General features: G+C 35.0%; 1 protein-coding gene across 2 annotated transcripts; it reads right to left on the reverse strand.

Annotated features, from left to right (window-relative positions):
- Positions 1-3,217: 3,217 nt before the first annotated feature.
- Positions 3,218-26,971, reverse strand: LOC140148644 (homeobox protein EMX1-like). Of its 2 annotated transcripts, none has more exons than XM_072170673.1 (3): positions 25,624-26,971; positions 18,382-18,557; positions 3,218-7,433 (listed from the first exon to the last, which is right to left on the reverse strand). In XM_072170673.1, the coding sequence occupies exons 1-3, from the start codon at positions 26,222-26,224 to the stop codon at positions 7,275-7,277; spliced, it is 936 nt and encodes a 311-aa protein (XP_072026774.1). In that variant the 5' UTR covers positions 26,225-26,971; the 3' UTR covers positions 3,218-7,274. The 2 variants fall into 2 exon arrangements, with proteins under 2 accessions (XP_072026774.1, XP_072026773.1); XM_072170672.1 differs by having other exon boundaries at positions 18,382-18,563; positions 25,624-26,967.
- Between the last annotated feature and the right edge of the window lie 45,118 nt (positions 26,972-72,089).

Consider the following 72,089-nt stretch of genomic DNA (forward strand, 5'->3'; position numbering starts at 1 on the left):
ATGAAGCACTCATGATAAACCACATGGCCTAGATACACCTTAAAAGTATTGAATAAGCAAGTTTAATGGGATCGGGAGGGGTGCACGTGTACGAACAATGACCAACAACATAAATGAAAACATCAAAACAACATATATTATTTGTTCGTTTTTGAAGCGCTCATGATAAAACACATGACCCAGATAAAACAAGTATTAGATAAGCCATTATTATACTTGATAGCAACTTTTCGGCTCCCGTAGCTAATTTGGGATATCGTCAACAAGTTTTGCTCCTGGAGGGCCGAAGTTGTCCCGATTCATGTGTAGCACATAGTAAAACAGTGCAAAATACGTTACTAAGCATGTTCTTCACGACTGAAGAACATGTAGTAGACGATGTGGTTGAATTACTGGACTTTATTTTATCCACCACTTCCCAGCAAACGTTTTCGACGTCATTCGCAAAAGGTTATAAAAGGTCGTCAGAAAACGTTTAAATGTCGGCGTTTTCATAACCTTAAAAAACATTTTTTGATAATCTACTGCTCAGCAAACAAAATGTTTTACAGAAAACGTTTAAATGTCGGGTTATATAAAGGGTATAAAAACGTTTTAATAACATTCCAATAACATTCTTGAAAACTTGATACAAAACATTCTAAACAGAATGTTATTTTGGGGTTGAAAAAATATTTTGAGAAAAATGTTTGCCCAAAATATTTTCAATAACGTTTTAAAAACGTTTTCATGACCTTTATATAACCCGACATTTAAATGTTATTAGAAGGTTTTGAAAAAAACATTTTAAGAACATTTCTGTGTTTGTTGGGTTCAAATATTTTAACATAATGTTATTTAAGTATTGACACAATATTTGGCAAAAATGTTTGCAAAAATAGTTTACAATAACATTTTTTGAAAACATTAAAAAATATTGTTGTAGTGTGTTTTCATATACAAAACGTTTTAAACGTTACCATGACCTTTATATAACCCGACATTTTAATGTTATTAAAACGTTTTTACCTCAACCAAAAGCCAAAATATAACTTATTTAAAACGTTTTTAAAACGTTTTTGTGTTTGCTGGGTTACTTCACCTTCAGAGACAGGATTTACAGGCAGCGATTTGGTGCGGCAATGGGCAGGCCTGTCTCTCCGCTAGCGGCTAATAATTATATGGAATTCTTGGAAGAGTCTGCTATAGCTACAGCCCCCCTCGCGTGTAAACCCAAGATGTGGAAGCGTTACGTCGACGACATTCTTGGGGTTGTTAACAAGGACGCAGTACCACCGCTCACAGAACATCTTAATACAATTGAGGATACCAACTCCATCAAATTTACTTACGAGCAGGAAAAAGATGGAAATAATACCGTTCTTAGACACTCTGATAGTTCGGCGCGAAGATGGCACAATCAAGTTACTCAGTGGTGTATCGTAATGCCACCTACACCGACCAGTACCTTAATTTCATTCTCACCATACACTAGAAATTGGGCGTTATTCGTACGCTCATGGACAGATCATAACAGAAGATCAAGACAAGGAAGAGGAATAAGCCACCATCAAGAAACTGCGACTATCCTTCTTGGAGTATTGAAAAAGTCAAACAGGAGATGGATACCCCAAAGCAGAAGAAGACAAAGAAAGATGAAGCCACCAAGTAAAAAGGGCCTTGTCGTTATCCCTTATATATGTAGAGGGAGTATCAGAACGTATCCTTAGAACACTTAAGAGTTACAATATATCCGTTGCAGTGAAACCTCATTGCACCCTAAGAAACATGCTCATGCACCCTAAAGATAAAAGGGATCCGCTCAACACCACAGAGGTTATTTATTCCACCCCATGCAAGAATTGTAACAAGACTTATGTCGATGAGACGGGGAGAAAATTCGGCAAACGGCTTGAAGAGCGAACAGAAAAGCTTCTCAATTAGCAATCAATAAAACGGCCATCACAGACCATGTTCTTGAAAAAGACCACATCATTGACTGGGACATGGATAAGATATTACTAGCAACGAGGCAGATAAATACACACGATGGATCAAATAAGCAGTGAAAGGGTGGATCAGGCAGCAAGACACCACCATGAATAGAGACGAGGGACAATACAAACTAATTCACATGTTTGACGACCTTTTGAAGAAGAAACCAACTAGCAACTGTGTTGCTGAGCAACAACGTGTTGTAAACAGAAAATAGTCACAACAACATCAGTATTGAGAAAAAACGTCCAGAGTAAGTGCTGTTTTAATTGGACTTGAACTATTAAATTCGTTTTAATGCAAAATACGGTTTTGAAAAACTCTTCATGTATTAGCTAGGATTTGACAAGTGCCGTTAACTTTCACCAAAACTGCCTGTTGTCCAAAATTTGACCCTAAAACATAAACCAGACATCTGCCACTGAAAATTCAGGGTTAACAGCCTTTATTTCTATATCATATAGGTATACATTTTTAGAAAACCCAATTAATGATAAGAAACAATACAAATACAACAAAATTATAGCTCACTCGCAAGAAGGACTTTCTTTGAAAAGTATTAAAGGATTGAAAATGATAACGTTTTTGAGTTAAGGACAGCCTTTTATAAAAGTAATATTGAATCAAAAGTGTATTCATTCAACTGTTCTTGATGTTAATATGATCCAAATAAGAGCCCCGCTTAATTTAAGATATCAAGGTCATATACCCCTGATTAGAGCTGGGCAGTGCTTGAAAATTAAGGACTATTTTCTTGTAAGCCATCTGAAAAAGGGCCTTAAGTCACTGGAAATACTTGCTTATATGGTCAAAAATATAGCAAATTTCAGAGTATCCTGCAGAAATGATATGTTTTCTGTCATTATTTGAAAGTTTTGATGAAAAGTTCTCCCAAATTCATCCGATTTTCCCACCCTATTGATGCGCACCTCTTTGTCCCAAAAAAGAGGGCGCTCTGTAAATGTGGTTTTCACACTTGTTGTTGAAAACAAGAAAGTCTCAGGTTATCGTACACGTTGAAATTCTGGTCATTTTTGGATTCAACCTACTACTGTTAATTGATTTTTTCGATGTAAGAGTCACCTGTATGTGAAAATCGTGCTCGAAATAACCTATTTCTCCGTTGAAAAAATGTGTAATAGAGAATTGGTGGTATTTAACCTCTAGATTTTCACTCTTTACATTTAGATTTTTTTATAATGAATAAATGACACTTAAAAATATAAACAATAAGACATTTGATCTTCTTTGTAGTTGGTTTAGTTTATTAATGACATAGAGATTGTCTCCATCCATTCACAGTACAGTATTATCACATACAATGTAACGAGTGTTACCCAATGTCATTGATGTACAATATAAACATTAACATAAAAATTTGTACAACATATATTTACATAATTCACATTGTGTATGTAATAACAGTAACGACGTTTCATGTTAAAATTTAACAAAACGATTTTTGTTCACATATAAGAAATTGAAATTTAAGGGTTTGCATCATTTTTGCGACAAGGGGTATACATAGATATACACACTACAAAGGTACCAAATATGATGCAAACCCTTAAAGGAAATTAACCATCGAAATACATCAATGGTTGTGCGTGCCTAATACATTTGTCCGTGTCCGACCTGCGTCTATAATAATTGTGTCCAAATAATCACACAATTATTTACCATGATTATTATTTAACAAGATCACATAACATTTATGTGTGTATAATAAATATCTTCATATACAATATATTACGTCATTAATGACGTATCAAAAAACGATGAATAGAGGTCCAATTTTTGAAATTCATACAAACGTTGATAATATTAATCAGAGACATGAAATGCCGTAGTTGCAGTTTTAGCTGTTTGTCCATATGCGTATATAATAGACATATATATATCTACTATCTGAAAAGTTTTGCGGACTGTTAAATCGGTCAAGTACCTAACCCATATAACCAAAATTTAACTAAGGAGTATCTATTTGTTGCATTTAATAAGCTTAATTGAAATAGTCATAATTCAAGGCTTGTAATCAAAAGATTTGACCATATTTACTGCTTGTAACCTGACCTAGTTATAGATAATACTTAACGCTAATTGTTTTTTCAATCTTGCAAGGATTCATTACATATTTTCATCTTAAAAAATACCTACAGATATTCGCTTTTATTCTCTAGCTTTAATTCATTTTGGTAGTCCATATCCATAAAGGTGGCCTTAGGCTGTCATTATCACTATTCATGCGTACTGTTAACCACACAGAGAGTTAACTAGTACCATCTCTAACAAACAATATTGCTTGTACAATGAATCTTTATGATGGTGTTTTCAAATCATAATTATTCAAAGTATTGGTTAATTTTCCTTCTATACCATACACGTTTTGTAAAATGAATTTCAGCACACAACAAAAACGCGCGAGTGATGGCGTTGACATGTCCGTGATTAAGCTTCACGATTAATACATAGTTATCAGCGCATGACGTATTGGGATCTAAATGATTGTATTTAGGAGCAAATTGAAATTGAGTTCTTTTCTTCTTCTACTACACGTGTATAGTTCAAAATGTCTAAATGGCCTGACAGTTTTGCTATAGGGTGCTTTGAAAAACGAATGAACTTGGTGACTTCTTGCACTGAACACCATCATTCAGTGTCAGGCCAAGTGCAATATTTTCTTATTGAAATTATTGTGCGATGTTAATTAGTACTCAGTCTAGCATGAAATCCAAAAGAATATTTTTTTAATTTGTTTATCAGCAAATCTTTCGATAAAATATTGTAACTTAATCATATCGGAAATGTAAATGTAAAATATATAATTATTACATATTACAAGGTAATTAAACAATTCGATAATTGTTGTACTTCCTTTTTAGAGCGTTGTTACATTATACAGATATTTCTTAGTGGTATATAGGTGGTAGCAAATGCCCTTGCATATTTCTATCTTTATTGACCTATAACTGAAGACCGAAAAACACCAGTTTGCGTATGACGTTCTGTCAACCAGACCAAAAATGCCGTACTGCGCAGGTCAGCGACCAATCACGTCGCGCCTTTGCACTGACGTCAGACGCAAACTAGTCTTTTTAATTCGGTCTTCAATAAGGGCTGTCACAAATCATCACTAAAGTAAAGTATGTTTAATGTATGGTAACTTATCCAATGTAACTATTTCCCCTAAATGTATTGTTAGACCCTATTGGCATCAACTTTATGCGATACTCGACAATCAATCACTCTGCTTGGATCACCCTCTATAGCCAGTCAATACAATTCATCACAAGTGCAATTTTAACTAATTCCTATAGGTCATAACCCCAATCTTTTACGTATTGTGAAAAAGTGACAAGTTATTTGCCTCAATGTTGTTAAAAATCTAGCACCGTGACCGTCAAATGGCAATACGTTGAACAAAAAGTGAGAGGAAACAGACAAAAATATAATTACCCAAAAATGATAGAAAGTCAGTTTCTTACATAATGAATACTCTTTCCATACTCAACTGTATAAATTAAACGTATTTTTACCCTATATACGAAGTACAATGTACCAATCTAAAACTTTCCTTGTTTCTATTCCCGGCATGCCTAATCCATTAACACTAAATATTGTGCTAAACCATTTTATGTGCTGTTGCATTTTACATAAACCATACTCTTTGGAATTTCAAATACAACCTATTAGTATGTTAACTCTAACAGACTTTTTCAATTATGCAGTTTCGCATTTGTCAAGATCTGAATCTTAAAATGTTCGCATTTGTCAGTAACACATTAGATCACTGTTTTGATTACGTATTTCGTGCATTAATCAACTGATAGCTTAGCTTCTTTACAACCAAACACCTGTGCACTAGTGATTTGTAACAAAAATCAAATATAGCCCAGATTTGTATAGCAACTATTTGTCCCGATGTATTATTCTGTTTAATGATAATTAATAACAGTGATTTCAACTACCCATACATGGAAAGAAAATGCATAATGGTTGTAGACTGAAATTTCTTATTGTAATTAAACCAAATTTGCACTTTTTGATCGATTTTGAATCGACAGTTTAACAAAGAGAAAATAATTGTATTACATGCATTATGGATATATTTGCCCACGTTAATGGCCTCATATATTCTGCCATAATGAATGCTATTTTCAACTACCATTGTGCAGTTGCATATTGTAAACGAAAAAGGACAAAAATGTTTCACATTAAGCATTCAGTAATTGTTGCTTTTTTCAGATTAATTCCAAAGTTGCTGGTGGTCTTAAAAATGGTTTTATTGAAAGCTCAGCAACATTTTGTGGTCTTTAGGGTTAGTCTGATTCTTTTGAACTGAAAGAGCTAACTTTGACCTCGTTCTATAACAAAACTTGTGTATAATAATACCATCTTAGCCGGCATTCTTAAGCATATTTAGTAAAACCAATAGCTGCAGAGAATACTTGGAATGTAGGGCCATGGAACTGATCATTATACCAGATATAGGTCGGTTTTTGATAAGTTTTCAGCAGCCCAAATGACTCTTTCGTGCCGCAATACGAAGTTGCGATCGTTTGTGCTTGCGTTTACATGCCAAAGACCTCTTAAGGCATGGGTTCGATGTCACTATCACCAAAATGCCATTGGAAAGTCTTAATTAACGGCGTGCAAAAAGCTCAACCTAATCTCCCTTGCACAAATCAATGCGCATAAAATGACACCCTTAAAGATATTTGAATCCGTGCTAACATATAACCTCACATTTAAGGTTCGTGTAGTCTTTGAATACTTTTGCGTCGAATCTATATTTTTAAAATTAAATTGACGTAAACATTTTTCTCATATTTAAATCAAATGTGATTTTTGTTGGGAGTATTTTGATAAGCTTAGTCCGTATGTAAGGTGTTATAAAGGCATATAAAACCCACTGACTATATCGATGGTCGGGTCGAGTGGTAGACTCAATGCATACAGGTGTATGAATAATATACTGTAGTTTACTAGCTGCGGGCATTAGATGAATCTAGGTAAGGGGATGGTGTATACGTATCATATTAGACAAGAGGCTGTCTTGCGTTAAGTATGGATCATCACGATGGTAAAGTGCTAGCCGCCAACTTGAGTTGAATAAGCTGTTTAAACTTTGCCTGCATTACACGTCTCTTACCAAATTACCTCACAGAAGAACCAGCACTTAGAAAACAGTGCCTTATAAGATTACACCAGAGGGTGTAGTATGAAACCAAAATTAACATCATTTTATGTTTTTGGATTAATTTTTTCTCTTAGAGTCTTTGAGTTCTTCATCGTGGATATCACGAACACGAAATAGCTTCTTCGTCAAGAATTTGTTGTGTTTCAGCTCTCCATCTGTTGACGTGGTGAGATCCTTTCTTCTTGGGTTCTTGCTCGCCTTCTTCTTCTGCTCTTATCCTCTTGTACTTTGTTCTTCTATTTTGAAACCAGACTTTCACCTATGATAAAAAAAAAAGATACAAAGAGAAAAGAAACCCACATTTAATAAAGTGTTTCTATATTTTTTTATTTAATTCTTTAAAGCTATAAAATGACATGGAGTGAATCGACAAATTAGAGGCAGTTTTTCATCAATAGCTTGAGGCGATTATAGGGCAGGACTTGGCATGCTTGGCTCATATATATCTCTCCAGTCTTTTAACTAACTGAATGATATAAGGCCTGGAATGCTCAAATATCGTAGCATCGATTAAGCCTGGGTCTCGGCAAAGTGCTAGGGCGGCAGGTGTATGGACATAGACACTGGCCCCGCCAATCATTCGCTCAACTTCAACATCTTTAACACCCTCTTAAGATACTTTTAGGATGGATCCATGCCACTTGCAAGCTCCATTCACTATCTTTATGCACATTGAAAAGTAGAATTACCAAAAGAGACAGGAAATCAACAAAATAGTGGAAAGCAAGCTACTTAAGGTAGATATTACACGGCCGCGAGACTTTTACTCCCACCGTAATTGCGCTCAATTGAACGCCATCATTGCCAGCGCTGCTGCATCAGCAGCATCAGTCAATGAACCTCGTATAGAATGATGCATTCAACTTCTTTCACTTTAGTAGGCAACATGATAGGGCATTTGAATTACTTATAACTGTTTACTCTCAATGTGAAGTGGTTTTATCGCTGCAGTTATAGTCAGTTCAAGTTGCCGCACATCTGAAGCCATTTATGGGGGTCGACACGGGTGTGATTGTATACGTAATCTAAAAGGAGATCGACACTCAACAAATTCATCACTTTGACAATGCGAAATGTGTGATGGTGATGTGTTTGACAGAACGGTTAGCTCGTCTAAAACACCCCTTATCTCGTGTGTTAATAGGCACTTTACTATCATCATGAATTTAACATGAATGCTTAGTAATGCTACTAATCAATTGACAGATAAAATGTAATTATATCAATCAATTGCAGCAATTAAACAAGTTTAGAGGGGATTTGGTGGCGCACTAATTTATGCTATCTACGGTAGATAGCAATTATAGCTAAATCGTACCAATTGAGATATATCGTAGTTGTGTAAAAGTAGAATGCATTATGCTATTGATTAAATACAAATACGCCACAAAGGAAATCGACATAATTTATGTAAAAAAAATAAACTTCAAATAAAGTTTATTGCGCAATTTATCTTTAGCCAATGAGATATCAACATGTGCTATCTACGGTAGAAAGCAGTCGCTTGAACTGGAAGAAAATGTAAGTTCGAGCATCAACACATAAACAAAAACGAATAAACAACAACGCATTGACAGACACAGACAAAAACGGAAGAAATTGATTAATTATTCATATTGAACAAATTATTATATTTATTGTGCTATTAATGTAAAAAAGGTCAAAATCAATAATCAAAACAATTAGAAAAGGATATAAAATAAAAACAAAACTATTATCATCATAGATAGCCGTGACAATAATTATAGCGTGTTTTACCGACCATCTCTCAATATATATTTTCAAACTGTGATAAGGTCTATTGCATATTTTAACATCAAGGCTATAGTATAAGTTAACTAACTTGAGTTAACATACAGTTAACTTCAATAAATCATGAGTCAGAGAACATCATGAGATCATCAATCAAGTGTCAAAACCTTCATTTATTTCATTATCCTAATACCGTCAAATGTTTCGCTACAATATATTTTCTAATATAGTTTTCAAGATAGAAAACACCATTGGATGATATGAATCATTTTTCGCGCCATTTTTATCATCAAGCGAGTTTTTGGTCTACATCTCGCAGACGACACTGGATAATATTCCATCTAATTGCGCTAAGCACCTGGCAAGGTGGTGCTATGGCAACCGTGCCAATATCAGAATCTTGATCCGAGTAAGTCGGATTCGAAAACGAATTTTGGTAAATACTATCGCCAAATCCAAGTGTTTTGGACTCACAACTGTAATCTATATATTCGCGAATTGAAATAAGAGAAAACAATGAGTATATAGAGTCAATAAAGATGCACAATTGGCATTCAAAAATCTTGACTAGTTATGGTCATCACTCAGATAGAATTGCCACTGAGCAGACGACATTTCATCAAAATCGTTGGCTGACATGTCATAAACCTCCGACTAAACTTTCTCAACTACTATAGACTGACAGTAAATCGCAAAATTAATACCAAAAGATTATTAGATTTACTTTATGAAGAAATGAATATATGACAAAATCTAATCGACTTTAAAGTTGCAGCTTATTATGTTAAAGACAAAAAAATGAAAGAAAATGTGGTAAGACCGGATGCTTGAATATCGGACTTAGCGTCTATTACTTTTATTTTGTATTATGATGCACTTTCATATATTGGCTAATCATTCAATCATTCAAAATGATTTAAACCAAAATGTATATTATTGTGTGTTGGCTTATACGCAATATGATTTAATGATTTTTCCAATTGATTGTATAATCTTCATTTCCTATTTCGATAATTGTGTTGAATGTGTAAACGGAAATAATGTTTGCTAAAGCTGAAGTAATGCTTCGTTATGATATAGATATTTAACTACATTAATCTGGACATTTTTCACAACGCTAATGTAACTAGTTACGAGATGATAGGCTTGGCGTGATCTTATATCCCCCAGAAACCAAAGCAGCTTGTCACAACAAAATCTCTTATGTTCTTAAGAATTATAAGATTTTAGAGTTCATCCTTATTTTGTTAAATTTTGATCAAGTATTTGATTTATTCAATAGATTCGCATATCAAATCGTTGTGCGTAAATGTCAGTGCTTTTCAGAAGTCAAAACTTTATTGATTTTTCTTGTAAAGAAAAAAAAAGCATTTGTAAACAATGAAAAGTAACTTCTTTATACCATAAACTTTGTAAGTAGTAAGTCCAATAAACATTTTGTTTGTATATTTTCCTATTTATTTTGTTTGATTGCTTAATTATCATCGTTAAATTTGTCCCTTTTTAATTGTTTATAATCATATGTGCATAACCCGACGATGTCCGGATGGCAAAAACAAAAACACCTGCAGGAGTGTGCATGGGATAGCCATATAGCTATGTCATCGGGTCAACTCGCTCATCCAATCACGCAACTAATCACACATATCAAGAAATAAAATAGAGTAAATAAGGAAAACAATAAGATAATGAGTGGCAACAGGAAGGGAAGTATAAACCATGAAGCAAGACCACCAAAACAGTATTATTTGTTTGTTAATTTCCCTTAACGAAGCAACAAATTAACAGTAAAGACTTTCAAGTGGTTGTTTGCACGCATGGTTAATGTGCGCTGCAATTTTATGCGTGGGACGAGGCTAATATATATATAGTGGCAATCTGCACTATTGTGGTTATTAGTAAAGTTATAAAAAAATCTTTAATTAATCTAACTATTTGGTTTGAAAAACAATTGCAGCTCATTATTTGCAAGGCCAATTAATTTAAATGCTCATTTGAGCTATGAATAGTCTTTGCCTTGGCTTAATTGTCGCATTGCTGTGTCTTGTGATGCTCATTTAGTATTTGATCGGATTCTAATATGAATTCGAAATGTATCATTAATGTTTACAATATATCTTTAAATGTACACGCCGTCTCTTTAAATGTTAAGTTAATAATTTCATTGCTAGGTCTGTTTTTGTTAGCTTACCGAGCTCAAACTTTATTGTGTAGTCATTATATACACCTTAATTGTTGCAAAAGAGATGACGCGAAAGACAACTCATGATAAACTTTTGCGCTGAGATTTTCACAAGATTATTACTCAATGACGGCTCTTCATTGAGACTAATATTTACATGTCGTGATGGGCTTCAATGTTTTGGTGTTTATTCAATCGTATGCTACTGGGCGGAGGAGTCTTCATTTTCCAATTCATGCTTGCTTTTTAACACAGATAAATTACCACGCGGTTCAGAGCACCAACAAATAACGAAAACAAAACTTTCTGTCACTTCTGGTTTAGCTCACAATTTTAAACTTGGCTAGTTCGAAACAAGGCAGACAAAAACAGCAATATTTTGGTTTGCCTTTTACTCCGATTTACCAGCCGTAGTTGAAATGGTTCAGTCGGGTTTAGCGGGGTATGAAATGGCCTTTCAAATTAGGCATTAGTAAGGATTCGTTCCCACCGAATGTAGCGCAACGGGGCGCTGCTTTCACCTGTACAGTACGCTAACATGGCTAACACAAAATCGTCTGGGTTATCAACAGACAGTCGGAAATGTTTTATTTGTTTCAGAAAAATAGCATCAGTTTCTTGTTTCTTGTCTTCACACCTTGGTAGAATCAACATATTTATTTGGATATAGTAGTAATAGTAATAATAGAATGTGGTTATTAAGGTCAAGTACAAGGCCAAAGGAAGTCTGTGGCGTGGGAAATTGAGTGAATGTAGTAAGAAAACTTCGTTTGAATTTGACCAAATAGCTGGTAATAATCCATTTAAATCAACCACAATGATGTTCAGACTGACAAAAACATTACAAAAGATGCGGTTACTATATTATTAGCTTTAGAAGCTCAATTGGGTTTACCTAGGGATATCGCGATGCAGCAGGGTGTCAACTTTTACTTACGCGTATAGAGTTGTTTATTATTGTTAAAGAAAGTTATTTTTGCATCTTGGATGTGAATTTTCAAAATAATAATACAAGAACCAGGAGAGACATGGTGTAGTTTTCACAACTTGTTGTCAATAATAACGTTAACCTCATGTAATGCAGGTAATTCACATCTGCTATCTACTGAAGATAGCAAGCTTGACACCCGCCCACTCATTTCTCTTTACTTTGCTATCTACTGAAGATAGCAACTTATTGGGCAGTACGCACACTTAGTTAAGCTATGTGATATGTAAATGAGCTTGTTTGTTATTGTTCTTATACCGGTGTTTCGTACAATAATCATTCAAAATGACACGCGTAATCCGATGTTTAAAGCAATTGTTATTCAATTACATTTAATCACAAGTAATAATTCAAGTTAAAACTTTTGTATGAGTAAAGCTCTTTTAGAACCTATTATTTCAACTTTATTGAATTCGGTTATATCGCAACAGTATCATTTTTACTTCAGTTAACTTTGTGCAAATAAAAAGGTGTATAATCTAATCAAATATAGCAGCTGTTGAACGTTAGGAACAATAGGGGAATATTATGCACAATTAAGGCGCAAATTGCGAGAAAATAGACTCATTGGGCGGCTTATTTGAGCACAATTAAACTTCGCAGATTTTCAACCAAATACGGCACGTGTGACAAACCGGAGACCACCGCCTACCGAGCAGAGGAGATGAAATTAAGAAAAGTGTTGGAGCATACTGGATAACTATAGAAATCATTTGATATTGTATAAAACATAAATACTGGTGTTTTGTTCATATATTTGAAACTGTTTACGACTTAAGTCCACAAAAATCGGATTACTGCAGCTGTGTTGTGGAGAAGGAAAAAAGCCTGCGGTCTTTTCATATTGTTCGGAAATTGTAACACTTACAAAATGTCACCTTTTTTGTTTGTTATTTCTTGGACCCAAAATATTGACTCACTGGATGGAACCTGCTGCATGTCCCGGTAACAAAAAAGCCATACCCAGTGTCAAAGTTCAATACTGCACAGTCTGCATCTATTATGTTATTTTACGATGTGTGACCTTTGCCTCTGATTTCACTGCACGATTCTCATTCGTTGAAAGTTTGAAAGGCGGAATGTGCATCTAAGACAAAGGACGTTCCTATTGTTTTTCTTCTTTCTTTTGTATTTTCTCATCAACAAAGGATGTTTTTCGAGCAGAATTGGTAAAATCCACCTGATCTGCCTTATTTTGTCTTTACTCGTATTCAAGGAGGTCTAAATTGTCACAATGTAGTTCTATCACAAAACTTAGTGAATGTCTGTGTTTCTTTCTTTATCCTTTAACTCAAATTTTTGATAAGTACAGGTACGTAATTTTATGTTAATAACTAAATGAACAGTTCTTGACTAACCTGAGTTATCTGGTTTTCCACCAGAGGGCATCAGTCACATAAATAGCACTAACCTATATATTAACAAGTCGACCTGACATATATATCAAAGTTGACGATGAGACATAACAGTAGCAATTTAATGCAGAAACGCGCAAGCGACCCTAAGTTACCCTGATGCACGCAGTTAGCACGAAGTCATTTAACTGAGTTAACCAGTGATATATCAGTTATCTTATCAAGTTCTCCCAGGTTTTATTTTACACCGTGCTCCGCAGGCGTGGCAGGCGTAGTGAAATACCGTTAGCAATGCCGTCAAATTCTTGTTGTGCATGTTGTTTCACGCTCGCAAGAGACATGTGCAATATATATCTAGAGCAATGAGGATATGCATGATATTGATAACCTCCGCTCGAGTATGGAATAAATCAACATCATCAAAACATATTATTCATACACGCTGTGGGGTAACCTGATATACGATAATGTCAACATCGTCAACAAATATGAAATCATAGAAAGAAGACTTAATAATGATCAATAACACCTCAAAGATAAAGCACTGATCTTTTATTTAAGTTCTTTGCTATTAGTAACATAAACGGTCCGACCCAACCCTATATCGACCTTATCTGAACCTAGATAAAACTGAAACCTCCTATAAAGTACACTGATTCATATAGATGTATAGTTTGTTGGGAAAGATATCATGGCAATTCATCTTAATCAAACAACGATTATCTTTAATAGTTATAACATTAAAGAAACATACACCAATGTTTCTTACAGTCCTGTCACTCTGTTTCTGATAGCGCATATTAAGTTTCTTGTAAGTTTGGACTATCCCTTTTTCTTAAAGTATACAGGCTTATGCTATAATGCTGAAATAAATTACGACTAAAGTAGATCAACATTTGCAGAAACTTTGTTTCAGAACTGGGCGACAAAAATTGCAATGAACAAAATGAGGTAACAACACTAATTTGACCTAAAGTTGCAGAGTATGAGTTTTTGTACCCAAATCTTCAAAGGTCATTCAATGAATGTACAAATGTATTGGGGTTTAAGAACTGTGCCGCTGATAGAGCATGTTGTGGATTCTATGACTTATAAATCTGACTTAATGTGCTTTAACAAAAACAAAGTAACTAAATGCATTAAAAAAAAGCAATAAAAATCGACACTTAAGAGCTGACATTTTATTTATTTATTTGAATTTTGAAACCATTGATGTAAATAGTCCCTGTGATAAAACAATATATTTTTCTTTATGTGAAAAATTGAACTCTGAATGACTGTAGCCTTCTTTTGGGCTTATAATGCTTATATTTTTTTCATTGTTTTGCAATTACAGTCTACGGTTGGTTTCGCTTATTATAGCTTTTACATTTGGTAGTGCTCTTCATATACCAATTATATTTATTTATTTACTCCCTTACTTAAATATTCATTTAGTATGTCTAATTTATTCGATTCTTCTTACTTAAATATTAATACATTTGTCTAATTGATTCCTCCTAATTGAACTAATGATTCCATTATTTGCTCATTTGTTTCATTACCTTTGATCTGAATGTCAATTGTCATGGTAACACAAGATTCTATTGGTCTTCAGGAGTCTTTGTCTTCATTTTGTGAGACATTATTACACTTATTTATTGATGCTTTCAATCAAAGATAAGATTAATTCTCTATTTTTTTATTGGCTTGTTTTTTGTTGGCTTTTGTCGACTTTACCTTTAAGTCGACAAAAGAGTACAAGTTCTTTTGTTATTGATGATGATGATGATCATTAGAGATGGCATTTCATTGTGATTTCATTGCACTAATGAAGGAGGAACACAAACTCAATTTCGCTTAAGATTTGGACAGACCACGGAGGTAGACAATTAAATGTCTACCTTCATGGGCAGATGGATAAGATGCTATTAACACAAAAAGCCACATTTTTACATGAAAATATCAAATTATCTTGCTAAATTCTACAAACCAAAATAGGGCAGGCAGTGATTGCGTTTAATTGATAAACCAATATACACGCAGTCTTCTTCATAAGGTCAACGCCGTCGTTATATTGTACCTATACAAAACTTGTCAATTCTTAAAGCGTGCACCACTTAGTAAATACAAAACAACACTTAGCTTGCTTAGATCAAGGTGTTTATTAGAGAAGACGCAGCAATTAGCAGAGCTGATGCTGATGTGAACATTTACGCTCATCTCCGCATAATACAATTTTCACTTAACGTTATGTATTGTTGCGCTATTCAGCGACATCGGAATTGATGGTGGGAAGAATATTTGGGCTTAAACTTGGTAATTTTGATAGCTAATGCATTCTCGTGTATATCACATTTCCTGTTTAGCATGACAAGTGCATGAAAACAAGAGGATATTCTGCAAGGCTTTTTCAGGTAAATGAGTGTTATTTTACAGCAGTTACGATCAAAATACCCTCTAAGTGTTATTATATTCAAAAGAATTGTCACTCGCCATGCTCACTGTGATATTTGTCTTTTTTCAATGACTACTTTTGCGTTAGTTCAATTTTTAAAACGTGAACATCAGTAAATTCAATTTAGCTTTCAGCTTAATTTTGAAATAATTTAACGACGAAAGCAATATCTTTAAAAAAAACATGATCGTGATCAACTCAAATTAATTAACGAAAATGTGAATAAATATTTGACTGCAAATGACATGACAAATTTTAATATACAATTTCGTGATTTTTATATACAAATGTTAATAACCATTATATTAATAGCTGAGTAATTTTCCTCAAATTGCACGTGTTTAAGGGTAGAGTTCTTGCAACTACAATAATTTGCTTGATAGATTGATTAACTGATAGTTGTTTGATATTATGAATAATATTACATCATCACGCACCATAAAGTCTAAATGAAACATCATCACACCTGCATCTCACAGACAGTAACTAACTAAGAAACGCTTCAATGCCAAATGGTCATTTTGTCAATTGTTTTTAATAATATCATTATAATATTATCATATTTTCAACAAACTTTGATTTGACCACATGTGGAAAATTAATAAATAAGTCTAAGACTTGTTTTAACATGCTTATCCATGGACAATTGCATTAATTGATCTTTGCTCTGTGATCCATTTCGTCATTGCCATTGTTAATTTATCACTAATTAATTTTTTTATTTTCCTCTCCCGATTTAAAGTAGTCACATATCTCAAGTAAAAGATTGAGATTCAATCTGAAAGACCGTGGTGATGAGTGACCAATCAAAGAAGAAATTACCATATATTTTACTTTCAGAGTATGTGATACTCGTATAATGTTGGTCTTTATCGTTTTGATGAAATGTTTATGGCTTTTGACGAATAAACATTTTGAGATCATTCATTCCTCCGTTATTTGTTTTTCAATGACGCGTATGTGATGATGTTTCTATAGTGTTTGACTGTTATAACATTACAGGTCAAAATGCTAAAATAACCAAACAGAATAAAATATTCATGTTGACTAAATAAAAGGTTGCACAGATTGGCAACTCAAGTCCGCAACAAATTGATTGTCGAAGAAAAGCATTAAGTAATAACATTAAAATTACAAATCATTATCATAAACTTGACGATCAAATTCCGGATATTTCTATTGGTATATCTAATTTTCATATCACATTTGAAGTTAAATACGTAACATAGCAATATATTACCGCTATAAGGTTATTATGCTGCGCTTATCATTGTTGCGATATTACACCTTTTAGCAACCGTCATTAAGAAACTAATAATAACCCAAGCTGTTATAGGTATAGTAAACTTATAGCAACATAATCATGATTGTGTCTTCAGGCAAGCAGAAATTAGGCTAACGCGGTATTTATTGATTAAAGCAATAATGAAAAATGATCAGTTTAGCACTCTGATAGAATAGAAATTAATGCAAATTCCTTCACTGACAATTTTTTTCTCTCTCTCAAAACATCGGTGATCAGTGCGTTATTATATACTTATGTTCAACTTAAGCATTAATTACCAAATTGGTGTAATTGTTAATCAGATAAGTTCATATTTCAAACCAATTTAGTATGGGCATGTTTAAGCCTGCCATCGCATTAAAAGCCATTACTAGTTACTCAGATTTAAATATTTTTATTGTCAATAAAGAGGGATGAAATGAATAAAATATCGCAATTTATGGTGGGGAAGAGGTTAAGAAGCGGTGCGTAACTGCAATACAGATGCATTTAGTATGCAGGTGTCGGCTGAGCCTACGGATTTTAGTTATAATTTGGTTTTATCACTTCTATATACTATTAACAGTGCAGTTATTCTTTGCAATTTAACAAAGCAGAAAATGACAGTGGCACATTAAATAATGTATGTCATTACCACAACAATCCCGGGGATTTATTGTCACTTGAAAGATTGATTGGCCCGTGTAATTACAACAAAATAATACAATATTGGGTTTCGTCATACTTTTGTGATATTTCGGCAGTTCGAATGATAAAAATCGATTGTCATTTTATGATAATGAAATGTTGACGTGTGGTAACGACAAATTAATAATGTTGGAAAATGTCACCTCGGTGGGTACCCATGCACTAAAACATTTTACATGTATATATGATATTAATCATGTTAATATGACATGGACATGTGTGACATGGACATAATTATTGTATCGCAAAGAAGACAACATGAGATGAGAGTTCAACTTAATTGAAAAATTAGCCTTTTTATATGTTTCTTAAGAATGTCCGGATTTCAAATTGTCAAAATGGTTTTAGTAATAATTAACTGCTGAAAATTAATGTAAAAATAAATATCATATCACGCAAACAAACAAACTAACAAACACCCATCCCAAACAAACAACTTAACAAACAAACAAACAGACAAACAAAATAATGTTGTAAAACACAGTTTACGAGTATATATGGATATAAGGAAGTCAACTTACTTGTGTTTCTGTGAGGTTTAAACTGGCAGCTAACTGTTTTCTCTCTGCTCCGACAACATAGTGATTCTTCTCAAACGCTTGTTCTAACCTGAGGAGTTGGGACGGTGAAAATGCAGTTCGGATTCTCTTGGGTTTTCTGAATGGGTGTTGAAGAAAGAAACCGCCATTGGGAAGATCTGCACCTGACAAAAAAAGGCAAAGGGACTTTGATTATTATGTTGTCTAATTGCAGTTTTTATTAAACTATGCATGGGTCAACAAATTATTCGGGTAAAAAAATGACCATGATTGTTTATCGCAGTGTGCATGGCGCAAGGCATGCCAGTAATGTCGGTTTTCCAGAATCTGGAGCTCCATGTAAAACAAATTTGATGATGATGATGATAATGAAGATGATGAGAAGGAGGATGAGGAGTAGAAAGAGGAGAAGGAGAAAGTGGAGGAGAAGAAGAAGGATGGGAGGATGAATTTGTTGACGACTAATGTCTCCTTATAACGCAACAGATTGAGTTGAAGTTTCCCCCTTTTTTAAATATCAAAGACATTATAAGTGAGATAAATGAAGCTAGTTTATACTCATTTCCTTTCATCAATATAATAAATTTAGTTATTATTTTCTTAAACATAAGACAAAAATAAAGGTGCAGTTCGGTCACTTAGGCGTTAATTTGTGAGGCGATGGATAGCAAGTTTGATTAGCCGCAGGACTTACACGGAAAAATCCATAAAAACTGCCTGTGATCTGACGGAAATTTCATCGTTTTGTCTCCTAAAAGGCTTGTGCTCAACAATTTGTGCGTAAATCAGCGGGAACAGCTGCGCTTTATCAACTCAATTTGATTTTATTAAGGCAAAACAGTGTCATCTAGCCACGCTAATTCCATCCAAAACCCCCGTATACTGCAGATCATTTCACGGGCTGTAATTTCGTTGTATAATGCCATACATTTTTTGAAACTGCCTTTGAAGACGTTTATGAAAATATGGGACTACCTTTCAAGAATGTCTTTGTGTATAGAGGTTCCTTAGGCAGTTAGGGCTAGCGACTAAGTGAAATGTGCATTAAAGATACCAGTATAATGTTTAATGTTTGCAGGTTGTTTGATAAAAATCGTAGAATCATGTGCAGTCTTACAGGTGGGTTTTGTTTTTGGTTTGATTTGTGTTTGTTTGTTTGTCTGTCGGGTGTTTGTTTGTTTGTTAGTGTTTGGTTGCTTAATTTTGTGTTCAATTGGTTGTTATTATGTCGGGTGTGGTAGTTTGTTTGTTTTTATTTCTTGTTTTGTGTGAGGGTAAATGTGGGGGGGGTGAGGGTGTTAATTGGGTAATTTGATTGTGGCGGACAAGACATTCATAGCATGAGTAAAATGCTTGATCCTTACGCATGTTACAATTTGCTCAAGTAAGCCAAACTCAAACACTTGAGCATGTTGAAAAGACCAGTGCAATGCAATAGCGCCCTCATTATTAGTCAAATTCCCGACTAACTTCTGCAAGGTTTGCAACAAATGTGGTAATTGGTATTCAGTTAGCAACCTGGACAACAGATTCTTTTGTTTAGCAAGGCTCACTCAGTCATTTAATGTGGCAATACAAACGATCGAATTTGGTGTTGAAACGAGCTAAATTTTGAGTTACACCTTTTCAATGTAAAATTAATTTTCTCGGCCAAATGAAATGCAATCATTTTTATTTTTTCAGTAAATGTCAGGTCAAATTGTAGTGCTTGATACTTATTTTTTTTCAAATCCTAGTGTTAAACTTAGGCGTGAAATTCAGTCATTTCGTGTAAGATTTTCGAATTTGATAGGCTTAAACTCTGCCCGCGAGCCTTTTCTTGGATCAACCTTTTAGCTTTTCAAAGTAATATAGTTCGCTAATGAAGGATTTTTCCCAACTTTCTAACGCACATCACCGTGAGCGATATATCATAGTTTTGTCATAATTTACGTTTTGATTTCACCATTTTTTCACCGGCTGAAATTTTTTTCAAAATCAACGCGTGAAATATACGGCTAATAATACTAGCATTGTGGATCGATATCCCTGGGTTTATAGGAATACCGGCATGATACAGTGTTGCCAGAACTTCAATATAGCAACGAAATTCCCAGGCCTAATAGCGCTCCTATACTGATCATGTTTATAGCACGATGAGGATATTTCATCATCACGTGAGTGATTCGGACCAATGTATTGAAATTTGCTTCTCCTCAAAACAACTTTGCCCGAAGGCTTACATGCAATTGGGCAATATTTTAAACAAAACTTTCTTTTACAAAACATTATATTACGCTGTATGTTTTATGATCAAGCAAACTGTTTGGAACACACTTCCAAAGAAATAACCTTCGTAACGCCCCGGCGTAACGCCCCAGACTTTCGTTATTTAAACGCCAGAAATAGATTGTCCTTATAAGAACCATCAGAGATTGTGGCTTATAAGAACCGTTCATTATCATTGTTAACTTAAACAGGTTTTTGTTTTTAAACATCTTTATAAATTGATTGTTTTTATGTTTGTTTATAAATTTCGTGCTTTACGCGCTTTGAGTCCCTCATCAGAGATTGTGCCTTATAAGAACCATTCATTTTCATTGTTAACTTAAACAGGTTTTTGTTTTTAAACAAAAACCTGTTCAAGCAATTATTTAAAATTGCTTGCCTAAAAACAGAATAACTTGGATGTTAATACTTGACGTAGTGTTTCAATTGTCATGAAGGTGACTGGGTATGGTGCCTTTTGTTTGTGTTTGTTTGAAACTGCTTTTGGAAACCCACCGAAAGTCATAGGCCCTAATGAAGCAGCCAAAACAATACCAGGTTAAACATGGAAGTTTATAAAACTTATTAAATAACCTTAAGGAAAAAAAACATTTGTGGCAACAATAAGCCTTGCATTGAAAGTCATGGTTAAAGTGTGTTGATTACCACACCAAAGTTTCCCTACATACACCCCCACTACCCACCTCACACACCCCTGCACCCACCCCACCCTATCATGCCTATAGGCCTACATGTACATGATATTACATAATAATATATAGCATAGCTATACATTTAGGTATAGCGCTTAATTATGACAAATATGGTTAGGCCTATATATAGGCCTACATGTCAAATTAAAAACAAACCCGAACACTGATGAATCTCTACAGAAACCCGAATACAAGTCTGAAGGGTGTAATGAAAATGGCAACCCGCGATGGGGGGGGGCGGTGGGTAGGTCATACAAAATTCACATGGAGATAGGAGGGACAGAAGATTAAAATCCCCTATAATAATACGCTAATTTTTCTAGGTTTGGACCGTGGATTTTCATGAACCTCAAGCGTGCGTCTCTTAATACGGACTAACCTAGGTAAACAAACACACAGACAGACAAAATGGTTTTCATAATCATGGAATCCATATAAATTGAAATTGCAGGCTATCACGGGAGCAAATTTTTAAAATTCACCTCATTTACCAGAAAACCCAATTGGGGATTTGGGCTACCAAATCGCTAGTCGGGCAATCTTCATGATCTTTGCTTTTCAATGGAAAATTGCCCTGGATGACAACAATGAAAATATCGACTATTTCTGCTGGTTGCGCACGAGATAAAAGCACCGAATTTGACATTTTCAGAGCCTGAAGGGAAAAAGGGTAAAATAAAAACGGAAATTCTGACAAAACTATAATATATAGACCCACACGATGTGCTTTACAGAGGTGGGAAATATCTTTCTTTAGCAAACTATATTAGTTTGAGACGCTAAAAATCAATTCCGTAAAAAGCTCGCAGGCGAACTCAAGGCCTATAAAAATCAAAAATATCACACTAAAAGATACAATTTGATGCTTAATTTTAACACCAGGATTTTTAAAAAAAAATGCATATCCAAGCACCAAGTTTTTAACTGACATTACTGAAGAAAAAAAAATTGCTTTATATTTGACCGAGAAAATTAATTTCATAGCAAAAAGGTGTATCTCTGAATTGTGCTGATTTTAACATGTATCGATCGACTTTTAGCGCGACTAAGCATTTCTAAAGAATCGGTTGTCCAGGTAGGTGACTGTATTGCTGGTGTAAAGAATGGCTACAAAAAATGTGTTTTCTTTAATTCAAGATATGGATTAATTCTAGTTTATAGGTGAGATCAAACAGGAAATATTTGCTCTTATCTTTGTGCAAGAATTGTCACTTAGTACCTATAGAACCTAATTAATAACCATGGGTTATTAACTAATTTGAGGCGTTTATCTGCATGTCAAGATGCAACATGTATTGGTATCATTTTCAACGAAAGGTGTAATGAATTGATCGCAGTGATAATTAATTAGTTCATGGGATTAAGTGAACTATTAGTCATAATGAAATTAGAAGAACATTACTGACGCAAAAAAAGTCTTGACATGTATTTGGTTGATTCAAATCTGCATTAATTGTGATCCATATCAAATTTGATTAACATATATTCTAAATTATGCAGTGTTTTCTTTCGAAGTTTAGACCAATGAAACTGAAATTCCTATTTTAGGTTTGGTTATATTAAAAAAACAGATAAAAAGTTTGTAAGCCCACCATAACGTTTCTCAACTGTCGGTCCCTCCAATATCGGCAAACCAGTTCTGTAGTGTTTTAATCTAATTGTTAATTTGTTTGTCCTTGCTAATTGCTTAATCAGAATAACAAGATATAAGATAGTGGGATTGGCGGTGTCTTTGCCAACAGTTCGGAAGTAATAAACAAAATCAACGAGTTAGTAAAGATGATATAATCGCCATATTAACACCCTTATTGAAGATACACTCGCCGACACTAGCGGTGTAAAGGTCTTCAAGCAAGCCGCTGATCATGCTGATGGTGGCATCTAACGGCGGTCAGGATAAGCGCAATATTTAACAGTTGCTTAATCGCGCTACTATTTTAGCTATATTTTAATTGGACATGTTTAATTTGTAAATTATATTAATACTGTTTACAAAGGTGTTAGTTATCGGTATAGCAATTGAAACGTGGGTATATATGTCTATTTTAACATAGCCATAATGGGAAATGGCAATTTCTGTGAACATGTGGAGGTGAAGCTCGGTCATGTCCATGGGACCTAAAATATTAACCTTCATGCTTAAGCCATACTGACATATAGATTGTGCTTATCACAATTATTTAGCATTGTTTCGAGCTTACAATCATACAAATTTATCGTCTCAAACCCACATTACACTTCTAATTTGACTATTCAACTGAAAGGAATGTCATTTTCCATCCAAACTTTGCCACTATACGGATATGAAAAAATCGATCATATTATGGTATCATTCTCGTCAAAGCTTCCTTAACAAAATAGGGATGCATTATTAATAAAGTGGGAAATTATCAATGAAACTTTGAATGTAAAGACGATAAGTAGGCCTACATATGATAAGTTGAATCAGCTTAAACACAAATCGTTATGAATACATAATAAGTTATAGGATAACAATATAGGCTATGAACGTCACTTTGAAACTTTTTGGTTAATACCACATCAGTTCAATGTGGTTTACAGGCAATTTTCAATAATGGCAGGTTCATGAATAGAAAACTATGATCTCAAAAATAATTGCTCCTATACACCATGTTAGGTCCCCTGTATATTTTAAGTGGTTCCTAAAACTGCTACTTGCATTCATTAGATCATTCATTACTGGAATTGTTACAATTGTTAATAATATAGTTTATTGACAAGAGATTTAGTGCTAAGTACAAGTTCAATTCAATGCCGGTTTCGCTGGAGTTATGCCACGGGGTAGGTTCTAGCCTGATTTTGTGTGTTGTCGGTAGAAGGATAAAGCTTATCTTGGTTTGAATTGCCTGAAGGTACCACAGTCACACACAAATCCATCGTCTTACAATGTGGGTTTTGCCTGCATTCATTCCAATAGAATTAAATACCGTAAATGCGCTCTCATATAGAACTTTCTTTTGAAGTTTTTGACAGTAAACGATGATGGGGTGCCTTTAAATTTAAGAAATTTGAATTAAATTGTTACTTTCTGTTTAACTTAAAGTTTTGTATAATGTAAAGATTTGCTGATTGAAGCGGAGATAGGTTTATTGCCTGCACAATTTGGATGCTATCAATCATTTGTTGTATGTCAATTTAAAATCTTTCAAATTACCCTAAAGATTTGTTCTACACAATTAGAAAGCATTACTTTGTCTAACTCGTTCCCCCTCACCCTCTCTTTCTCCCCTTATAAATCTCTCACTTCAATACAGACAATATCATGCGGTTGTTTTCCATGTGTATAAGGACTAAATCGTTGCTTAAATTGTACTTTTTTAATCACTTCCTTCGTAATTGACTAACTCGAAATCATATATAATTTATGAGTTATACCATTATCATTAATGTTTATAGCATATATATCATTAAAATATATAATTATAAAATTAAACAATCAGTGATATAGTCTGATATATTTCCTGACATTAGTTTTTACTAATCATGCTATATTGGTGATTGTAGTGTCCTTATGAATATGTATAGGGGGGGGGGCATATTTTGCATTTTTATAACAACATTACGTTGTTTACGTTGTTTCTTAAAAAACGGGACATAAATTTCCAAACTTTCAGTATATTCTTATGTCCTTGTTGTTGCTATAGTAATTCTCCCACCTTTTGAGGCATCATGGAGGTATGCTTGATTTATCTCGCTCAATAGCTGTCCATTTCCACCTTGGAATCTATCAACTATGCAATCTTGAGCTACCTGAGTTCACATGATTTCACATATAAACATATCACAGCAATCCCCTATCATGATATCTATTAATAGTATTATTGCTGCTTCTCATAATGTTTATAGGTTATTATATACCGGATATACAATATATACTGATATGAATTTTATTGATAATATATAAAAGCCTATATATCAAATACACCAGAGGCAAGATATATCTATTGACCAGCTTACATGGTGTATACTTATTGGTTATGAATGGACATCATTGCGGTGAAAATTCAGTACAATTAATGAGATCGTGAGAATGTATTTCACAATATAATTTGTTTCATGCATCACATGAGTAAAATATGCGAAATTCCATGATGTGGTTAAATCATCAAAGAACTTCAGATAGTTTATCCATGAGCATTCATAACCAACGATATACAAACCCATTTGAACTGAATTTATATACAACACACTACACTTCAAGAGTAACGATATTTTATGATACAACGAGCAACTTTCTACTCACCAGGAAACCCCCTGTGCCCAAGCAACCTATTTCTTGCTAAAAACCATGGATAAAGTCCAAATGGCTCTCTCCTTGGAGGAGGTGGCCCAAAGAGTCCTGCGGCCATCGCCGCTTGATGGCCATGTGTTGCTGTGAGTGCCGCATGATGGGCCGCGAAAGGACCCAGTGGTTGAGGCATAGCAAGTCCATGAGCGGCGGCTGCTACTGCCGCATGATGTTCGGGATATGTCGGTTCAGGAGAATATAATGTTTTTGCATTAAGTCCATGTAATGAACCGATGAACGGACTAGAGTCTGTAGGTACAGGTTTAACTATTCTGTTCATAGGCAGCGGTGAAAGAGGGGAAGAATCTTGCTGCGGATGATGCTCCACCGGTGAACTTGCTGGAGTTGAAATTGGTGATGATGCTGCAGATGCAGATGAGGTAATAATTGCTGGATAAGAATTCTGATGATGATGATGATGATTGTGATGATTGTTCGAGTTATGGTTATTGTCTTTAGATACTAAAGATTCTATGCTGAAACAACTTGATTTACTTGGCTGTTGTGTAGATGGAGGAGGATGAGAAGGCTGCGGATAAACGTCTACAGCCGACATGATGACAGTCTTTGTTCACACTAACGTCTCCAAAAAAAAGTTATAGTATCCTGCCTCTCTCCGTAGAAATCCAAATGGAATATCGAAACAAGAACCAGAAATTATTTCTTGTTGACTGCAAAATCAAAAAATTGCCTGGAAGTTGCAAATTCACAAGTCCAGTTTCACGTGCAGACGAGTTAGTAGAGATACATGTGTTGATCTGGTGAAGCCGCTGACATAAATGACCGTCGGGTTGCTACTGTAAACTAATAAGACTTAAGTGTAAAACCATTGAAGCACTTAAGTACTGCCATTGAATTGAAGAGCTTATGATGATAGTAGTGTCAGTAGTCAAGAGCCTGAGCTAAGTTTGCCAATAATGTGATAGAGTCACTTGAGATATATACCACTCACGCACTCGCGATAGCACACGTTACACAGTAGCAATTTTTTTTTGAGTAATACTCATTCAAGTTATGAGTGCTTTTACTGGTGATGATAATATGATGACATGACCATGAGTGGTTGGTAACAAATCTGCTAATCGTCATATTTGCATAGTTAAAACTAATTAGACCATGCATACGCCCTCCGTATTGGTGGCTCACTGTTCAGTTACCCACTGGTGGACGTTGGTTAAGAACGCTGATTGGCTATTTACGTTATGGGTTCGTCACCGCCACCAGCTCTGCGATACAAACTCTTGACTGCTTGCAAGCGCTGTAACGACTGACTGAAATCGTGTGGTTTCGCCACTGCCACTCGCTCGCTGACTAGATTCGCTCGTATGGACGTGAAAGTGCCCAAGCGTGAAAGTGTTTTTAAATTGAAATTTTGTCTCAAATGGAATAAAATTACTATGGAAGTTTGAGTCAGGAATTATTTTTGATCAAAATTATACTTCTTTTTTCTCAGATAAAAAGTGAATAACTTTCCCTTATATATATAGCTAATTAGAAAGTTACTGTCTGAAGTAAATTTTATAGAATCACTTTTTAATACACTGTGGTGACAAATTATGATCATTGGAATCTATTGGGTTGAATCATTTGTAGAAAATATTAAAATGAAACGGCACTCTGGTTGAGTGACGATGAAATCATAAGATCAAATCAATTCATTTGGTTGATCGCCTGTATTATATCAATAATTTGTCTCGCACATACAAAAAATCAAATGTTCCTCAAAATGTATTAACTGTATTTATATTTTGTCTTTTGACGTTGTATAGGTAAATTGCTGATAAGAAACTTACAAATTCACCAATTTGTTTTCAAACTCTTATGTTGAAAACACGATACTCCACTTCCAAAGTTTCGGTCTACAAATCACAATCCAATATCCAATCCATGGTGATACCAAGACGATATGATGATGATGATGACGATGATGATGATGCTCATGCTGCTACTGCTGCTGCTCGGTGGCGTACTTGCCCCCGAATCCCTTAGGAAAATTACCGAAAAATGGCTTGTGCCCCCATCAGGCCCAGTGTCCCAATCATGGTCGGTGCCCCCAAATAGGATGAATACCGCTACACCACTGCTGCTGCTGCTGCTGCTGCTGCTGCTGCTGCTGCTGATGATGATGATGATGACGATAACGACGAATATGATGAAGACGATAATGATTATGACGAAGACATGAAAATAACGACGACGACAATGATGATGATGGTGGCGACGATGACGACGATAACGACGGCTGCAACGATACTGATGATGATGATGATGATGATGATGATGATGATGATGATGATGATGATAACGACAAATATAACGATGATGAGGACGATCAGATGTTTAGATATTATGCTGTGGCATTGACAAAAATAACTGTAATACCTATCATAACGTCGATTTACCAAGTCAGAGTGCTCCATTGATCTGCAGAATATATATGACGATGGCGACGATGTCAGGGATTGTGATGATGCTGTCTATACTGACGACGACATTGACGATGATGGTGATGATGATGGTATCAGATGGCTAATGAAGACAGATAATGTGGGTCATTCTGAACCGCCAACATTACCACCGAATTTGACATTTGATATGTTTGAATATAGTGTCGATTTACCCGATCGCGGTGCTCCATGCAAACGCACTTTTGCATCATAATCATATCATGATCACGTCGTGAAACTAGTTTGTGCTACAGATAAAAGAAAATGAATGAAAATGTTATACATACTATTATTTGAGCTACACTCTAAGAAATAAAGGTTCTAAAAAGGTTCTAAAGTTGTCCCCTTAGAGGTTCTAAAAAGAACCAAAAATGGTTCCAAAAACCGTCGAAAATGGCCTCAAAATGTGACACAGAACCGTTTTCGGTTCTTTAGAGAACCTTTAAGGGTTCACCAAAATTTAAGAACTTTTTAGAGGTTCAAGAGGAAGGGCTCACCTAAGAAGACAAAAATGTTCTATTTAGAACCTTTATATCTTAGAGTGTATGAATGTCATCATTGTGGTCCTTAAAGATCGAAGGTTTGGCTTATAAATAGGAGAGACATATTTCTTTATATAAGAGATTGATTACTATTAATTATTATTACTTTAATCAATTAAGAATTAATTAATTTTTCCCAGTGAACCAATATCACATTTATATATTTTTATAACATGTTTGTGATGTTTGTGTTGGAAGTCTTTTTTAAATAATATAAACCCAAATCCACATTATATCGAGTGTAGAAGAATTCCGGGTGATTATTAATTCTGATGAGTAATTCATTATAGCAATAAATCAAGGTCACGTCCAGTAATTAAAATATTAGCTCTGTTGTTTGCAATTTCAAACAAGTCCAAGCCTGAATTTGTAAGATTTCGATAATCACACGACTGAATAAAAATCCCATTTGTATTTTTTGTTGTCTTTTAATTCCTGTTTTAATTCCTATGATACATATAAAAATACGTATACTCCATTAACGACAAAGTTTGATCACTCTCTGAAATAATTTGCAACTATTACTTATAAATCACTGGTATGCTATCCCTTATTAGATATTTCATTTGTTACTCAAACTTGTTACGACTTGATTATTAATTAACACAATGAAACCAATTAGCTCAATGTTAAGATGTCTGACTATATCTATGTTTTCACACAATTACTAACAATAGTCTAACTTCTCGTTCAATTTGCCCTGCGGCATTCCAGTACCCTTATATTTTTCTTCATTTTTCTTCATTAATTTTTACGGTGGTTTTTGCTTTTCCTGACAACAAGAAAAAGAATGAAGGATTGGTGAGTCTTTTATCACTAAACAATGACAACTTAATGAGTTTCTATTCATCTTAGTCTTTCAAAATTATACCGGCAGAATGAAAATTTCGGAAACCGTTAGGTTTGGATGTAAAGTTAATGACTACATTGTATGGGTCTATTATTTTACCAATACCAGAATCATTGGTGTTTTTGTTTTCTTCATACCACCTTGATTACGACGTGTTTGGCATATAAGCATGACATTCCATGGATCTATGTTTCATCTGTGTTGTTGTGACGTTATACTTGAATATACCTATTCAAAAAAGGTGATATATAGTAATTTTCTCTCTATTTATTTTATTTCTGACTGTGATAAAATAACACAGATATCCTATGATATTAAATGGACTATGGACGTGGTTCTTCCGCATACATCAACACTGTGTATTTATATTGCGTTGGACCTTTTGCGGACTGAATCGAAGATGGAGTTCATTTCAGCTTCATTGGATTCCAATAATATTATAGATTCCAAGTTCAAGTAGCATCATCGTTGGAATGGTTTACCCCAATGGCGCCCTCATCAAAGAGATGCATGATTCGCGATGATGCCAACAACTCTTCGGTATTTTAGGATGATATTAAAAGATTGCGGTGCTCATTAAAAAGGTGAAAACCCTCATTATCACAACTTGTCCGATATCAAATAATGTTGATTTTTTACGATGATACAAATTTGTATGGCAAATTATCAAAAATTGATATTTTGACATTTAACAGTCCTCGAAGTAAACTTTGTAAATCTATATAATGGCATGTATACTTAAAATATATGTAGCTGGGAGGAAAAGCCGTCCATCATTTGAAAATGTTGGACCTTTCGTATTGAAGATACACATCCCCCCCCCCCCCAAAAGGAAATAAAATGTTAAAGTCTTTTTAGGACAGTTGTTATGATGCATAATAATTCTTACGTATTGGATTTTCTGCCAGTAAATTATGATTATATAAAATACACAGAAGAAAACCTAAATTATGTTTGTGTAAAATCTTCGTTCTTCATGAAATAAAATACTTATATATGAGAAATAGGGGAAACTAGCATATTTTTTATTCGCATGATCAATGGTTTGGTTTACAAGATCTTCAAATCATACATATACGGACTTCCCGCTGCCCTGCTACTAAAATGGCGTTTTCTGGACAAACGAGCGCGAAGCGCTAGAAAGGGTCAAAAGTAGGGTAATTGTTGTGGTCTAAAACCGGGCCAAAGAAAGATGCACGTTCACCTTTTGGTCAATTTTATCCCGAGGGAAAGTTTACCCCCTTCCCCAGTCGGTGCGCCTCTGGAACAACGTCTGTTGCAAGAGACGTGACACTAATTACCACGTTGTCCCTTACATAGGTGTGGAACCATCAATTACAAATAATCATGTCAATAGCTCACTCAATTACGCTAATTACATTAATTATATTGGTATAGTCATTACGTCAGGAACTTATTTATCATCGTCCATCGAATGGCCACTCATTAAATGCTTGTAACTTAAGATTGACATGCTTCATAGAAAATACTGGTAGACAAAATCGACACTCATTTTGATTATACAACTTGAAATTAAAACAATGTTGACACCCCGCTACCATTGGAAAAGAGCGTTTTAAATTTTCACGAGAAAATGATTTCTAGCCCAATTAAATGCAAAACACTGTCCTATTGTTTTTCAAATGTTAAAAAGGTTATTGTTGACAGTAATGAACGAGTCGACTGAATTAAAGTGTATAAAAAAGGAAATAACAAAAAAATTAAGAAATTGAATTCATGGTATTGGAAGGAATGCAGGTAAAATCAAAATATCGTTTTCTGTGACCCACATGCACGATATTATGGATAATAATTGGTCTTAAAGAAAGGAAAAAGCATTTAGAGGGGTGTCTGTCATTTTGACATAAATGATGGAAAAATTAAATGTATAATGACAAGTGTTGTTACTGCTGTATAGCTAAGGGTCCCCTCCAAGAAAATCCCAATCGACCATGTTTGCTCAGCCCCCGCCTAAACACTCATTATTATGCTAAGGTAAATGAGGGGCTTCCCGATCGGGCATAAATGCCGACTGCACAATTTAGTCAGCGTTGCGAACGATCGACTCATTCATAAACCATGAAATGACGGTACGAAATCGTTGAATTAAACATGCTAACAGCATCGTAGATAATTATTATTTTGCTAATATTTTGTCAACACGTTCACCAATCACATGACACGGTTAATACTACTTAAACTATATTGCCTTCTGGCAACTGGTGTGTAGACTACGTGAGTTTGTAACAAAACCTGAAGTATGTGCTTATTTCGTAATATAGTTAGGCAGTTTTATAAGTTTGAAATTATATCAGGCACATTTGATCATCATTTACGTAAACGAGATTCAATTATCATGATTTATCGCCAATTTTACAAACATTGAAACAACGAAAAAGCAAGTGTTGTGGAATAAATAAAGCGAATGTCGCACGTATGCTGCATACCAAAAACAATATTTCATTTTTACACGAGGTCATTTGAGATTAATTCAGCAATTTGATTAAAATGCAATAATTTACACATGCGTGTGTTTACACCTGCATGCGAGTGTTATCTACCGAAGATAGCATTCACACTATAGTCCTTCAAAATTTGACCATATTCCAATGGTATAAGCAAATATGGGCCTACACGATATGGATTTGAACCATATCCAGGGTATTTATAGTGAAAAACTTGCCATCATGTGCATGTACATGGAGCCGTCGCTAATGGAAGAAGGGGCTATCGTGCACCCTCGGAAATTTACTTCTAATCGAAAAATGCGTAGAAAACGATAAGCTTAAAGCTATGTTGACAAATTCAAAAATGTCCCTAGGGGTCAACAGGGTTCAAATTTCAAAATTGCTCATATTTTGTCAAAAACCACGCCAAAGTATTCCTCTGGTCATAACAATTCAGAAAAAGTATAATTGCAAAGTTCAAACTAAAACTAAAAATTGTGTTTTTCAAAATGGGCCCTATTATGAATAACTAACTATACCTGAAAATTCGCTCAATTTATGTGATAAAAACATAAGCATTTTATCAAACCAAAAGTACATCAAATGCATTTCTATATGGGTGTTGAACTCGAAATACAATATAGGTATATTAATTGTTAATATGTTATGATGTTTTGCTCTATACATAATACTATATTGGGACATTGCTAAGTTATTGTGACAAGTCATACTTCATGTGCTCTCTTGCTATCTACTGAAGATAGCATTCACACAACGTCAATGTTTTCCTTCAAAATGTTAACATAGTTTTGCATTCCTTCAACATGTTAACATATTTTAATATTATTATTAATTGTACTTTTACAATATCTTGATAATGGGGGACATTACGTGTGACAATGGATTACGGTGAGTCAGTTGCGCCGCATTTATCACACAGTAAATATCATCAAGGCGAAACATGACGCAGAACACGCGGTGCACCGTGGATCACAACGAAGTTCAGAACTTTACTACTCGTAGTTGCAAACTTTCTATTTATAAACAGATATGATGAACAGGTTGTTATGTTGTAGGTATAGTGTCAATAATGTTTCGCTTGGTTCTACCTGCGTAGTTTGTTTCCGGTATCAAGAATATGTACTATCTGATTATCAATGAAAGAATTGATGCGTGTTTGGGTTGTATAGACAAAGTAAAGATTTTCTGCGGCAATTTAGCGTAATTATCCAGGTAATTCCGATTTTATCTTTATTCACCACCACCATGACCACGATAAACGAAAGTTAAAGGGATAGGATAAGCATATAATCATACAGGGTGATCAAATAATTGGCATGATTTATTGTTGGTTGATTAGAAATATAGATTATATCCATGATAATAGGAGATACATGATATACATGCGTACAAGATATCAAATAAGTTTCTCACAATCTTTCCTGGTTCTTAAAAAAAAAAATTCCCATAAATAATTGTATCTTTCAACAAAATTTAGGGGCTGTGCAATAATTATGAGCCCCGGGGTAAAACTTTCGAACGGCCCGCCAAAAATCACAAAAACCACATATTTGCCCCCCCGTTACACATGCCAATTTTTTGGGATCCCAATTTGCAAACCTTTGCAAGCGCAGCGAGTAGGAAAATGTGCACATCAAAGCGTTTCCGTACTGTTTTCCTAAGCCTTTTAAATCGTTTTATTTAAAAGGCACCCCATGAATGTGTGCCAAAAATCGCTTACCCCTCTCGGCTGCCCCCCCCATTTTACCCCTCCCCGGGCTCACAATCATTGCACAGCCTCTTATGTGGTGGTACGTTACGTTTCGATATGTTACATTCAACACATAAATGATAATTAGTTTACATACACACCCTGTTCATGCACTCATGTAAATACTTTAAAGTGGTCCATGATATCATCTTTATAACAGGATCACTGGATTATACCAATCAAATCGTTTGGTCGTGAAATGATATGCATTATGCTTAATACATGATTAGGCAGAAAATTGACCAACTTTAACCTGTAGCCTAAACTTTGCAAGGTCAGAATGTGTCAGAAATGTTCAGAGTAAAATGTTAAATGTGAAATCTTTTCGAGCTGGTGCTACTGTTTCTAAATTAGTCTCGAAAGTATACGGTACCAAACCACATTTATTTTGAAAGAGCTATACACCGACTGGTCAGTGCCAGAAGTGAAGCACAATAGCGGCACTTTTATAGGAACATTTGGAAATTTACACACAGTATATTGTATTCATCTACACATAGCAGCTATTGCACTTACCCACTTCTGGCACTGAGCAGCGGATATGTATTGACCTAATGAATTTCAAACTTTTAAGTCTCCCATCACGAGCTTGAGAAAGACTGGAATGATATTGAAATTAGATGGTTATAATTGCATGTGGGTCGGATTGGATTCCTGTGTCACGTCAAGGGACTGTTTAATAAAATGTGTGGTACCTCAAGGATCAATCTTGGTACCATGACTTCTAACCATAACTTACAATATGCATCTTGGTGAATTGAAACAATCATCGAATAAAGAAAGTCCATTCATACGGGACAGATTCATCATGCTCAAAGCTACAAAATGAGGCTATTACAACAGCTTGGACCTGTTTCAAATTAGCTTCAAACGATGAAAGGCCACATTGTCAATCTGCAATGTAGACGTTACACATCCATGCAATTCTGACACACATTTTTTGCAGTTCAACTGCATTTGGACAGGGAGGATGACCCATATATATGATTCATGCCCTTCATTCGTCTGTTTATTTGCCCTCGCTTATTGAAATAAGTATGATGAATTGACAGTTTTAACCGGTTATTCCAAGAATAATTGACACTTTTGCGGATAATTTTCCCCTTGTACTAAAATGCCCCCCTTCTCCTCTCCGTTAAGAAAGTTTGATAGGGTTAAATGTATAAAGGTATACACTAGTTTTTGAACTACTTCGCTTCTTTGGGCCTCTGAAACCGTGTCAAATAAATAGGTTTAGGGCACGCTGTGACACATATCCATCAGCCCGTTTATTTGACGCTTACTGAATTACTCATATCGGTTTATAAAATTAAGTTTTGACGATTTTTGCATCAATGACCAATTCTATTGAGATAATATTAACACGGATGCGAACAGAATCGGGACAATCGTTAATCTATCCATAAAATAGATTCATCCATTCATAAAAATGGATTCATTTCCTCATTAGCAAAACTTAGAATAGAATTTGGGAGGGAATATCTGTCATAGATCGTATACAATTCAAACTATATGTATACATGTCCCAATGTATTGATTTCATATTCAATAATTGTAATCAAACCTTTTCCGGTTTGGTTATGTTTACTTGGCTGCTCTTATTATGGACAGTTCAAATGATACTGTTATATTCATTGATATAGGTGTTGTTTACCAAAGAGATACATACTTTTGGAGCTCTAATGGAGTCAGTCATTGGCGTTACGTAACGCCAAGTAAAGATCTCATAAAAACTATACATAACATAAAATAACGTGCATGTTACATTACCATAACATAGCAAAATATAACATAAAAACACTAAGCAACAAAAACCGCACTTACACAACACAGCACAACGCAACACATCACAACGCAACGAAATGCAATGCAACGCAAAAATAACGCAATGCGTCGTTCCTGATAAAACACAACACATCCCAACACATCACACAGCACATCCCAAAACAACACAACACAACACATAATGTAATGTAATGTAATGTAATGTAATGTAATGTAATGTAATGTAATGTAATGTAATGTATAATGAAAGGTAAGGTAAGGTAAGGTAAGGTAAGGTAAGGTAAGGTAAGGTAAGGTTATGTTATGTTATGTTATGTTATGTTATGTTATGTTATGTTATGTTATGTTATGTTATGTTATGTTATGTTATGTTATGTTATGTTATGTTATGTTTTGTTACGGTATGTGATGTGATGTGATGTGATGTGATGTGATGTGATGTGATGTGATGTAATGTAATGTAAAATTTTATTTCGATGATATAACTCTTTCAGTGAATTTGCCGGTATATTGCCATTCTCAATTCACAACGAAATTGTCGTAAAGGTATCTGTGAACAAGAAAGTGATTTGTTGGTGTACTGTATGGTGCGAAAAAAAGTTTCAAGTTAAATCATATTTTCAATTATATGCTATTATATGCATTGTATGTTTGTTTTTAATTTCACGGTTAACGACAAGATCACAAATAAATCGTAACTTTTGTTGCAACTTAAAGAGTACCTATATATCTCGCTTAGATGGACTCAATTTGGACCCAACAAAAGGTCGGCAGGTGTATCCAAACGTTTGTTTATTTTAATTCAAATATTACGCGAATTTGCGTCGTTCTTTTTCCACCTTCATGTCCGTAGACACAGACAACTGTCTGTCCAGACATAATATAGAAGCGATAAGTCGGGCTGGTCTGGTGGATGGAAACAATACCTGAACAGCAAGTGGTTAATGCAACAAAATTAGGGCAATGATCACCCATTTAGCGGTTTTAGCTTTCGCCTTTAAGAACCAAAAAGGTAGAGATTAAGTTGATTGTAAAAGGATAATGAGGCAGAAAAGAGTCAAGTTTAAGTTATGACACGTTGGATATAAAGGCGACAATGTTGGGTTAGCCAGGGAGGAAAAGGAAACCGACGGGGATAGGCGCGGTTCACGCGAGAGAAGGTCATTATAACATGCGGTTTACCAACATCTTATGTCATTGCGATGTCCAGAAAATTTATGGTGGACAATGGTTCCGAATTGTTAGTCGTTACAACTTGTAACGACTAAACAAAATAATCAGAATCAATTATTGACGTTTAATGGCATTTTGTGTTCTCCTTTCCTTGCAAGGGGGTACCGAAAATAATACCAAAGCAAATTTTGGGGCTTCTCTGGTCTGCCCCAGAAGGGCAACTGAAGAGGCCTGTGGGACTAGACATTTTTGCTAATGGAGCACACGGATGTATGGAATGTTAGCGTGTATGAGCTGTCTTTTCAGATGTCAATCATCAGAAAGTGTGCCATCGCTTCAGTTTCGGGCTTTAAGCAAAGCCATGAAACAATGCAACAAATATTGTTTTTCTTTTATCATGTGACGTGATTATATTAATGATACCGATAATATAATAGTACATAAATCACACGCTTCTTAAACACATCTCTTCTTTACGAGGCTAATAACCTGTTTTTAGGAAAAATCCATGCGAATGTGTAAACTAGTAAAGTTTTTCTATATAATTACAAAAGAGTTCATCGAACGATTTGAAACGGTGTGCAGAAGAATTGAATAGGTGTCGATTTAAGGTGGCTGTGTACTCTCAGACATGCATGTAGTAAAAGTGCAATAACTTTGTAATTATTCGCGCAAGACATATAAAAGTATACATTTTTATGACGGCAAGACATCAATAAATCTTAATATAAATACAGATTTGGGGTAAAAACAACAATTATGAAGAAAATCACAAAAAGTGAGTTTTTGGCAATATTTGTTAGGTACATCATAACAAAAAACACTCTTTCCAAAATATTTTATTTTGTTTTTAGCTCAATCTTGAGGCTCCATTCCAAAAACGGTTTTTTTATTTTTTTGATATTGGCCTTTATTTTTGAGATATTGACCATATAAGGCATCAAATTGAACTTTTTAAAATTCACAAACGCCTATTTGCACAAAATGATGCCTAAAATCGGAAATAGACCAAAATATAAAAAAATGAGAAAACCGTTTCTTGAGTCGATCATGCTTTTACGATGATCATATTTGCTCACCTATAGATGCTGTATTTATTGAGTTATCGTGTACCTAAAACGTCATTTTACCGAGAAAATGAACATTGAAATAATGGCCGTTGAAGTTTAAAGTGGTCACATTTTGCACTTTCATCGAATCTCACAAGAGAATGCGGCCGTTTTTATTTTTCTACCTTACATTACATAAACATCGGGTAAATCCACGGCCCCTTGAGAAGTTTGAGCGAAATCCATTCATAACTTGATATTTAAATCGGGGAAAGAACTTGAAAAAACCCACATTTTATCAGCTAAAACGGAGCCATTTGACCACTAGGTTTTGTGCTTCCGTGGTGTTTCCATAAGATGCGCCACGCATGCAGATAAGCGTCGCGTATGTGTAGCGTATTTGTGCGTTAACAAATTGCGCGATACGCAACGCGATGAGTTGTTGCGCGCGTGTACCCTGCTGGTACAACAAAGATTTTCTTTCCTTTTCAATTTCAAACACGAGTGGAATAGTGATATAAAATCCTTAAAATATTGCAGTTGGAGTTTACAAATCTGGATTTTCATTCCTTGTATTTATAAAAAACATAACAAAGTACAAGCATATCAAAAAAACTCAATTTTGCGAAAGAAACAATGTCTAGAGTACACAGCTACCTTAATACAAGGTGATATGGATCAAATTCAATTCATACTACAATATAGCGATTGATGGTGGTGTTTCGCCAAAGTAGCGAGAAACAATCTATCTCATTGGACGAATTTTGATCAATCATAAGAAACAATCCAGTCCATTGGACGAATTTTGATTGCTATATAATATAGAGTATGAATCGTAGCATTGTAATAAGGGAAATAAGGCTAATGACCCCAACTTATTGATGCATAAATCGAATTATCTACTAATGATGCTTCATATCATTGTATAATAGCAAGTCTTGCATAGAAAGTATGTCAACCAGTTTAATATTTTTATAAGGAGATCATAAATACATTAATGTCCATTTGTAAAGTAATGTGCTAAAAGTATGTAATAATTCATGATATGCATCGAGTCAATTAAAGATATTTTGGAACAAATGTGTTTTCAAGTTTGTTTTGAAACTACGCAGAGCGAATTGAAAATGGCAGATTGTTCCAATCTTTGCAGCTGAAACATGAAATGATCTAAATGATAAGGTCATTCAATACATTAAAAGAACATTGGTCGTTTTAACCTCATTGTTAATACCTGTCAATGAGTGATTCATGAATGTTTATGCAATGATGAATTGGTTTGTTAAATTGTAGCTATTTTATTCACTATGGAAAAACTTTTAAACGAATCATAATTGAAAGGTTAATTTACAAAAGATAAAGTTGTAAATGATATACCACAAATCTATATTCCAAGGACATGAAGGATACCAATAGTTAATTTTTTAACATATCAGTAACACTGAAGATTTTGTTTGTGAAAAAGACATTACCATTTCCATGATTTCAGATTCAAGTAGCCTAGAACCAAAGCTAGTAATATTGACTGTGAATGAATGGAAACATGTTTTTCATTGGGGAAGGAACTTTTCAAATCGCTGAAACTTTGTCTTTGTTGTCACCAATTGTCATTATTTATTGCAACTATTGCCTTCTTTATATTCTTTGACAATATCGTCATTATTATGCATTTTCTTTCTCTTCTTCCCCTTCCTTCCTCACACCTCCACCAAATGCATGTAGCCTTTAGTGAGTTTACACGAAGCACCTGCGCTTGGTAAAACTACATTGCATGCGTAGTTGTCAACGTGATATTGCTGCACTGCGATGTTATTTTTAGAAAGGCAGTAAAGCATATAAATTATCATTTTTGTCACAACATCCACAAACAAACAACAACAAAAACACCAAAAAACAAACATACAAACCCCACCTCAAAGAAAGAAAAGAACAAACAACAAATTCTAAATCCGTGGGCGTAATCGTTACATTTTTAGTCCTTATCGTCATCATAATTGTTTGGGCGTCACCTATAAAAGATCTTCAGGCGTCATGGTGGAGTGAAATCGAGCACTGATTTCCACTTTTTCTTTCCGATTTAATATCAACATCTTAAATCAATCTGAACTTCGCTTTTACTTTTAAGATAGATAATTTTAAAACAAGACATTTATTCATTCAGTGTGAATGAACTACACAAACAGAGCGAACTCAAATTAAATGAAAATTCTCAATCAGATGCAAATTCTTACGCTTTATTTTTGGTCATACTTAAAACAAAATAGTTTCCCAGTGGTATTTACCATACATTAGAATTTCAATTAACTAATAAATCAATTAAGTATCGATAGTTGGCGTTGGACAATGTAATATAGTCTATTACAAGGTGTTACGGCTCGCGACTTCCTTAGACGCTATACCATGGTCAAGGGCAATTATGTAGATTGGGTTGTTTTCGCCTTTTTAAACATGTTTGCTAAAAACATCAGCCGCAGGCACATTGTCCGACCACGTCGTATAGAGTATTTCCTATGTCTTGATTCAAAGACTCACTGATTCAACCAGAAGTTTTTGAGAGCACATTCCTGTTGTGCATGTTGTTTGAAATAAAAAGGAAAGCTTACGACCTTCCCTCGAGTATGGCTATCCATTCAGGTTGGTTTCCCGTACCTCCCAATTGTCGCCTTCTTTCACATTGCTGGGCGGAACTTCAAATTGACTCTTTTACAAAACTTTTTGTGTAACCTAAACATACTTTGGAAATATGTGTGTGTTTGCTTTAAAAGGCGAAAGTAACTCGATTAATGAACATAAATTATTGTTCATTCTGTTTTGTTGCCCCAAATTCACAAATGACCACTCATTGTCCATGTACATTGTTGTCATTCGCCAGACCAGACCGACTTATCACTTTCTTTTCATTATGTATATAATGTCTGGACAGAGAGTTGTCTGTATGTCTACGGACATGACGGTGGAGAAACAAGGAAATCGTTCGACATTCTTGTTTTAATTTGATGTTCGTTTTTGCAGACACCTTTTAAATGATCTTTCAAATCAAATGCCTATTTGTAGTCGAGCTGAACCTAATTATTTGCGCCAAAACTTAAATAGAATTGTTTTTTCTTAGTGGTCCTCCATACCGTGAAATTAAAAGCAAACAAATCAAGCAGTAAACAATTTTTTGAACAAAACTACTGAAACTAGTTTGTAACTTTTTGTGTCTTTTTTATTTCTATAATTCTATTACACTCTTATTTGTTAAAATAGCCGTTTGTCATTTCTTTCCCATCGACTCTCCCTTTGTCTATCTCTACCACACAGTTTCTCGTTTGTTTTGCTTTATGCGTGAGTGGTATGTCACGAAATGCACGCGTTCAAATTAAAATGCAATCAGATAAAATAAAGAAATACTTATTTATTGTTATTTGTCCGTTTTTATAAAATTGCCTCTTTTATCATATGAATTAAATAAAGGTAACAAAAATCATAATTTCTGAATACAACAAAAATATGAAATTGATGAAAAATTGATAATCATTGAATAAAGAAAATGACCGGGGAAGTGAGAGGCAATCTTCTCAATCAGTTTCTCAATACTGGTGAATAGGCTGCCAATGAACACAATTGAACACACAAAAAGCACATGATAACACAAATTGCATTAACACTTACTGTCCTATTCAACACTCATTTACACATTGACAAAATCGTTTTCAAGGCGGGAAAATCTTGGTGAAATTAATTCCCGCCAATTCTAGAAGTATAAAGTGACTATTGATGTTCCAGAGAGCTAAATTAAGTTGTAACTTTGCAAATTCGCCTTCTCGCCTGAGGCTGATATACCTGTATATCAACGAGGCTTACTCCCGTCGGAAGTACGCGCATTATGCAGTTTGCATTGATAAACGCACTTAACAAAACACACTCTCATTTGGAACATTTTGTTAGTTTGTAGCGCCTCAACTTTTCCTGTGCAATCTTTCAATAAATAGAATTATGTTTAAGCCACTTAGGTAGAGAACAACAGAAGTAATCAGTGCTTGAACGGTTGTCAATTTTATCGTATCTGTGACTCCAATCAATTGATATCACTCAAAGCAAGACGTGGATTTATATGCTGTGATATTTTGATATTTTAAGTGCTTACAGTGTGAAATTTGGCCAACGGCTAGTAGGCAATATTGCTTTGTTAGTGTTACTTAAGTAAAAAACTTTAAATCTTTATTTAAAAAAAATACATTTTTTGAACTAACGAGTAAATCTTAATGCCACACTCACTTGATTTCGATCAAAAACACTCAGGCCTGGGCATGCCTACTTTCAACAAAAACACCATAAAAATATATATTTTTTTAATATTTGTAACAAAAATAATAATTCTGTTACCAATTTGTCCTATAATGTTATTAATAATACACGTATGGGAAAGAAAGTTAAGTACCCCTTTCTTTGGATGTATTCCTCGTTTATTGACAAATATTTTTGATAGAAGCAATTTAAGCAGGTTTCGTTTTTAATGTCATTAACATAATAAAGGCAATATGTAATTGATTGTGCGATTGATTGATTGATTTTGTTGAGTTATGATGTTAACCGAGATATACTGCTCCTCGGCGTTTAGCAGAGATCCGACTCATTGTACACAGTTGCTGTCTACTGAAGATATCATTTAACCAAGATACTGCTCCTCGACGTATAGCAGAGATCCGACTCGTTGTGCACAGTTGCTATCTACTGAAGATAGCATTAAACCAAGATACTGCTCCTCGACGTATAGCAGAGATCCGACTCGTTGTGCACAGTTGCTATCTACTGAAGATAGCATTATCCCAAGATACTGCTCCTCGGCGTATCAGAGATCCGACTCATTGTGCCCAGTTGATACTGAAGATAGCATTTAACCGAGATACTGCTCCTCGGTGTTTTGCAGAGACCCAACTTCTTGTACACAGTTGCTATCTACTGAAGATAGCATTAAACCTATACAGCTCCTCGGCGTATAGCAGAGATCCGACTCATTGTGCACAGTTGCTATCTACTGAAGATAGCATTAAACTAAGATACTGCTCCTCGGCGTATCATAGATCCGACTCATTGTGCCCAGTTGATACTGAAAATAGCATTTAACCGAGATACTGCTCCTCGGCGTTTAGCAGATATCCGACTCATTGTGCCCAGTTGCTATCTACTGAAGATAGCATTTAATCGAGATACTGCTCCTCGGAGTATGGCAGAGATCCGACTCATTGAACACAGTTGCTATCTACTGAAGATAGCATTAAACTAAGATACTGCTCCTCGGCGTATAGCAGAGATCCGACTCATTGTACCCAGTTGCTATCTACAGAGGATATCTGTAAATGGTGTATATAGGGTGTGAGGGATGGCGGGTGGGCCCGGTGGGGTGTGTTGGTGAGGTGTGTTTGTTGGAGTTTATAAATGCCCTATGAAGTCACTTTGATTTGTGTTTTGTATAACTTTCTTATTGAAGAAGAAATTTCCTTGAAATAAATACATACATTATTGGTAAACGTACCGTGTCGCAATCAGTTCGAATACTTTTTTCTTGCGAGTTCTTATTACGTCAAACTTATGGGTTGTTTTTTTCGTTACAGTGTCATTAAAATGTTGCTAAGCATTTTGATAACAGACCATTTTGTTTAATATAAAAACAATTCAATCCATCATTGAAAGTCATTAACATGTTGATTTGCAATGCAACTTCGTGTTCGCTCGATAATGCGCCCTAAATCTGTTCAATTTGACGCATCTTGAATTAAATGCCTGTACATAAGATGTAAGTTAAGGCTATTAATGCTTGACCGATTGTTGATACAACTAATACTCAAAGTCTGTAGGGAAAGAGTGGTTTCTACCGTATTTCTTTCTCCAAACACGATGAGATGCTTGTGACCAGTTTTTCCATAAACGATACGGATGACGAGTAGGGTTATATGTCTCCCTGGTGTATCACCACCGTGTTGACACGGCAGACTGGGAAGGGACTTGGGGATTTAGTACTTATCGTGTAATATTATTTATTCACTCGTTATAACATTGCTGGGGGAAATCATCACGCTCAATCGAAAACGTAAATCGTCATTTAATGTCATAAATAGTGTTATTAATCGGCTGCCCTGGTCCTGAACTCGATTAAGGACGCGGGGAATTGGGCTCTAGGAGACGACAACAACCTGTAAGCGAGTTTATCATGCAAGAAGGGGCGGAGGAGGAGGATCAGGATGATTGCAACAGTCATCTTTATTCCGTTGTTGAAATATGATGATGGCTTTACTGTTGCAATTTTTGTGCGGTATTTTGTTAAATATATTTAGATAAACATTTTGAAATTATTCACTTATTTATGAGGATACCGGTACGCTAACTGCTGAAGAAACATCAACGGTTCAAGTTAAGCCTGCATACTTGTGTTTTCCAAATGACAAATATTATTTCAACATTTAGCTGTTAAAATTTAGTAAAATAACTTTTGAATTATACTATTTGAGGCTTATACTATTTCTAACTTGAACAATCTCTACTGAGGACCAACATAGTAAGATGCGGCTTAAAATCTATACCATCTATACCGTGTTTAATAATCATTTATTGTGCTCTCCTGTCTTATACCATTAATGTCCTGCTGTCTTACGTAGACAGCAACCAACACTACAGCACCAACCGACACTACAGCACCGTCCAACAAGCTTTTATTAGGAAATTCAAACAGTAAAAAAAAATTTACTTTAAAGAAAATAAGATTTTTTAAGGAAATTCAGACAGTAAAGAAAAACAATAAGAAGAAGTAGACGAATGTACATTCAGTTTCGTGTGAATATGAAAATAAGGAAACTATCGTGCATGTAATGATAATTAAGGAAAATGCTGTTTGAACCTTTACATCAAAACACAAATGTGGCTGGAAATATACTTCCAATTTTGGACAGACAATACAGTTAGTTAAACTACTCTCCCCGTGGCTCATCTAGTAATGATGGTGCAGATGACCCATGACAAAAGACCTCGTTACAGTCGGTTCCGATCAGGGTAACAAGCCCGATTGTTGGCTACACTTGACAACGACAGCCTCCTTCGTTCACCAGTTCACTTGTACCAGGCCGAAGTTTCGTCAGCGTTATCTCCAGGCTAGATTTCAGCTGTTAATGCCTAGATATGCTCGACATAAAAAAGCAAAACAAAACAAAACAATAACCCTGCAAAGGTGGGTGTCCGTATATGCATGATTATGATTATGATGATTATCGTTATCATTATCCTAGAACTGCATGTTTTAGCATGAATTTACATGTTTGGATCATCTATGCTCAATTTACACCATGCATATTTACCGTTTTTGCTAATTCATTTTGTTGATTCATTCAAGTTGCGTCATGTTTTATAATAATTAGCTTTTGGATGATCTATACTACCGTAAACGTTCGCCTAATGGCGCTTTTGGATTCTTAGAAATGTGAGAGCGCCATCGTTGTAAAATCTCAACAGCATTAAGGGTACGTGTATGCAACCTGGACATAATGCCTCAGAAAAATTATCGTGACATGACCCAATACTTTAGGTCACTAGGTTAGTTGCTAGAGCAGCAAATGTTTTGGGGTTTCTTCAGGTATTCTTTCTCAAAGTGCCATTGGACTTAATTTGTAAATCGATTCATACGTTATACCTAACTCATTTTGGTAAATCTTTTTATAACATTGTAATTTCTTCATATTTTTTTTTTATTCTTCAGTTCAAAATTACACCCTTCTATTGTCTGACTCGTTAGCTCAGTCGGTAGAGGGTGCGCCTTGAATTGTGAATGGTACTTGTTCGAATCTTGATTTCTGCCCCCACTTTTATGTGAAGAAGGGTCAAGAAATGTTTTTGGATTTTGTCCCCATTTTACGAACGAATATTGTGAATTTTTTTTAATTTAATTTAAATTGTCTTATTTTTTTTTAGATAAATAGGCACTGCGAACAAACGGCAACAAAAACCGCTGACAAAATGTGCTCCACCTGCTACCTATCAATGCGTGATATATTCCACTACATTTAACAGTTAAATGACCTTTGAAAAATAGAACGGCCTCAATGTTTCAAATTAAACTACATTACTTTATTCATTTATGCATTATAAATGATCAGCTATTTTTCTTTTCTTAAAAGGATCGAACCCAAGTAGATCAGACCATTGATCATATACCTATCAGACCACGAAGAATAGTTACGTAACTCCGTGATGGTATCGGAACCAAGCACTGTTTGTATGGCGATCATTACGATCACGCTATTTTGGTATGCCTTTTTTGTGTACTGATTGTTTCGATCGTGGTTCATTACTTAAGCGCGTGATCCCGTTGACATAGTAACATTACGTAGCTTCGATACCGGGCTTCGATACTGAATAGTTGTTGAGTGCACATAATATGGAAAGGGTATTGTGTGCCTTCCAAAGCGCCTTATATGTTCTCATTGTGTTGTGGAATCCTAGCCAGTATTCAATGATATCTATAGAGGCCTTGCGTTTATTGATTGGCTCCAAACAAAGGATTTGAACCGGTTTCTTCCCCGTAATCATGGCGCAGTGCAGTCCATTCAATCAAATGTTGTCATCAACCTATTTGATCGTAGTGCACTTTTTATGTGTGTGAGACGAACTGTCGCGGTAGATGCAATCATGCTTTTGTTGAATGCATTTGCGTAGTCCGCCATATTTACGGGATGATACGTCATATGCACAGCCTCTATTCAGTTGGTCGTTGTATGATTTTGTTCGTTCACTCATTCAAATTTTATTTATATCATTTGAAGACTGAGCCTATTATGATACATCCTCCATGGAACAGTTTCAAACAAATATAGCTAGGGATTATTGGGGCAGAGGTTATCTTTTGAATCCTCTTAGAGGGCTATCATTTTTTTTCGGAAGGGGTCCCAAATTTACAAAAGTCTGCGTCAATATAATTGCGCACCCCCTATTTCGGCAACAAAAATTTTATGATCCCAAACCCCAAAAATTGTATTGAAATCAGTCTTTTTGAATAAAATAACACACTTTCTGTGGTCATCTTGTGACTCCCTACATTTTGGTCATAAAACATTTTATGACCCCCTCCTATTATTCTTTCCAAGACTTTATGACCCCCGTTTATTTGGGACCCCCCCCCCCCTTTTCGAATAAAATGATATACCTCTTATGACCACTGATGCATAGGCAAGGACACTCGCGCGAATTGAAAGATTTGTCGCACGCGACAGTTCGTCTCACACACATAACAAATGCCTATACAATCAAATAGGTTCATTACAACATTTGATTGAATGGATTGAGTTACTACAAAATGAAACGATAAAAACAAAGAATCATGAAAAAAGACACATACAAGATAAAATAATAAAATTATATAAACAATGTTAAAGATAAAATCAAGAAAATAGAGAATAAAATTTCCTCAAATCAGAAAAAAAAACATTGACAGACATCATAATCTGTCAGAAATTAGTGCATGAGATTCGAACCATCAATCTTCTCCACAAGTTCTCTTTATCCTCGCACTATAGTCTAATGCTCTGCTCACTGGGCCACAACGTATCAGGTGAATGATTACCGAATTTCATGAACAAGTTTGTTCGATCTTGTTCATAATTGTATTTGTCGATAGGTTTCACCCTTTAACTACACGTACCCTTAATGATCAGTGATAATAGTCGGCTTTTACAGGGATGGCGCTCTATCATTTCTATGAACTCCATAGCGCCATTAGGCGAACGTTTACGGTATTGTTGTTTGTCCAGATTTGATATTTTATACATAAATCATCAATGAGTGTCCCGATTAGCCTATATAGCCTACATAAAGTCGTGATTTATGAGTGTACGAGAAACAGAAATATTTAATATTTAATGAAAATACAGAGAATATTGGATTTTATGTTTAAACTTTATAATTAATTTAGCTATACACAGCTGTGCATGAGATCCGTTCATGAAATTTCTAGGTTTGCACGACTTCTGCCTTTTTAGTAGTCAACCAAATCGACGACCTTGACAACTATTTGTAGGTCAAAATCGGAATAGTTGAGCTATCTAAGTACCCAAAACGCACACAAAAACGTGTTAATCGCGATCGTTATCTACTGAAGATAGCACGATTACTTTAACTCATACAATAAACGTGCTACATGTACACTGTAAAAGTCATAGCACAACACTTGACACTAGTGTTCTGTCTCTCTTTCCAAGATTAGCTATGAAAAGATGTCTGCATATATCCATACTAAAATTTGCCTTAAATAGTGTCTCCTTACCTAACACTATCACAAAAAGGAAACATTGTTACATTAATATTTGATTTTGAAAAATAAGACAACATTTTCAAAACTTAGAACACATATGTAACACCTTTTGAACATTTGACACGTGTTCTTATTTTCCTTATGTCTTTCTTTGTTTCATGTGAACACTGGTCTTCTTGTAGTTTGAACACTGATGTTCTGAAATATTTTAGAACACTTATAACACATGTGTCATGTGTTCAACTGTATCTTATGAACACGTCTCAGGTGTTCACACCAGTGTTCTCTAAATAAGTTGAACACGTGTCATGTGTTAAAAAACCGTTACATTAATGAACGCGTTCCATGTGTTCTGGCCAATTTACAGTATACAATCTACTGACGATAACTTCAATTGCACTTTTCATTCAAAATCACATCAATTTTGTATTCTTTTGGGCACAGGTGATATGAGGTACCCTTCATACATGAGACCATTGAGAGCATATTATGGTCTCAGCTTCATACATTCAGATACCAAATGTTAGTGTTTTGAAGATATCATGTTATGACCCCTAAAAAAGCGTGGACTTTCTTTTGTGTGTTGCTGTGTTACCAAGCCATAAATGCAAGTTCCGGGACTTTCATTTTGTGCGCTTTTTATATCAAACCTTAAAATTTTAATATCATATTACTATATAGATGTAAAAACATTTCATCGCATTCTCTGAAGCAATCTTGTCCTATTACGTTTTCTCTGGTCAAATTAATAGCATGCATGTTAGGTTCATCATGATAAAATACAGCAAAGGTACATCTGTTCAATTCGCTCATTCTTGCTCAAATCAGGAAATTGGCGCAAAATTGGTCCCAATCGTGGCGGGAAATCATTGATTTTTCTCGTGTAACAAAAAAAAGCAAGACTTGTTACTGTGATAAAATTTAAGTTGTAACTTCTGTTTTTCAGCAAGTTAGGCGTGGATCGAGCCATTTTATAACAGCGTGAAGTAATTCTTGTACGATAGGAAATAATAAAGGGTATAGAAGAAAACAGTAGCCCAGGGCTGGTGATAATTTACACGTGTAATGGCTCGGTTAACCGTGAAAAGTGTCGGTTCAGCGAACACTCTCACCATAACTTTCAATTTGTTGTATTCTATTAGATTACTTAACTTATGAATATTTATAAGACCTCGTGGGACGGACAAAGTTTGCGTTATGGGAGCCCAAATAGACTGTTGAGTTGGCTCATATTAAGTTAACGCTTCTTATTTACATCTTGAATTCATTCAAATAAAATAAAATTCCACGACTATGAAGACGTGGATGTAAAACAGTATCTACAATAAAAGGTGAAATTTCATTCTCAAAAATCAGATGCTAAAAGAAATAAACATGGCAGCATTATACTTGTTGATTTCAGTAACACTGAAGAGCAACCTTATAGTTGTTAAACATATGGCATGCAAACAAATGGTTGTCCAGTTTATTCTCGATTTTACACCATGCAGAGATTCATCAACGATAATTAGCAAATTTGATTTGTAGTAACCAGAAATAAAATGACGTTATACGGGCAAATTACGCTGCGAAGGAAGAGAAACGCTTAATAACACGCACGGAGCAAGGGAAATCATGAGATGTGTAACAGACAAGTTTAACCGAGTAGAAACTAATTCATGGCCGCTCTTGAACTAAGCAAAGGCAAGAATATCTTCCCATGGTTCATTTTATATACACGCCATGGTGTATGCAATGATCATGATGAGTGCATGTAGGGGTTCGTGTGGAAAAGGGCAACGGTATTTTAAAGTTATGTACATATATTATTCAATTCGATATTAGAGTTCGTATAAGTAATATATACATTCAAAATGACAACCTCACGTCCAGAACTTGGTTTGCATGGGATTTGACACTTTATAAAATACAGCTCCTTCCCATGTAGTATATTATTCTGGTAAATCCTTGGGTTCACTGTAGAGGGCAAAATAAATGTGCTTGTTGTCCTAAAGCACATTGTGTGTGTGATGCTACAGGTGCTGTAAAGCAATTAGGCTAACTCGCTACTAATGTATGCTTTCCATTACCGGAATCACCACTGTGTATAACTTTGCAAGATTTCTTGCCTGGATTTCTTGCCGGGTTATCTTCAGGGTTAACTTACCCAATTTGAGCACTGAATACCCCTATATTATTCAACAACTTGATGCATTTTTCTGGACAAGTCGGTTTTATTCCAAACCAATAATTTAACAAAATTGTGGAAATTATACACGAGTGTACTAGCACAAATAGAAGTGAGGTGGGCTTATTTTGGTCATAAAATTATCTTAGATTTACGACAGTTTGGAAAAATTGATAGACTATTTCGGTGGTAAGTATATAAATCGTAAAATATGCATATACCGCTCTGCTTTGGTTTTAAAGCCAATATAATACCATTATATAAATTCGATATCATAATAATATGCTGATAATTAGATCAATAGCTAAAAGATATATTACTCATTTTCCATCAGCGTATATTATTATTTTATTAACCATAAAACCCAACCTTCGAATTGCAGGCCTATAGTATGATTTTACAAGGCTGATAGTGATTTTATAACATTTTCTCTTGTTATACAATACAGCTGTTCATTAACAGTTGCATATTAGCAAAACACAAAACATTTTGGACATCAAAGGTTAGAAAAGGTTGCCAGAAAACGTTTATACAAAGGGCTATACAAAGGGCCTATAAAGGGTATATGTTTTCATAACATTCAAAAACATTTTTTTTGGATAACCTACTGCAAATATTCTAACATAAGGTTATTTAAGTGTTAAAAACGTATATGGCAAAATATTGTTGCAAAAATTGTTTTAACAATAACATTTTGAAAACTTTTTGAAAAAATATCGTTGCAGTGTGCTTTCATACAAAACGTTTTCAAACGTTTTCTCAGCTTACAAGGGTTGGTCATATATATATAGCCATACAAGCTAAATTAACGAGAAAATGTTTCGAACTGTTGAGTAACATTTTACACAGCAAAACAGCTTGTAGGTTTGGCCAATACACACAAAGAAATGAAATTTGTGGGTAAGATTTATACAGCTTTAACAATTTGATTCAATGGATAAAATGAATATTTTATTTTTAACCAACTTCGATTATTTTCAAAATATATAAATTTCCTTGATTTGTTAATTTCAGCGATCAATGCTTACAGTGCTATCTTCAGTAGATAGCATACCTATTTCGTCATTGAGCAACTAATTATGTCACGTATGTAGGCCCATTCCTAGGGATTATAATCAAACGTCAGGAAATAAATCGTGACAGTAATGACACACATGATTACTATTTGTCTTATCCCAAATATAATATTTCATCAACATTATTACCAGTAACTATCAATTGTTATACAATGACTGATTTGGTAGACGTAATATAGCATAATATGCGTACATGTAGGCCTACATAACACATCCATCAACCTGTATGGTAATATTAGGCAGATTTCAAATCAACTCGACTCATCAAATTATTTTTGATTGCACGTCTTATCGAATAATCCTTTAATTGAGAATTTCTTTGATCATTTTATAGCGAAATTGGATTGCGAAACGAACTGTTAGTAATGGTAAACTAACATTGGAGAAGAATTTATTCTAGCAGGTTGCCTCATAGACTAATCCCATTTGCAAGAAAATGAAAATATTAAAAATGACTTTAATAAATCTGTTTCCCAGTCGCTGAGAGTATTGAGTGTATCTAAATAATCCTTCATGTACTCTATATATATTTACTGATATAAAAGTTAAGTTATCTTAAGAAAATGCTACTGTTTTGAAACGAAGCTGTATAATAAACAACTCGAAGCAGAAAGATGGATGAAACCATATAATGATAATGATTAATAAAAACTACAATAATACTATCAGGGAAAATCGTCAATTTAAGGGGTTATGTAATATGAGATATGGTTATTTTTGGCAAAACACTAGAAGCTGAAACTTAATGAATAACGATTGCCCTTCTCTCTCTCTCCCTCCAGCTCCCCTCTCTTTCTCCCCTCTCTCACCCTCATTCTCTCCCTTTATCATTATCTCTCACTCCCTCCTCTCGCTCCCTCCTCCTCTCTCTCCCCCTTTCCCTCCTCTCGCTCCCTCCTCCTCTCTCTCTCCCTTTTCATACAATTACAACATGTCGCTTTTGTAACTAATTTTGTAAAATTACGATTTGTACTGCCTTCTTGAAATATACATGAAATTGTCAACGGCAAGTGAATGATAATGTTGATAATTAAAAAAGAAATAACGAAACTGAAGGGTGTGTATGGTATGTTGGGGTGTGGTGATAACTTGCTGCGCCAGTTTTCTTCAATTACATCAAACCGTTCAGTGCATATTAAATGGTACGAGATTTGTAAACGTCGATTTACCAGATCCAGCGATACCTCGGAGGACGAGGGTATGGGGTGCGAAGGAGGTGTAGGGATGGGTACGTGACGTGGGGTGTGGGCGGGGGTGAGTTTGTTATGTACTCTAGTATTTTGAGTGTATAGGTTAAGTGGGTGCAAGTTGTGTGGTATGTGATGGTACATGGGATGTATGTCTGGGTGTATGTCTATCTGTCTGTTGTCTTAGTTTCCAGCCGTTTTGACATGCTTTTAAAAAAGGGAAAACACAAAACAGAGCCTTATATAGGGCTCCATGGGGAAAACTCAGACACGTAGTTGACTTGCTTTTGGAATGTTCTAGTGTTGTTTTAAGCGAACGTTGACATCGATATAAGAATACATTATGGCATTGTTTTTGTTCCTTCAATTTTGTGATAATATAAATATGAAAATTTGTTTTCGCTTTAAGGATATTCACAATGTTTGCATTGCTGTAGAAATATTTCCAATTAATCTCAATTTTGAGGCAAATACAATATAAACTTAAGTATACACCGATACTTATATACTATACAAGACTATATTGAAACGCTTGCTGCTTTAAGCCATACGCTGTTGGAAATTACACGTCTAACAATATGTTGCCTATTGGTTAAGTCTTGACAAGCGTAGTAAATCGCAGTGCAAATATTCCTGTGGTAAAACTGCACGTCACACGTCTACCTGCGCCAAGCTTATGAAAATAACAGAGATCGTTATTAGTCCATGGTTAGTCTTATATTAACGTTATTTACTGCGATTATGAGTTCTTGTAGAGGGAGAAAATATCGAAATTGGCGAGCAATCATTGTTGATACAGATGGAAGGAGTGTTTTACGCCCTGAAGTGGCACATTAAATGAGTATATCGAACGCAGATGTCTGTCATACTTATTAAGTTATCAAGACTGTACGGGCAAGATTGGGCCGCTTGTCTCGCTCACTCACTCACTCACTCACTCGATCGCTTGTTCGTCGAATATACATACAGCGGTTAGTGAGGAAGCGGGAAAAAAGCCGAATACAAATTACTGACAAGTAACAGCAAATTGTGGTATTTAGCAATGCAATAAGTAGCTGACTTAATATAGCTGCTTCATGGTGTAAGCCGATCATGAACAACATCATTTTATTAACGTTTGATATTTGCTATCTTCAGTAGATAGCATATTTGATCATCCGAGGCAGACTGAAGATACTGTAGATACACTCTCAACAAATATGGTTCTAAATTCTATCATCTATGTGTAACACTCAATGGCTCTGTAGCGAACCAAAAAAGGTTCTATAAATGCCAAAAATGGTTCGTGGTTGAAGAACCCTTTAAAGAATCTAACAGATTAATTCCGGTTAAAGAACTTTTTTTATTGAGTGTTCCATAGTGGACAAAAATGGTTCTTTTTAGAACCTTTTGATGAGAGGATATTAAACAAGATACACGTTTGGCTGCATGTCCTTTTTGCTGTCTTCAGTAGATATGCTTGTCGGTCGTTTTTGCTATCTTCAGTAGATAGCACATTGGAGGAAAAAGTTATCCCTCCGTAGAGAGTGCACATGGAATATTCAACTGCTATCTTTAGTAGATAGCACATCGGGGATTGTTACCTCTCCGTAGATAGTACACATGAAATATTCGAATATGCTGTCTTCAGTAGATAGCGCATTGGAGATTGTTACCTCTCCGTAGATAGTACACATGAAATATTCGAATATGCTGTCTTCAGTAGATAGCATATTGGAGATTGTTACCTCTCCGTAGATAGTACACATGAAATATTCGAATATGCTGTCTTTAGTAGATAGCACATTGGAGATTGTTACCTCTCCGTAGATAATACACATGAAATATTCGAATATGCTGTCTTCAGTAGATAGCACATTGGAGATTGTTACCTCTCCGTAGATAGTACACATGAAATATTCGAATATGCTGTCTTCAGTAGATAGCGCATTGGAGATTGTTACCTCTCTGTAGATAGTACACATGAAATATTCGACTATGCTGTCTTCAGTAGATAGCATATTGGAGATTGTTACCTCTCCGTAGATAGTACACATGAAATATTCGAATATGCTATCTTCAGTAGATAGCACATTAGAGATTGTTACCTCTCCGTAGATAGTACACATGAAATATTCGAATATGCTGTCTTCAGTAGATAGCACATTAGAGATTGTTACCTCTCCGTAGATAGTACACATGAAATATTCGAATATGCTATCTTCAGTAGATAGCACATTGGAGATTGTTACCTCTCCGTAGATAATACACATGAAATATTCGACTGTTATCTTCAGTAGATAGCATATCGGAGATTGTTCTCTCTCCGTATATTGCAGAACACATCTCCCTTCAGTAGAGAGCACATCGGAGAAAGTTATCAGTAGAGAGTGCATACGAAATATTTAAATATGTTATCTTTAGTAAAGCACATTGGAGTTGTTATCCTCCGTACATGTCGTAATAATTATAATTATGCTATCTTCAGTAGACAGCACATTGTCAATAACATGCTTCAGATGCACTACATCTATATCTGTAGTAGATAGCAAGTTGACATTTCTTTCTTAAACACAATGTGTTATTTTGTATTACCTTTCATATAGACAGTAAAAATTTACATATTTTAGATAGATTGCATTTGCTATTTCTACGCTATTTTCGAATCAGCAGAATTTGGTAATGTCAAAATACCATATAATATTCCCAACTGTACACTAACTTAAAAACCACACCATACAGACGAGAAGAGAACTATTAAACTTAAAAAGGCAGCTATATGCCACCTGTAGTTAAAATATTTTAAGAATAACATCAAATCCTTCACTCCATATACAAGTACACACTTGGATATCGACCGGTTAGCACAACGGATAATTAAACCCACAACATCGGCCTTGATACACTTGAGTTTGTTCATCTGGATATCACACCAGTTATTAATTTTATAAATAGGTGATATTTATTGTAATTAGGCTAGCGATTTTACACGTGGTTTAGAAATGGGAAGATTTATTGTTTCAGCATACAACTCGAAGAAAATGCAGTATTTATATTGTGCGTTGTGCATGCATTGATTTTGTAAAATAAGTCTCTTTAATGCTTCTTTATGTATCTGACCATTGCAAATTGACGCTGACCATTGCAAATTGACGTTAATCTGTCAGCGTGCGTGCGTGTCTATTTGTCTGTCTGTTATCAGTTCTCTGGTCTGTACCATAATCTCCTGTACCCATATCAAGACATTGAAATGTATGAATTTATTTCAGAAAAGTTTATAATTAATGGTTATTCTATATGTAGGTTGGCTAGGGTTCTGCGCATATTTTCCCCTGAATGATGCTAAATGGTATCTTGGGCCATATTGGTCAGTGAACTCTTGTAAGTGTGCTGAGGTTTGTGGATTTATGCCCGTGCATATCGCACTGTGCTCTTTTTTAATGTGTGTTCGTTTGTCCATGTCTTTGTCTGCATGCCTTTTATCTGTCCGAGGCCCTCTATACATTAAATGCTGTCTGTTACATCCATGTACTTTTATCTGTGCTTGCACCATTTCTTCGTAGGCATCTTTCTTTCAAACATCTTAACTTGGTATAGTCCTATATAACAAAAGTAGAGTGAATTGCTAATTAGGTGAAACAAAACGGTTACAATGTTGCTCATGATCCTGTCATTATGATGTGTATCGACATGTTCACAATATCCCTTAACAGTTGCTGCTTACTTTAATTCAATTAAAACTAGATCCTATGAAATTAAAGTGAAGATAAAAACATGTCGTGGGTGATTGTAGCAATCGATAGTTGTCTTAAGGGGAATGTTTGCAGGTAGTAAGCATATTCATGTTGCACACAAGTAGTACATCGGTTGTAGGCTGGGGAATATGGGACGGTGAGTGTGTTGCTCCCCATCAGCTGCCGTAAATTCGTTTTTAATACAGACAAATATGCCATAATTGTTTCAGATTTGGGTCCACCAGGACCATTACGCACCCTGCAGCACACACCACGCCTCTCCACTCCATCGCTTTGCATTAATGTCAACACGGCATGATTGGACATGTCATACGGGAAGAAACCGGGGTATACTTCACACTCGGGACGCCTCAGAACTGCCTGAAGCCGCTCGGATGCAGTAAAATCATATCATGTCCATTGGATGCCTTCATTTGCTTCTTAAACTATAAAATGGTGATGGTGATTTGATTAGAATCACATCAGCTGCGCGTGCTGGGTTAAAAATGTCTTGGGAAATGGGACGCCACGTAAGAATTATGTCAGTCATGTAATTCAACGGATGCTATCTACTGATGATAGTGAAGTAGGATACACTTACAATGTATGTCATGCATATTACCTAGTTTTAAAGATTGGAATCTACTTCTAATTGTTTTAAACCGCAATGTGTGAAAGATTGTATATCAACATATGAAGTGAACTACATTCTTAAATATTTGTTGTGAAAGTGCTTCAACATCTTCGAGTATTATACTTTCAAACGGTTATGAATATGAAGGGACGGATTTATCATTGTCAAACATTTAAATCTTTTTAACCAATTATCATTAATGAACAAACAAATAACAACAGTATAAAACAAAATACAAAAAAACTCCAGTCTCTTCGACAAAAATCTAAACTCTGAAAATTTGATAACATTGCAGTCAATACACAGTGGCGATCCTGATGTTGGAAAACGCACGTTGCTTGTGTATGTTGCTTTTGTTAAATACACGCACGAGTGAGTCCTTGCATAAGACCAAACATCGGAAGTTGTGGTGGTAGTTGTGCTGGTGGTTGTGGTGGTGCTTGTGGTGGTGGTGGTGGTGGTGGTGTTGGAGGTGGTGGAGGTGGAGGAGGAGGTGGTACTTGCGGTGGTGGTGGTGGTTGGTGCTGGTGCTGATGGTGGTAGAGGTAGTAGTGCGTGTTCGTGGTGGTAGAGGTGGGGGCTGAGACAGTGGTACTGAATACGATTTTGACAATGATTACGATGTTGTTGGTGATTGTAGTAACGAACAATAAATGGGAGCAAAAAAGATAGACAAACGAATCTGGGCTTGTCTTTTCACAAATAAACCATGATACGCAGATGGCACACTGATTTTCTAACAAATCTATTGTGTTGTTCAACAAATGATAGCAAAGTGGACCTCTTCATTTTGTGTTGAACAATGCGATATAAGATGTGTCATTGTTATAAGAGTAAGGGGTCTTGGATTTAGCATTGTACATAGCAAGGTTCAGTGAGGCTGACCGTATAATGTAATAATGTCTCATACGTCGTTTCTAAATGGGCAGATGCATAAAAAATGTCAAATAATCTAAATGCTTTGAAAGTCACTGTCTGCCGCCGGTCACTTTGGATTATGAAATTGCGCATATAAATGCAAACTTTTACCCTCTACAATAAATTAAATTAAAACGTGAGCACATTGAAATAAAATATATAGGGTACCAGTCATGCCATTTAATGGTTGGACACAGAATTATAACATTTTAATCTAAGTGATATTGAAATTATTTGTTCCTAACCACTCTTGTAAAAGATCTTTGTGTTTGGTCGATTCTAGCACCTTTTGTGTGTAAACCTCTTATAATTGTTTAAGTTTATGCATCATTAAATAGTCGCTTGGACCGGTCTGGTCACAGGTTTTGTTGATTTGAAGTAGGACATGTCATGCATCGTTCTGAGCATGTCTCCCCACTTTCCTCACACTGTTCAATTTTACGATTTGCGTAGATTTCTTCTGTTTCGTTTATATCTTACAGGAGTTTTTTTTTAATACGCACATAAAAATGATTATCAACCGTAACTACAGGCTTTCCGATAGATTTTCCCTAATTTGTAGTTTTAAAAAATGTGTGTAAAGAAACAGGCATGCGGTTTAAAGAACTTGATGAGAACTAACACAAAATGATGTAAGGTAATGAAATTCTGTTTAAAAATGTGTTCAAAAACAGAACAAAATATAAAGATAGATGATGTAGAAAATCGAAAGGAAAATTAAAGGTATAAAACAGGCATACTTAACAAAGCATACTACAAAATGAATTCATAGCTTTCTCCATACTTAAGTATTGTTAAGTGATTTTGCACAATTACAATAAAGGAGTGCAGGTTTTCCCTTTTCTTATTATTCTCGATGGCGTGTTAGCTAGGCAAGCGACAATGAAAATAACGAGATAGAGTAAAAGAATAATGGTTAGACCACTAAATGAAATATTTTGGAAAGCCTTATCAACTCTTAGCACGAAAGTACCGGGATGTTTTCAAATCACAGTGCTTGAGGCCATGACACACGTGCCCCAGTCCTGCCTATATAACCAATATTACGAGCATACGATTTATTTATATTTGTGCATTATTTTTGAATGAGACATCCTAATATTTAGTGATTTTTAATCACTTTTTACAAAATATTCTTTCTATAATTTGACTTTTGTCAGCACTGCTTTGTTGGTCATTGAAACGAAAACTTCAACCCAAAATGTCAGTACTCTTTTTAAACTGAGAGACATTTTCTGTTTAATTATTTATTATTTCTGTGCAGGCACAATGAAGAAAGGCAGTACATCTGCTCGAAAAGTCGACGGGTCTTCCCATTATACTTTCTATTATTGTTTGTTCCCCTTCCCCTTATTTAAAGTTGTACTTAAAATGTCAGTTCTTCTTCTGTGCCCACCCATTGTTTGCGATGAGATTCTACTGTTCTAGATTTCTAGTTATTTCAAAATGAGACTTTTGTGTAAAGCGAAATAGGACATTTTCAATTTCCTTGATCAAGAATGACAAAACGGATCTTAAAATAAACAGAACATAGCGGGTGTCTTTGATGTTTTATTATCGTACATTTTGAAATACATACATCTGATTTTGAATACATTGATAAGCTGACCCCATTTCCTTTAAAAAATGTATTCCAAGAGGCTATCATTGAACAAATAATGTCAATGTTTATGTTATTTAACAATAAATGTAGAATCTATATGAGCCACTCAAGCTTCTTGATAAAGAAAACATTCTCATTTCAAAACCATTGCCGAACATTTATATATATGAGATATTAATAACACCGACACTGATATGAGAAATAATGTAAACGGTAAAAGAAACACAAAGAAAAGTTATTGTAAGCATTTGGTGATTTGATCTATAAAGCGCCCATTATGTTCGCCTTGTTGATTCAGAGTTGATGTTGATTTACAAACGCCAACTTACCGAACGAAAATGTTAACAAGGATGACGATTTAGATATCGAAACTTAAGTTTGAAAAAAAAAAAAGTTTAAATAGGGAATCACGTAACACACTGACATCGTCTATGTTTTTTTTTGTAAAATTATTTTATTTATTTTGTCTAATTTCTGGTGTCAATAAAATAGTGGCCATTATACACTTGTAAAGACAGAATAGCGTTCAGCTCTTGGATTACTAAATTAAATTAAATTGCTATCTACTGCTGATATAGGTGTTGATGAAGTACCGGTAGCTGTCTACTATACTGATATAGGTGTTGCATGTTGATGCATATGATGTAGCTGTTCGCCGTGTTCACAGCTGATATTGGTGTCAATGAAGCAAATATATATAGGTCCATACTGCATATTTTGTTGTTGTTGATAGGAAAGAAAGAAAGAAAGAAAGAAAGAAAGAAAGAAAGAAAGAAAGAAAGAAAGAAAGAAAGAAAGAAAGAAAGAAAGAAAGAAAGAAAGAAAGAAAGAAAGAAAGAAAGAAAGAAAGAAAGAAAGAAAGAAAGAAAGAAAGAAAGAAAGAAAGAAAGAAAGAAAGAAAGAAAGAAAGAAAGAAAGAAAGAAAGAAAGAAAGAAAGAAAGAAAGAAAGAAAGAAAGAAAGAAAGAAAGAAAGAAAGAAAGAAAGAAAGAAAGAAAGAAAGAAAGAAAGAAAGAAAGAAAGAAAGAAAGAAAGAAAGAAAGAAAGAAAGAAAGAAAGAAAGAAAGAAAGAAAGAAAGAAAGAAAGAAAGAAAGAAAGAAAGAAAGAAAGAAAGAAAGAAAGAAAGAAAGAAAGAAAGAAAGAAAGAAAGAAAGAAAGAAAGAAAGAAAGAAAGAAAGAAAGAAAGAAAGAACACCCCAGAAACCCCCAGTCAGAAAAATAAATCATGACAAGACCTCTGTTTTGGGCAAAAACTGACAAACCATAAAATTTCCCCCTTTTGGGTAAAAATTGCCAATTCACTTTTCCCCCACCCATGCTTCCTGGAAACGAAATAATTGGCAATCGCTGTTTATATCAGTGTTCAAAAAGTAGCTGTCTACTGCTGATATTGATCATATTGGTATTGATAAAGGTATATATATAATCATGATATACTAATACTACTTTATGATTTTGACGTTGACAAAATAGCTAAATATGCAGGTAATATTTTGTTATGATATGAAGAATTAGCTATCTACTGCAGATATAATCGTTATATGAAGTAGCTATTCACCGCTAAAATAGCTGTCTACTGCTGATATTGGTATTGGTGAAGTAGCCATCTCAGTTATAAGGTAAATAATGAAAATGGTGAAATATCTATTTTCTGCTAGTGTTATCGTTAATAAAGTATGGCAAATTACTGGAAATAGTGGTGTTTAAGAAACTAGTACAATAATTGTTCTTATATAACAACGGCTTAAGTATGAAAAACATTCAGTTACTCTAGAACGTAGAATCAAGTGTTTCAATTATATTTCAAATGTTCATATCGCTACGTGCCATCGCATTTGACGCAAGCAAGGTGCTGATGACTGCAGCAATCAACGGGTACATGATGACTGTCATATCACCATGATAATAGTGACAAGCGAGTATAGGACTGGAAGCAAAATATATAAAATTGCATCTGGACCATCACTGCATGGTAAAGAACTTGAATTTGCCTAAATTATTTTTAAGTATCTGTAAACAAAAATCAGTGTAAAATGCCCAGTTTTAACATTTTCACCATGCTCACGTTGATGATGTATCAGTCAAGAGTTAGACTACAAGCAAACCCCAATTGGGCTCTTCCAGTTGAAATTCATATCCCCTATGGAAGACATGATCTTAATCTCCCACACAGGGAACGCAGAGATTTCAAACGGAGTCACCCATTCAGGTAATCCCAATTTGAAATTCGAACTCCCTGTGTGGAAGATTAAGGTCATGTCTTCCATAGGTTAATGTTATATAAGATAACACCCCAATCACTCAGAATTAGGGTTAAGGTATAATGGTTAGCATTAGGGTATAGGTTTTAGGATTATAGTTAATGTTAGGATTCGGGTACGTATTTGGATTCGGATTAGCTTTAAGAGATTATGGTTAGGATTAAGCTATTAAAGTTAGGCTTGAGCGATTAGGGTTATGATTAGGCCACTGGAGCAGCCACCCTTCTGCTGTTGCTCTTCTAAAACTATTGCAGAGGCATGGCAGCAGATTTTGGCATCCTCTACCTCAATGTATCACCTATTCGGGCAAAATGTGACACCCATCAGAGTTTGACAAGTTCCATTTTGATCCGATTACGCCTACACTTACGCAGTACCTCTATAATAATATCGTCGCCAGAGGGCAAATTACCCCGTAATTTATCTGCTAATTGGCCTTTTCCAATGTACTATATCGCTAATATGAAAAACAATTGTCAGCTTTATAAACTCTGACATTGGGTGTTCATACATTTTTTCTGATTGCTTCGTTCATCTGTACTTTCTCTTTTTCCCCTCTCTCCGTAATAAATTTCCCAAGCAATTTAGAAGCTTTTTATAAAACAATAACCAAATCGGAAATAGATAAGGACCGGATTGTCTCGGTGGTTGCATTTGGCGCTTAAAAAATCTGCATTAAAACCATAGCGATCCACGAAACAAGCTGAGAGAAACCAGGTACCAGACAATTGGGCCATTAGATTTGTTGAGTTTGCGTTAAAAGTGCATCACAGCCCTTTTGATTCTCTGCATTTATAGCACCCAGAGAGAATGAGGAGCGCTAAAATGACCTCACCACATCGTCTCAGAGTAGTGAACGATGTCCGCAATCATAGCCTTAGGCACTTTCCACAAGATAGATAGGCATAGCAAGTGCCTTAAGGCGCGGGACTCTCTAAAGTACTTCGTAAATAAACTGTTTTGAAGCAAATTTAAAGCACTTAGCAGCATGCAAGGAACCTCTCATAGCTCTAAGTACGCTTTCCTGATTTTTTTCCGTCGCGCCGATACGGAGAGAGCAGAACGAGATTTAGCGTCTAGTAAGTTCAAAGTTTGACATACACACTATGGATTAAACTCGAAGTCTTTTAATGTAGATAAAAGGACACAAATTTACGTGTTTATCTCTAAATCGAGTTCTGTATCTTGACGATATTGTTAAATTGGTCTGCTAATTCCCCGTATTTAGGGGTAAAAGTCTTTTCGTGTAAACCCCTTAGGTAGGTGGTAAAATGATGCATTACCGTGTATAGGGAGCTCTCAGGATGAGCTTTACAGAGACTTACCTCAAGCAAAGCATTGTATAGACAACATGGGCACGGAACTCGCCTGGATTGTACACTCAGTGAAACTATCACTGTCAACTTGCAGAGAAAAAAATCCATTAATTGACATAAATTTGTAACTTTATCTCCAAATGGAGTATCCATTTTCACTGATATTAAGAAATTAGTGAATAATACCTCTGTATTATTGTTAAAGTGCTTTTTATAGGATTCACAAAAATAGCCAGGCTTGTGTTTGAGATCGAGTTGTGTTGAAATGGTTAAGCTGGCGGCGCGAAGAAGGGTTTAGTTATATCATGGCACAAATCACATCGCCATTAGATTCTTAAAAGTGCGAAATGTATCAACAAGTTTAGATACTTAAGCGTGTAAAGTGGCCCTAGAGGTCCATATTTAGAGAAGTGTTTGTCAACTTTCATATTAAATAGTATCGCAAATCCCTGGCTTTGCCTTGACTTGTCTGTACTTGGATAGCGAAGTATAACTTTTGAATGATTGATGTTCCGTTATTACATAAAATTGTTTTCTTTTATCTCTTTGTTTTGAAAATGTCACAATTACGAAATGACTGATATGTGTTATTTATTATTCGCTATACTATTTAACAAGAACAGTGTTTTCTTTCAAGTGTTTTTAAAGCTCAAGAGCTCCTGTTTGAGGGAGAGAAGAGTTGTTCCGCTCGTTACTTGTTTCGTAACTTATTTGTTGCGAGGCGCACTCTGTCCATTTCTGTGTAAACTTTGCTGATCAGAACTTCGCATTTGATGGATAAATACAGACAAATAAACACAGACAAATGATGTGAAGTGATCGAATGAAATCAGTGGCGTAGCTAAGGGTGGGGAAAGCTGCCCCCCCCTGTGAGAAGTCTTGCCCCCGCAAGAGCCTTTTTGTAGTGCCCCTGGAAATTTGTTTTGTCCCCCTTGCGCCCCATGCCTTTGAAAAAGTCCTGGCTACGCCACTGAATGAAATACATATTGAAGCAGGATGCTATGATAACATTTTTGTCACTGTGGACAAAAATTGTATGATCATACATAATATTCTAGTTGAAAAAACACACCTGCATATAAAGTCGTAACATTATTATGATCATTTTATCATCATTGTTATGTGAAACTTTTAAAACAAAAGGAAACAAAACAAATAAAATAATAGACAAAACGAAAAGGAGCATCTGTTGAATTTTATAACCTTCAAAGTGCACTCTTTGTTGACGTGTTGCAGTCAGGGTTCATAAAAACCACATTAAATTGATCACATTGGTTACATTGTTTCATTTGAAAAAGCGCGCAGCATAAAAATTTGGAATGGATATACACCAAATCATTGCAGTGCGTATTATGAGTTATCTTCTGAAGATAGCTCCATTTGATATCATCACATAAAACTTTTTAGTTGCATTTGATATCTATCGCATAAAACTTTTTACGCTTTGAATTGCCAATATAATATTTATTTAATATTATCACCTAGACCTTCGTTTTGTTGTAACTTTGCAACAAATTTAATTTTCTCTTCTCTTCTCTCCTCTCCTCTCCTCTCCTCTCCTCTCCTATCATCACATAAAACTTTTTAGTTGCATTTGATATCTATCGCATAAAACTTTTTACGCTTTGAATTGCCAATATAATATTTATTTAATATTACCACCTAGACCTTCGTTTTGTTGTAACTTTGCAACAAATTAAATTTTCTCTTCTCTTCTCTTCTCTTCTCTTCTTCTCTTCTTCTTCTTCTCTTCTCTTCTCTTCTCTTCTCTTCTTTTCTTTTCTTTTCTTTTCTTTTCTTTTCTTTTCTTTTCTTTCTCTTCTCTTCTCTTCTCTTCTCTTCTCTTCTCTTCTCTTCTCTTCTCTTCTCTTCTCTTCTCTTCTCCTCTCCTCTCCTCTCCTCTCCTCTCTCGTCTCTTCTCTTCTCTTCTCTTCTCTTCCATTCTCCTCTCCTCTCCTCTCCTCTCCTCTCCTCTCCTCTCCTCCTCCATTCCCTTCCATTCCCTTTCATTCCCTTATCCATTCCCTTCCCTTCCTTCCCTTCCACTCCGCTCCATTCCGTTCCGTTCCATTCCCTTCCCTTCCCATAAAATTCCCTTCCCTTCCCTTTGCTTCCGTTCCATACCATGATTCCATTCCACTCTCTTCTCTCTTGTACTCGTCGATAACTATTATGCAGTTTGGCAATTTGTCGTGAACGGGTTCGAAATCTTTCTTTGGAGCTTTTCAACAAAGCATTATTAACAGATTAGTCGCGTGTGTTTGCTTTTATAATTACTGATTGTAAGTGCGTCAAAATTATGAAATTAAACACAGTAACATTTTGAAAAATCATAAATGACATCTTTTTATTAAAATCAACTCCACCCAACCATAAGGAAAATGTGTTAGGAGGCGGTATAACATAAAGAAATCATCTTGACAGCATTGAGTATGATGAGGATTTTGTGATGTTCCTATAATTGATTTCAAGTTCTTGTTACTCAAGCGTACATAAACGCAAACAAAAAAGAGACTTCCTCAAGCAGACATGGACGACATTATTTCAATCTACAGTCATAGCAATGACTCTGATAATGAACTAAAATGACGTGAAATGAAGCGATAAACGCTTTTCTCTCCATCCCCCATAAGAACCCCGTCCCACACGAATTATCTAAATGAAATAAAAGATTGATAATTAAATCAAAGCTTTTTAGATGGCAATAAGGCAAGAATCAACTTGATGCATGCGTCCAGGCATTACTATCATCGTAAACAGGTGAGAGGTCGTCAAAGATACGCGCTGATGAAGTTTACGGTGTATTTTATCACCAAAAGCGAAGAAATTATGGGGAATATGCATTTTTTGATAGATATGACATCTACCATATTCACAACATAAAATGAGTGGAGCAAAATAAGTAAACCTCTAGATTTTTATTGCGGTTTTATCTTACACCGATAGCGTTTCAGAAATGTCCAAAAAGTGCAAATCTTTTGAGCATTATGTTGATCTATTGAGTGTTTAAATGACGATATATATATCTTGCGTTCAGAATAGTACCGATTTCTCCTTTCTTGATTGAGTTGATAAAGTATAATGTGCAGCTAGGATTCCAAAAACTTATCTCAAAAATTATATCAAATTCGATGAACAATATACCAAAAGCTAATTTTCAATATTTTGTTAAAAATTACAGTAAATTTGCCACATTCTGGACAAACTTCGCAAATTTGGTTCAAAAATGCATTTTTTTAAGAGTTTTGGAGAACATTTTGAACCGCAGCCAGATCTCTAAACTAGTTTTCTTAAAATTGTGACCCAAAGTACCAAAAAAACAACACCCCCCCCCCAAAAAAAACACAAAAAAACCCCCCACTTAAATGCACCTCAATTGTGCCGCACATTCCCGCACTCACCTTTACGGGGAGGTATCAGTACGCGATTTTTACCGTCCTCACAATACTATACATTGCGTTCAAATAAAGAATAGAGCAACTGGACATGTAAGCGTTTCATGGATCATACTGAACATAAAGTACCTTACTCAAGGGCACAACACGATGGCGTCGCCGGGGCTCGAACCCGCAACCTTCCGATTATGATTCTGAGCCTCGGATTTATGAAAACTTAAGGATAAAGTGAGCTGTGTATAATGAGGGTAGGATTTTTTTCAGAATCAACGATTGCATAATATGAGGTGCCTTAAATTTTCAATGCGTCAAAATTCATTATTATAGAGAAAAGTGGCTTAAACGTGCCCACACGTAAATGAGCCACTTTTCTTCAAACCCCACCATTTTGGAAGTTATTTCCAAATCAACAAACCTCTTCCTATGGAGGCTTCTTGGATGAGAAGATGTAGGCCTACTATAGGTATAGTCATCTGACCAGTAGGTCCTGTATAGGTTCGAATCCTGGATGGTCAGTGGAATTTGTATTTCACTGGCTATCATCATTTCTGGATTATCATTGTTGCGTGGTGAAAAGTTTAAATCTATATACCATTATCTGTTTTTTTCACACTCTATACCGACTCTTTTGATATACTTCTGCAAAGTTTTCTACGGTTTAAGCAAAAATGTTGTTGATTTAGATCTATTTAGAACAAGTTGATGATTTGGAGCAATTTTCTTAATTTAGCACACTTCTATTTCCCCTATTCTCCTTCACGCCATTGGACCTAACACGCAAGGAAATTAAGCAACGAAAAGCGATGATACTGCAAAATAAGCAAGCATAATGGTGAGTTTGGCTCGGCTGTAATTGAATTATTTGGCGAAGAGAAGCGAGAGATGAAACTCAACTACATTATGACGTTCATTAATTTGCACATAATTTGGTACACCTGTATCGGCTATTACAGCGCAAAATTACGCCTCACAGCTATATGAAAGTTGCACCCATCCGATTGGGCGGAGAAGGTCGACGAGAAGGCGAACAGCATTTTAATTTAGTGTGATGCTGTCTTTTAAATACTGGATTTCTGAGTTATTTGTATTTTCTGAAGAGTTAAAATAACATTTTGAAATAGTGTGTCTCGTGACCACTTAAGTATTAAAGGTCTTATAATATTATAAAACCTATAGTACAATTGGTGACAATGATTCCGTCGAAAAAGTTTCTTATGATTATCAGACCCTGCAGGAAATATAAACAAACATGTGACTTCGAAGTTAGTGTTCATGAGATGAACATTATAATCTCAGATAAAACAAACAAACAAACAAACAAACAAACAAAGATGGCAACAGGGAACACCAAACTAAACAAACAAACAAACAAAGCACTACAAATACATATATCGGAAAAAGGAGACCATTGCCACCTTAACACGAAGTCGCTCATTATACCGGAATTGTTGCCTATAATCGGCGCTATATAGTCGCTCAATTTACACGGTGATTAATCGCTGAATTTCACTCAAATTTTCACCTGAAATACTGCATTGAATGCAATTACTTAAAAGAAAATTGCTGGTAAATTGAATAGACCTTCAGATGAGGGTAGTTTGTATGCGTCTGTTATCAGCTTGATGCTAAATTGAACATTTAAGTGACTGAATATTCACAAATTACATGCTTAGAGTTGAAGTTGATTTATTGAAGAAGGTCCATTTGTTGCAATGTGCATAGCGTTGTTATTTTAGCATCAGGTGCTTTTAAATTATGACCTCTTCTCTATTAATAGCGACATAATTTCCTTAAAATATCTGAAGACAGCTAAATGTTACAAAAAGCACACGATGTAACAGATGTGGATTTGACCCGGAAGTATAAGATTGAAGATGAATCTTTCATAAAAGTAAATTATCTTTTTTCTAAACAATTTGTAATCGATCAATTTGTATTGAACTATTGAAGGCACATGGGTGCTACCGGTCATTACCACCATTACAACCCACTCACAAACCATTAAGGGTTCAACCTTTTCTCTGAAAATTGACTGATTTATCTTGAAAGTAAATTATCGTTTGAAAGAGTTTATATTCAATTCACTATAATTACTAGGGAATTGATTCCGCTTTGAGCTGAAGTGCAAAACGACATATTGCGCACTTCATGTCACAATAAAGCGCATCATGCGATGAAAGTAGTTTTTACAATAATGATAACTATATAAAATAACAGAAAGAATATAAATTGATTAATGTCAATTGTTCATGCTCCGAAAAGCTTGGAATGTTTCAAAATTTGGCAAAATTATCCATTATGGTACATACCGATAACCTATACATACTCGATTGCTATCTACAGTAGATAGCATATCCAGTATGAAACATAGCCTACAGATACCTTACACATATTCGATTGCTATATACAGTAGATAGCATATCCAGTATGATACATAGCCTACCGATACCTTACACATACTCGATTGCTATCTACAGTAGATGGCATATCAGTATAATACATAGACAATACCATAAGCATAATCGGTTGCTCTCAACAGAAGATAGCATAATGAAGTATGATATACACGCGAAATACACTCGTTTGCTATCTACAGTAGATAGTGTATCCATGATACATACCGACTATGATTGCTATCTACAGTAGATAGATATCCACCACGATACACATGCAAAGTACTTATACATTTTCGATTGCTATTTACATGTTTTTTAATCTATAGTATGACATCTACCGACACCTGTACCAATACATATCATTTAAAACAGTGTTATAGATGAAAATGTCACTTGACTTGACAGTCACTAAAAGCCGGGACTAAAAGTGATGCTGAAGTAGAAGTGCCTATAAAAGTGTTAAATTTGTGTTTGATTGTTTGCAACAACAAGCAAACAATATGCAGGAACCGTATAGGTTCAATTTCATACAATAATATTTCACCATATGCTTATTTAAGGTATCTGAATAAAAAATGTCAAACTGAAAAAGCACAACTTTTTTGGCTGGAAACATAAATATTTTGTCTGATCGCTTCCTGTGTTTTGGCTGGCGAAATACCAGTTGCAAGCATATCATAAATTGCGATCTAAATATAATGTACATAAACTATTTATATATAAAACATGCACTTGCCTGGCATTAAATTCTATAAGACACGACATGGCAGGTTTGAAAGAGTTGAAAAAATCTACAGAGAAAACATGTTGGCTCCTAAATTCGAATGGATTTATGCGCGCTGCACAAACACATTTATAGATGCTCATTTAATACGTTTCAGATCCATTTGTAGTTATTACAGAGTGAACATGTCTATAACATCGATCGAATCCAGTATGCTCTTCGTTTATTCAGCCCCTGTTACCCGGCCCATATTACGCCTCAATTAAGACTTAATCAAATTAGATTTCATTGGTAGAAAAATATACCATTAATTACTGCGTTTAGTCGGTGATATGATGCTCGCCCCATTTCCGGGCTAAATTATAATATGATTTGATTTATTTGTTTAGCTAGATATATTTCAAGCATGAGGAAGTTTTCAATTTTAATTTGGCTATATTGATATCATATTAATATTGATAACTATTTAAATTGAGTTATTTTACCGATAAATTGTTTGGAATTGGATTAACCCGTAATGTAATACCATAATAGCTGCATTTGCGTGGATATTAAAGTTTCTTCATGTTGTATTGCATGCAATTATATTAATATAATGAGATTACGTAACCAAATAAATTTGCATCAAACTTCAGATCATTATAAATATAAACTTGGTTTGCATCTTGATGTCAGGAAAAATAATGAAAATAAATAAATTCGTGTTTTGATGATATCGTGATAAATGCATGTATGTTAAAAAACCTTTTTCATAAATAATAAAATGCATTCTTCGTATGTTTAGAAATACAAACATTGCGTATTTTCTTGTGTGGAAACAATACGATTAAAGTTTAAATAAGTATAGGCATGGGGGAAATTAATAGGTTAAAGCAACCATTTAAAATGTTTAAGAAAAATTCAAACAAACAGATACACGAAATATGTTCATCGAAAACAGGTACAAGTGTCGGTAGATGTCATATAGATTAAAAAACATGTAGTAGCAATCGAAATTAATGTATATGTACTTTGCATGTGTATCGTGGTGGATATACTATCTACTGTAGATAGCAATCGAAGTCGGTATGTATCATGGATACACTATCTACTGTAGATAGCAAACGAGTGTACTTCGCGTGTATATCATACTTCATTATGCTATCTTCTGTTGAGAGCAACCGATTGTGCGTATGGTATTGTATATGTATCATACTGGATATGCTATCTACTGTAGATAGCAATCGAGTGTGTATTAGTAATCGGTATGTATCATACTGGATATGCTATCTACTGTAGACATCAATCGAGTATGTATTGGTAATCGGTATGTATCACACTGGATTTGCTATCTACTGTAGATAGCAATCGAGTATGTGTAAGGTATCGGTAGGCTATGTTTCATACTGGATAATGCTATCTACTGTAGATATCAATCGAGTATGTATTAGTAATCGGTATGTATCACACTGGATTTGCTATCTACTGTAGATAGCAATCGAGTATGTATTAGTAATCGGTATGTATCATACTGTATGGATAATGCTATCTACAGTAGATACCAACCGAGTATGTATTAGTAATCGGTATGTATCATACTGTATGGATAATGCTATCTACTGTAGATAGCAATCGAGTATGTATTAGTAATCGGTATGTATCATACTGGATTTGCTATCTAATGTAGATAGCAATCGAGTATGTATTAGTAATCGGTATGTATCATACTGGATATGCTATCTACTGTAGATAGCAATCGAGTATGTATTAGTAATCGGTATGTATCATACTGGATATGCTATCTGGATAGCAATCGAGTATGTATTAGTAATCGGTATGTATCATACTGGATTTGCTATCTAATGTAGATAGCAATCGAGTATGTATTAGTAATCGGTATGTATCATACTGGATATGCTATCTACTGTAGATAGCAATCGAGTATGTATTAGTAATCGGTATGTATCATACTGTATGGATAATGCTATCTACTGTAGATAGCAACCGAGTATGTATTAGTAATCGGTATGTATCATACTGTATGGATAATGCTATCTACTGTAGATAGCAACCGAGTATGTAATTAGTAATCGGTATGTATCATACTGGATTTGCTATCTAATGTAGATAGCAATCGAGTATGTATTAGTAATCGGTATGTATCATACTGGATTTGCTATCTAATGTAGATAGCAATCGAGTATGTATTAGTAATCGGTATGTATCATACTGTATGGATAATGCTATCTAATGTAGATAGCAACCGAGTATGTAATTAGTAATCGGTATGTATCATACTGTATGGATAATGCTATCTACTGTAGATAGCAACCGAGTATGTATTAGTAATCGGTATGTATCATACTGGATATGCTATCTACTGTAGATAGCACTCGAGTATGTAATTAGTAATCGGTATGTATCATACTGTATGGATAATGCTATCTACTGTAGATAGCAATCGAGTATGTATTAGTAATCGGTATGTATCATACTGTATGGATAATGCTATCTACTGTAGATAGCAACCGAGTATGTATTAGTAATCGGTATATATCATACTGGATTTGCTATCTAATGTAGATAGCAATCGAGTATGTATAGGTAGTTGATATGTATACTATTATACTAGATATGCTATCTACGTAGATAGCAATCGAGTATATGTAAGGTATCATACAGGATATGCTGTCTTCGGTAATTCACATGTGTCAT

Source organism: Amphiura filiformis, chromosome 3 (assembly GCF_039555335.1).
Source record: "Amphiura filiformis chromosome 3, Afil_fr2py, whole genome shotgun sequence".
Lineage (NCBI taxonomy): Eukaryota > Metazoa > Echinodermata > Ophiuroidea > Amphilepidida > Amphiuridae > Amphiura > Amphiura filiformis.

Coding starts and splice junctions, on each gene's coding strand:
- LOC140148644 (XM_072170672.1), bottom strand. CDS start 26,224: ATGTCGGCTGTAGACGTTTATCCGCAGCCTTCTCATCCTCCTCCATCT. Junction 18,564..25,623: donor TGGGCACAGGGGGTTTCCTG/GTGAGTAGAAAG, acceptor TTTTTTTGTCAG/GTGCAGATCTTCCCAATGGC. Junction 7,434..18,381: donor TAAACCTCACAGAAACACAA/GTAAGTTGACTT, acceptor TTTTTATCATAG/GTGAAAGTCTGGTTTCAAAA.